At 40.7% G+C, this 72,089-nt stretch overlaps 1 pseudogene; it reads right to left on the bottom strand.

Moving 5' to 3' along the window:
- Nucleotides 1-21,500: 21,500 nt before the first annotated feature.
- On the bottom strand, nucleotides 21,501-48,229 carry LOC141282368 (E3 SUMO-protein ligase KIAA1586-like; annotated as a pseudogene).
- Between the last annotated feature and the right edge of the window lie 23,860 nt (nucleotides 48,230-72,089).

Here is a 72,089-nt window from a genome sequence, read left to right as displayed (position 1 = left end):
ACCAATGCCATTTCATTTTTGCTTTAATTTTGTTTTTAAACTGCGATTTGGACGCGGTGCGCGTCAAATGAAGACGCGTATATTAAAGAACCGCTTCTGGGAAATCCGCGGCTGTATAAGCATTGACCTAAGTGGGCGCAATCAGGTCCGGTAGCGCCGCACACGCATGCAATGTAAAAAAAATAATTCTGCGAATGAGAGCACTAAGTAAAAGCAACAGAAAGTTTCTATCGGTCTCTCATGCTGCTTGAACCCCAGAAGTAAACAGACTTTTAAAAAGCTTGCCAGTAAAATCCATATCAATACCAGCAATGACCATAGATATATACACTAGATGTCGCCTTGGGGTTCTAAGCATGCGTCAAAACTGCCACCATCTAAGAACAGGGGTCTTGTCATAGGAAGTAGCTAGGTAAAGCTGTTGAAACAAACCAAAAGAAAACCAAGAAAATCGCATTCATGACGATTTATGGTGATTTTATTTCCGTTGCACCATTGCCTACAAGGGCTCCCCTGTTTCAAGATGGCGGCTCTAGTTGACGCATTCGGTCCAATGAACTGCTGTAGGCAAAGCGACATCTAGTGTAAATATCTATGAGCAATGACAAGGTAATCTAACGTTGCTATGCTTACAGTCCATATACATAATAGATTGCTAGGCTGTTCCTATGCTATCTACAGTTTTATTACAAACAGGAACCTTAACTACAACATAACATTAATGTAGACTTAAACATGGTTATCTAAATAGTTTAAAGTTTTAACCAGCCTTTGTATGGTACCCTATATATATTGTTTGGCAAAAAGCAGTGTTCCTCTGTTTGTCTGTGTTTTATTAAAGGGATAGTTCACCCAAAAATGACAATTCTGTCATCATTTACTCACCCTCATGTTGTTACAAACCCACATAGATTTCTTTGTTCTGATGAACACAAAGGAAGATATTTTGTGAAATGTTTGTAACAAAACCATTTATGGACCCCATTCACTTCCATAGTAAGAGAAAAGAATACTATTGAAGTGAATGGGGTCCACGAACGGTTTCATCCTACCCTCAGTGGTTCTTTTGTAATCAGCTTTTGAATATGGGTAGGTTTCTGTAAAAACACCACATTTTGGGCAAAAAGCAGAGATAATTCAATTTTTGTGACAGACTTTTCATAGAGATCCCATTCAGAGCGATCTTTAAAACAGACACGGACATGCAGCCGCTTGCCATAGGGCAATTCTTCCGGGTTTAAAAAGTTGCGTATAATAGTGGAAAGACGGAAAATCTCGTCATTGGCAGGGAAGCGTTTTCTCTTGATTGACGAGATATCTCGTCAATGGCGGCGAAAGAGTAAAGGTTTATAAAAATATTCACAACAGGTAACCAGAGTTGGGTATAACACGTTACTATGTAACGCATTACTGTACTCTAATTACTTTTCCTGATAACGCAGTAACGTAACGCTTTACATTTTAAATGTATGTAATTTGATTACAGTTACCAATGACAACAAAATTACGTTACTAGCGTTACAAATTAAGTGTTGAAAAATTAATTAAAATGTATTTTAAAATGACGTTTTGCCGTTGCTCAGCAACGTCTGTTAACGAGCATGCTGGCAGAGTCTGTTAACGAGCATGCGCGCAGCGTCAGTTAACGAGCATGTGCATAATCACTCGTCGGAGACGCAAGCAAATGGATGCTGTGTGAGCGGTGGTTGATCATTCAAGTGGAATACAGACAATACATGTCCAAAAAAGTGGGCTTTGCGCGATGACATCTGGTCTGCCAGAAACGATTGTACAGGTGTGTTTTTAAATTACTAATGTACAATAAGGTTTTCTTTGTTAACATTATTTAACTATGTTATTTAATCATGAGCTCAATGCGTGCACTTGCGTTAATTAATCATATGTTTATTTAAACAATTACCAAAACAACTTTTGATTGTTATATTTAACAAACTAACATGAATATTAACATTCTTTAACTTGACCAAAAAGCCCTCGCGAATGAGATATGTGTTAAAACTCTAGTTTCTGTCTCCGCGACCGCGAATAAATGTGCATAGATAGATAGATAGATAGATGTTAATAAATGTAGAATGTTTAATGAGAAATGTTAAACATGTGTAACTTATTATAAAAGCTACAAATATTTCTGCATCATTATGGCAATTTTAGGAGAGTGCAAATCACACCAAAATAGCTTTAAGCATTCAAATATGACCTTCGGTGTCTCGTCTCTTGTCTCCGCCCCCTTCTTCTCCCTGTTAATAAATTAGTTCATTACCCTCACTCATTTTCTCCATATCCTGTTTAGTTTTTCATATTTAATGCCATTGTGTTCTTAGTCCTGTGCTCGTTCATTTTGTACTGTTACTGTGTGATTCTGTCTAGTGTTAGAATCATAGTCAAGTTTAGTTTAAGTCATCTGTCAGTATTTTGGTTTGTTCTGCCCCCACGTGGGCTCTTGTTTTGTCTGTGTTATAATAAAGTGTTTTCTGTTCACCCCCGTCATCGCCTGCGTTTGGGTTCATCCGTCCTTGTTTCTGACAGTTTCACTTTGTAGCTTTTTTACATTTGATGTTGTCAAAGTAACTTAAAAGTAAAGTAATTAGTAATTAGATAACTTTTTGCATGTAGTAATCAGTAATGTAATCAAATTACAATTTTAAAGTAGTAATTAGTAATTTGTGGTGGATTACTTTTTTTAAGTAACTTACCCAACACTGCAGGTAACATCTAGTGACATTGTTAAAGGTCAAATTTTTCTAAGCTTTCTAGAGTTTTATTTTAGGTTATGATGTCCTTAAGAATATATATGTGACAAGTCACGGAAAGTAGGGACACAAGTCAGATCTGGGGCATTTTGAGTTCTGAAAAGTGCAAAAAAGGTCCAGTTTCTAAGCTTTCCAACAATGTGTAACACATGGAAATCTGATAAGATTTGGAGAAGTTGTGGCCATTTGAACGTAACAGAGCAATCCGGGAAAACCGCCCCATTATTTCCCATATCAGATGTAGATTGTTTTAGGTTAAAGGTGACATAGAATGATTGAACAGAGTATTTATACTTGTTCTGTGATGTAACATGTAGACAAAACATTTTTTGTTTGGGTCTGTAATGCCTTAGAAGCTTCCTAAAAAACTCTCTCAGATAGCTCTATTAGGGTGGGGGATTTTAAATAAGAGGTTTTGCACCTATTTGGCTCCCCCTACTGGCTTAACTTGCAATCTCATTACTGATTGGTTGACTTTGCTGCCACTCAAAAAATATAGCCAATTATTTTTAGTGATGCACCGATGTGAAAATTTTGGCCGATACCGATATGACTCTTGACTGTTATGGCCGATACCGATATTTGCCGATACTGATATCTCTGTATAGAAAACACATTTTTATGATAATCAAATAAAGAGCTATTTTCCAAAACACATTTTTTTTTAGTTTTGTAATTTATTTCCAGATATTACTGATTGGGCACCTTTACCCATGTGCAAAATGTCATCAATTTTCAGAAAATAATAATAATTATATTTATATATATATATATATATATATATATATATTTTTTTTTTTTTAAAGGATACACATGTGTCCTGAATTCACACTATGAATAAGCCAACCTTGAGTATTGTCAATAAACATCTAGCTCACTTAAGACCAAGTCACTGTATTCTGTGAACATTGTACAACAGTACAAATTAAACTTTAAAGTACAGTAGTAGGCCTTAAATGGCCAACGCCAAAAGTTATGGAGCTAAGGTAAAATGTGAAAGTGGAGCCAGAACAAACTGGGCTGAACAGACACTGTCTTTTACAGTATTCTGAACTGTGAGTACTGTAACTGCAAAGTACTTTAGGGTTAGACCTAACCCTTGGCCTTCCCAGTCTTTGGAAGCAGACGAATGTTGTGCTTAACAAACAGGAGCATTTCTGCTCTCTCTGTACCGATCCTATTTCTCTTTTCACTGACAACATTTGAAGCAGCGGAGAAGAGACATTCACTGTCCACGCTTGTACATGGAGCTGACAGGTACTTGCGTGCCACTGTGGCGAGGGCAGGGAAGTGGGTCTTGTTGCTTTGCCAGTACTGCAGCGGGCTCACATTTCTGGGGAGGGTGGGCTCACTCAGGTAACCATGCACCTAAAAAAAATATAGACAAGTGCATAAATATACATCTCTGGCAAATCATCTGGAAATTATTATTCAACATTGATTCAAATAGTATAGTAAACTAGCCTACCTGCACACTCGTTGAACTCATTGCATGTTCATCCGGCTCCTTTTCCTCCAGAATTTCATCAAACATGTCCAGAAACTAATGCCCTTCACGTTGTGTACACATCCTCTTTTCTTGTGGTTCACCTTCTTCTCTGTCTGGTGTAGGCCCATCTGTGGCACAGGTGCTGGTCGTCACTGACGCTGTCATCTTGTCCACTTCCTTCTCTAGCTTGTTTTTTGCCACCTGCTTGAGGTCTGCGTCAAAGTAGCGATCTTTGTATCTGGGGTCAAGGATTGTTGCCAAGTAGTATAGTTGCTCTGAGAAAGTGGTTTCGAATCTCTTGTTCACGGCTTCAAGCAGTGCAGACTTGGTCGTTTTAACCCCACTGTTCGTTTCAGCTGTTTTGTTCAGAAAACGCTTGAGTGCCACAACAGAGGGGATCACGTCAGCAGCTGTAGCTGTATGCAAGCTAATCTCTCTCGTCATCTCTTCAAAGGGTGCCAGGAGTGTGGTCATTTTCTCAATGAGACTCCACTGGTTTGCATTGAGAGATACAGGCAGTCCGTGGTCAGCCTCGTACATAACCAGTGCGCGCTTCTGTTCTAGGAGAGTTGTCATCATCAGGAATATACTGTTCCAGCGTGTCGGGACATCCTGTTGTAGCATCTTGGTCTTCATTCCCATCTCTCTCTGGATGTCTCTCAGCCGAGAGGTACCAAGGGGGGAGCTTTTAAAATGTCCGACTATTTTTCTCGTTATAGCCAAAGAGTCAACAACGCTTCCCTGGCTTAGTACTGCATCGTGCACTGCTAACTGCCCCAGATGAGCCATACAGCCCAGGCTTTTAACACCACACTCCTCCATTGCCTTCACCATATTACGTGCATTGTCTCGAAGCACAACATGCACATTTTCTTTCCGGATTTTCCATTCTGTAAACATGGCGTCAAATGCACGGGATATGGCGGTACCTGGAATAAAAGGATAAAAAAGTTTAATCAAAGTCACGTTAGCTAGCCGGCACATGATATAATGCATTCTCCCCCATCCAAGTTATGCCATTTCCACATTCTAAGCAGTCATATCTCTAGTTCAACAATTGTGTAGGCTGTTCCGTACCTAACCTCTGTCATTATATGAAACTTGAAATTTCCCAGATATTTATAAACACCCCTCAGCACCCCTCAGCAATCTGATATATTAAAAGGGACATTTTATAAGACTTTAAAATAATAAATAAATCTTTGCTGTCTTTGCTTTTTAGCTCAAAATACCCCACAAATGATATATACTTACGTCACAAGTTATTTTTTGGACCCAACATCCAATAGGAAAATTCAACTGCAGTAGCCACCATTCAACCTGAAGAGGGCAGCACTCAGACGTTTTTACACCATATATTGTAGTATTGAAAAAATTTATATCCAAATGTCAAAAAACTTACTAAAATCAAAGAACAGCACTAATAAAGCATAATTCTTACAGATCATTTACTAAAAAAAAAGGTTGGTTTAGGGTTTAGTTACTCTTTAAACATTGAAAATGTCTTATTTTTATGATATGTCCCCTTTAAGTGAATCCCAACAAAATCCCAGCGCATAAACTTTCAATTATGCCCATGGTTTAAGTCAACACAGGCTGAACACTTGCTACGTGTAAGTTAGGCTCGAATAAAGTTGGGCTGCAGCTATTTTAATTGATAGCGGGCTTTTCATCCATTCAATGGTGAAACGAAACTCTTCTTATCACTCTAACATATTTTACACCTCCACAAAGGCTGTTTTTACAACCTGATCTCACGTGAGATCGTGTCTTTTTTTTACTATGGTAACAATACATCAAAACTTTAGAATAAAAGCAAGCTGCAGCCGATCGATACTGTATATAAGTAAGTTATACGTGCACAGCCCAAAGGATGTTAGCTTAATTTCAACTATGCCTACATTTTAATTTAATGTGTATATGTCCAAAAAAATATCCATGCCTACCTGTATGCGAGCCAGGGAATTCTTGGGCATGTAGCACAGCTCTCTTCATCTCGAAGTTGACATCAATCCACTGAGCCATGAGGCTCAACATGCTTGTTTGGTTTGAGGTCGGAACTCCAGATATCCATTGTAAAACTGATGTCATTAACATCGCTGTCGAGTAACTTGTGCACGTGAGTGGCTACGACATCATGTAAGGCAGGCAGGGCGACATCCGCAAAGTAACGACGACTTGGCTTGTCATAGCGGGGCTCAGCGAGATCAAGCACCTCCCTAAATCCTTCGTCTTCCACTAACGAAAACGGTTGGTCATCGACAGCAATCATCTTTGTTATCGCCATGGTCAATGCCTTTTGCTTCGGGTGGTCTTTGTGGAATTTCTTCGTCTTTTCCAGCGCTTGTTCTATTGTGCTACCGACCGGTGCAGCTGTCGTAGCGTTAGCTTTTTTCCGCTGTTTGTTAGCATTTGCTGATTTCTCATATTCTTTGTAGGCTCCGGGATGCTTATTTTTTAAGTGGGTGATCAAATTGGTAGTGTTGAACGATTTGGCCCGAACTCCCCCTCGCATCACCCGGCCCTCACACTCATTGCATACAGCATAGCGAGGATCCTCTTCAGACACTTTGAAAAATGACCAGACAGACGGCATCGTTGCTCCCTCATCAAAGGCAATTTACTTTTTTGCTGTCTTCAGCATCTGCTTCAGCACACGTGTAAGGTATGCGCACGTGCAAAAACAAACATCCCCGCCCCCACACTCACATCTCCTACACACGTCGCGTCAAATACACACGAATGATTATCGGCCTCTTTTTTGACATCGGGCCGATGTGTAAAAAATTACCATATCGGCCGATATAAAATCGGCGGCCGATATAAAATTTAATTATTTTAAAGTGGAGGGGCAGTTAGATGCCTGTGATGTCATAAGCATCAGTTTTTCAGATTGGGCTGTTTTTCTGGCTGACATTTCTAAAAGAGGAATTTCTATGAGACTGAGATGTTTAGCATGTTTAGCACTTTTTGTATGTTTGTGAATGTGGGTAGACTACCATTATTCAACAAAGACAAGGTAAAAATGGTTTTTCATTCTCTGTCCCCTTTAAGTTGTGATTTTGAAGTATAGTTGTGGTCGGAGACAGATGGATCCTACCATTGTGTTTCTGCATAATAGTTCAGGAACATGTTCATGGTATCATCTAGCCTTGTCCAACCAGACTCTCGTACATTCATTTCATTTGTACAGAGCCACTGGCTGGCCACGCTCATTGCAAAGCATTACTTCCGTTAAGGAGGGTCCTCTGTTGAAGTTTAAAACTGTTGGATCTGCCCAGAGTCACTCTGAATCTGCCATAACCAATAGCTAACGTTTGGTTGTGACGTATGTCATGCGCTGAAACCGGACGGAAACAACAAGTCCGTATGATCAGACCAACAAAACTTGGCAAACATTGTTCTTGCTCCGGCTTAAACTTCTGTATATTCAGCAGTTTTGGAACAACGGACCGAATAGCTTTTCTCACGTCTTTTTCCGCTGCTATTCCTGAACTACAACTTAAACTGCATACTTTGCCTGTGTTGAAGAAGGGGGCCATCTTGTCTTCCCCAGGTCTTGTTTGCCTATAACACTACCCCTCATCAAACTACAGAGGAATGCCCTTATTTACTTCCAGTCGACTTCCTACTTGGTAGAGTTGAAGAGCCACTGGCGGGTAGTGGGTCATGGAGTATCAGGATCGGCTGCAAGCTTTTGAGGGTGCTCGTGAGCGGTTGCAGTCAATCACTGAAAGGCTACACATGAGAAGAGCCACTGGCAGGTAGTGTTCATCTGTGGGTCCTGGAGCATTAAGATCGGCTGCAAGTTTATGAGGGTGCTCGTGAGCGGTTGCAGTCAATCGCCAAAAGGCTAGGCATGATCTACAGGTACGAGAATCGCCACTGAAGGAGGGTCAGTTGGTATATCTCTGTGATTATAGCATGAAAGGTCGAAACAAAATCCACAACTTGAGCTCAGTGTTGCATCAGATCATAAAGGCACCCACGGAAGGAGGTGTGTATACTATTGCCCCCACCACAGATTTAGGTAAGTTAAAGCATGTGCACCTGTGAGACCTTATAACAAACTTTCACCAAACAAACGTCCATATCCTGATCTGATTCAGAAATGTTATACAGAAAGCACACAGCGAGAGTACAGGCACTACTAGTCTTTCCAAGCTCTAGCAAATCCTCCGCTAGTATTATAACATGGAAGTCTTGCTCGCTCCACAACGTCTGTTAGCTTAGCTTAGCATAAAGATGGCGGCTGATAATATTTTGTCGTCTGTGTTCGTATATTTTAGTAAGTCCCACCGACTGATCTGTAACAGGTGGGGCTGTATGTTTATAGGTCCCACCTATAGCCCCCATCTTGGTAAAAAAAGAGGAATGAGTGTCTGTAGTCTTTCACCCTCGACAAAGATACAGCATTTCCTTTTTTCAATTACGCAAAATGACGATTTTTACATTATTGAAAAATGGAAGTGCAACACTGAAATCTGTATGTCTTCCGTCTCAGGGGAAACTGAGGGAATGATGCACGACCATTCAAAAACATGACTGGGGTTCTAACGATACAAAACTTAATGCAAATCGGTAAAGTGGCCCTTTAAAGATGAAAACTATCATGAAGAAAATGAAAGCATATAAGAGTTGACGAGTGAAGCACAACTCAGGCATGAATAATTATTGGGCTATTTGTTTATTATTTGACTCAGTTTGCCTGTCACTTCGTCTTTAGCAGTGAGGACATCTTTATGTAAAATTTGTGACCTTGTGGTGTTCTTTTATGCAATTAGTTTTTTGTCTTTTTATTGAAGTGTTTGAGTATGATGCTCGGAGTGGCATCATTCTCTATTTATTTTTAAACTAATTTTTCTACCTCTTTGAAATGCATATTGTGATTTTTTTATATAATACGTATGTTCTCTGCCTACCTTTTTTTTTTTTAGAAGAAAAGCGGACCTGTGTGAACTTTAGGGTTTATTTCTATTTCTGGTTGAAACTTTTCAGGTGGCGTAGTCAAATTTTCAACAAGTAGATGAACTTAGGCTTGTGTGTATAAATCTATACCACCCTCCGTCACAAGAGCAAACCACTATGCATTATGCAGGCATCTCAAATTGAATTACTTTAGTTTCTGCAAAAACCCTAATTAACCGCACATGATTCAGCTAATCAAAATCTTAAGGATTACTAACTTACACAGGTGTGCTTGGGCTGGTTGGATAAAAACTATGCAGGACTGTGGCCCTCTGGTACCTGACTTTGAGATCCCTGTATAAAATATTTTTTATTAAAGTAATAAACATCGTATCAGTAGTATGAAGAACACATTTTTATTCAAATAGCTTATTTCCATTTATTCCACCTTCCACTTTAATAGTTGACGAGTGAAGCACAACTCAGGCATGAATAATTATTGTTATACCATTCACCCCTATTTTATTTTTAAAATCGTAAAATCAAAACAATAAAAGCAGGAAATACAATTTAACCAAAAATAAATAACATAAAACATAGGATACTTATACTGAAAACAGACAGTAGTGTGTGTCACCAATTCTTTATAAGTACTTTAAAATTTTGTGTTAAATTTCTTACCTCTGTCTGGTCTGTAAATCCAACTTGAGCTCTATTTAACAATGAAAGGAACTGCTCAAATCATTGTTGGTTGTTTATCTAGATAGGCGGTCCTTGGTCAGAAAAAGATGCCTTATATGCCTATGTAGCAGGCCTTTTGCTGTGCAATCACATGTCTGGCAACCACTTACATTATGTTTATTAGATGCTTTGGTGAATTTGTTAATGTTTCATCCGGCAGCAAAATTGTTGGTGTAGTATTTCATTACTAGTTCACACATTTTACTACATTTACTTAATTAAATCAATGTAAACAAAAGTACAACTTAGTTTATTCCCTCACAGTCAGTGCAGATAATGTTTAAAGTGGACCAATTTTGAACAAAAACATGTTTTATTTTTTGACAGCAGTTAATTGTTATCATTACCTTAAACTTAACATTAGAAAATTTAATATTACAAATATTTTTGATAAAGTGTATTTTCAATATAATGGTTGATGGTAAAATTTTAATCAATAAATTGATTTTAAACCATCATGCAGAGCCCACATTTACAGTATAAACTATGCAGATATATTAATTATAATTTAACCTACTGAATACAAAATCAGCAGTTTTCATATTTAAATAGCTGATTTCCATTTCATTCTTGTTTGCACACATCATTTTGCACATTATATAACATCACTGGTCACAGTAAGAGTCGTTTTGTGTATTAAAATAGTTTGTAGTCAGAATATGAAGCAGGTGAAGCAGTATCAACTCTACAGACTCTACAGAAACGTGTAAGTGGATTTGTTTATAGTCTTGTGACGTTTTAGTGCAGTTTCGTGGCCTGCTGTGTTCAGTTCACAATTCAAACACTTATTTAAGCAGTCAGTCCACCGCGGCAGCGATCGCCCCATCTCGTGCAGCCCTCCTCGTGAGAAGACCGAAAAGTGTAAAGACCAGCGACTCTACCTGCGTGACTCCATCGAGCAGGGACACTAACAGGGCACTTGAGCCTTGCACTTTTTTGTACTAACTTTTTGTATTTATCTATCTTCCTACTCTCATGAACATTTCCTATTCTTCTATTTTACTATGTGTTTTCAAATCTCTACTGTCACTACAACTCGTAAATCAGTTGTATCATGTCGCCGCTGACGAAATGCTAATAATCTCCACTCTCTCCCCATTCACCTCACTGACTTTTCCCATTGGCTTATGGAACTGCCAATCTGCTGTAAAATAACATCACAGCTATTGCTTCACATTCTGGAGTTTCTGTTTTAGCACTTACATAGACCTGTATCAAACCAGGTCAAAAGGACACTGCCACTCCAGCTGCCCACTCTAACAATTTCTCCCACAGTCCTCGCACAACAGGAAGGAGAATCACCTCCAGAAATCACAGGCAGCCGACTTCAACACCTTGACTGCGTCGTTTGACATTAATGGCGCTTTAGATCACTGTAAACACTGTAGATCACTGATTGGTCTGAGAGAATCGTCACGTCATCGCTATAATGTAAATATTAGCTTTAGCTTACTGCTAGCTTGCGCTGTCTCAAGCAAACATGTTGTTATCTGTGTTCTGCTATAAGTTTCCAAACACCCTTTTAGCGATGAAAAACATCCGCAGGTTGAGAATCCGGGACACCATAACAGTTTTTTCCAGACTTGCAGTTTGTTGCGGCACATTCGCAACGTGCACGTCCGCATTATATATGCTTAAATGCAACTTGAATGAGGCTCAGCGGAGCGCCGTCGACTGACGCCACGGGTCGGGTGTTTGAACAGAAACTGTCATGTGAGACAGAGGTAGTTATAAACGCGGTGTGCAAACATCTATTTGTGATGGCCAATTTTAATTTTGTGGCAGACTGAGAAATAAATGAATAAATGAATGTATGGGAATGTACAACAACGCTCTCACGTGTATGATGTCACAGCAGTAGGCAGCGTAAATATAACGACACGCCTATAATCCCTCCCACTGCGAAGTGATACTAAACTCGATGGAAAAGCTAACCACGCCAAAGTGAGGTGAGCTGACCTGACCCAAACTAAACTAAACCGTGGGGTACTATGCAATGGAAAAGCGCCATAAGTGACTCTCCACTTCGCCAACCCACAGGTCTGGTAATCTTTTAGATCTTATCTACGCTGCTGTTCCACTCACTACACCCAGGTCACACACATCTAAACACTTCCTCCTCACTCTTGATTTCGACTTAACCCCCAGTCACTGCGTTCGATCACCCACTGGTCATGTAAATGTGCCATCTGTATACGCTTCCTCCTCCCACTTATCCTCTGTGGTCTCCTCCACGCTCCCTTTCCCTAACCAGCTCTCCCTCCTAAATACTTACAATGCCACAGACACTCTATGCTCCACACTTACATCCTGCTTATGCCCTCTGACATCTGCACCAGCCTGGGCCAACCCATTCCACATCTTGGCTCTCTGATGTTCTCTGTGAGTATCGATCCAATGTCAGAGCTGCTGAAAGGAAGTGGCGCAGATCGAAAGATCCTGCAGACCTCTGTCTCTATCAGTCTCTACTGGCCTCTTTCTCCACAGATGTCTTCTCTGCTAATACTCAGTACTATCACTCTAAAATCAGAAGCTTACCTAGACCTTCTCTGCTCTTCTCTGCCAGCCACCCACCTTTACCTGACTGTACAACTGATGATTTTGCTTCTTTCTTTTTGAAGAAAATAAACTAAATCAGCAGTCAGTTATCTGCCCCACTGCCTCTTGCACAGGTTCACAATCCTGATGCATGCTCGCTCCCCTCTTTCTCTCTTCTATGTGAAGAGGATGTTTCCAAAATCTTTACTTCGAACCACCCGACTACCTGCCAGTTAGATCCCATACCCACCCATCTCCTTCAGGCAATTTCTCCTTCGGTCATCCCTGCTCTCTCACACACATTATAAACTCATCCCTTTCCACTGGTACATTTCCCACAGCTTTTAAAGAGGCCAGGATAACCCTGCTGCTCAGGGCCGGCGCTAGCTATAGGCAGAGTAGGCAAATGCCTAGGGCCTCAAGCTTGGAGGGGGGGCCTTCATAACTGCTAAATCCATGTGAGCTAGTCCGACAGCAATAAATACAGTTTTAAGGTGAGTTCGACTTTATGCGTCGCCGCCGCCTTAAGAACCGCAGGCGTTTGACATCAAAGTAACGCGAGAACAATTGATAAGCAAACTCCTCTGCATGATGTTTTTTCGATTCGCTCTCGCGGTGCTTTGATATCATCCACCTGTCGGTTCTTGCAGTGCCTCATGAAGTTAAAGAAGCCTAGATGAACAGCATTCAAATCTCTGCAGCTGACCCACTTGAGTGACGCTGAAAGCGGCTATCACGTCCTTTTCCTGCTTAGCAAAAGCGGGATGCAAAGACAGTGCAGCGCATGATGCAGGTATTTTAAAATAATGCATTTAAAAAATAATCTTAGCTTTGTTCCGTTTATCAACGTCATTTCAGGACTGTCAGCGCTGTTTATGCGCTTTTGAAGGAGCGCTGAGCATAAAAGTGCCTAACGTCATTCGCGTCTTTCCATTGTCCAATCGAATGAGGGGAGAGGCGGGCCTTTCGTTGTGGTGATGGAGGTTTACAGTTGCTTTGATTTCTTACAGGGTAGAAAAACACTTTCTCAGATTATTCTGAAAATAAGAGGGGTGTGAGGGGCCTCCAACATAAATTTTGCCTAGGGCCTCCAAATATCTAGAACCGGCCCTGCTGCTGCTGAATAATCCCACACTTAATCCTGCAATGTTGGAGAACTACAGACCTGTATCTCACCTTCCCTTTATTTTCCTCCTCCTTCACACAAAATGACCTCCTGGACAGCAGTCAGTTTGGTTTCAAGAGCAGTCACTCTACCGAAACGGCACTGCTCTCCATCATTGAAGACAGGCAAGGGCAGCCTCCAAATCATCTGTGCTAATCCTGCTGGATCTATCTGCTGCTTTGGACACAATCAATCACCACATCCTCCTGTCGATTCTCAAGGCTATAGGTGTCTCTGGAACTGCGATACTGTGGTTCATGTCTTACCTCTCAGGTAGGTCATTCAGAGTATCCTGGAGAGGTGACGTTTCCAAACCCCGGCTTGTGGTGCCATCCCAAAAAGGGAAAAAATCTCTATTGCGCATCTTCTCTGGTTTTGTTCCTCATCTTTGGAATGAACTACCGGTTGCAACAAGATCCTTATCTTTACATTTTGTGAAAAATATGTTATATTGTGCACCGTTAACACAATTAAAGGAAAATGGGACATTTAAGACTTCTGTTTATGCTATTTCATGTCCACTAAGTGGTGCCTTCACACTTAAATGTATCATGATAATTTTGCCCATGGATTTGTTAAGTTTATAATATGTTTTATTTTTAACTTAAACAAATACTACACAACATTCAAAACTCATCGGGTTATACTGCATTTGAAGAAAAATTAAACAACAGTTTTCTGTAGCCTTGTGCGAACTTATTCAATAGAGTTAGACTTCTAGAATGTTCTTTCCAGAACAAAAAAAATGTTTTAATTTAATTAGACAACATTTTAAAGAAGTGTAGTGCAAAATTTTTTATATAATTAAACTTCCATTGTAGTTAACTTTCTTTCCAGTGCAAAATAATAACACATAAAAAAACAGCTAATAAAGAAAATATAAAATATTGCACTCAAATATTGCATTCAAGCAATACAACACCTGTATGTGTGCACATGGAATGTTTCACAGAAACAAATAAACCTCCAAACTAAGTACATTTTGCACCTATTTTTTTCATGTGTACTTTTTTTGATTTCTTGCAGTTCTGGAGCAGGCGACCGATTACAGGGTTGAGTGACAGCCATCTGGTCACCACATGGCGCATGACTTCATGGAACTCGACGTCACAAAAGGCACAAACTCCTTTAGGGACTCTCTCCTTTTTGCAGAGATGGAAAAGAAACTGTAGACCTTCAGAACTACATTTTCTATGTCGACTGAGAGCTGATCCAGGGCATACTATATGGTGTTATGGACAATATGCGCATGGCAGCTGCCTCTGAGGAGATCACTGTTGGAACTTTTTAATTTTGAGAACACTGAATTGTGTGGATTCCATAATTGACATTTGTATTGTCTGCACTGAACGCAGACACATGATCCAAAGTCAGACCCAGGTTTCCAAGAGAGCTCAGAATTGTAGTGACTATTCCCTCAGCAGATTCGTTTGGATTTTCAACAAAATCTATCAACTTGTTCATGACCCTGCTCTCTGCAGTGAAAAACTGTAAAGTCAAGGAAACATCTTGCGATTGCCCTTGTTAGATGCGTCAGTTTGAATAGAGAATGGACGTGGATTCTCAGCACTTTTTTGTTGATCATCTCCTGTACTGCCTTTGGGGCAAGGACTTCTGTGACATGTGCCTTCTGCTTTTGTTCTCCCGCAGGACATCTTCTTGACAATATTATAATCGCTCATTGTTTGGTGACAGAGCTTAAGCCCCCAGTCAGGACTGTTGTAGCTTAAGTTGTGGTTCACTGTATGATATACAGTACATGTGCTAGCTCAGCAGTAGTGACCTGTAAATAAAGAGATACAATTTCACTATTTGTAAGCCTATGCTTTTTGTGTAGGCTTAGTTATATGAACTTTTTGTATAGCCTACCTAATAAGGTGGTTAGACTGTTGGACTGAATGTTTGTAAAAGTGTTTGTGTGTGTGCATGTGTGTGTGAAATAGATAGCCTACATTGAAATATAGCCTTTTTAAGTATCAAATATTAATTTTGTACAGTAATTAACTTGGCTAGTCTGAACCCTCTTCAGCTACCCTCCCTTTTTAAATATTGAGCTATCTAAATCCATAATTTTTATTAAGAAACCCATTAGAAATGATTGACACATTATGAAACGGGAGGGAGCAGGAGACAGAAACAGACGGGGACCCTTATGAAAATTAACCATGGTTATTTTTTGGTTACCATGGTTTTACTACACTAAATATGTTTTTTTTTTAAACCATGGTTATTTTTTGTAAGGAGAACACTGGGGAGATATGTGAAATGTTAGGCTAAACCTGTACTATCTCTTTAAATATAATCACTTTTCTTAAAAACTATATTTGAGTTCAGGGGCGTCATGCACCAATTTTTTTTTAGGGGGCACAGTGTGCACAGATACAGAAATGTATGCATACACGGACATCAAACGAAATATTTTAAAGCTTTCAGTCTTTTCCATGGCACTATTTTGAGCCTTCCTGCCTTCATGACAAAAACCTCCAAAATAAAAGTGTTGACTAACTTTCATATCAAATACTATTCAATCGGAATAATGACATATTGGCATCATATTTACATCTGGAACGGCATGTTTTGTTTATTCACGTTTTGTTTAATGACTTGTTTAAAGGGGCGGTTTTATACTGTTATCTGAGGTCTACTTATGATGTTCGCGTGGTTTTTACATTCAAAAACATAAAAAACAATAAGTAATAGGCTATTTTGTAACATGGATTAGTGGCTCTCTGGAGAAAAGCTTTGTTTGAAGGGGCGGGCAGCATTGAAGACCTGGACGTAAACACCCACTGCTATGATTGGACGGCTTAATCCCCCGTCATTACATGTAGGGAAATGTTTTAAAAACATTAAAAACATGTGTGAAAATAGCAGCCGAACACATATATGTTTGAGCCACAAAAGATTCTGGGTGCTAAAGATGATACACATAAATGACAATACGTATAGTAAAGTAGAAACAAAACTTTAAACTCGACGTGACTAAAGTACTGTATACAACACAGTAAACGCGCATCAGATTATAAACTGCGGCTGATGAGCTCTTATCAATAACTTTGTATATTTCTATTGTGCTTGTGAGGTTGCTCTTAGATACTGTACATGTAACGTTACATACCACAGTTATATGATAAAAAAGCTTTGTTGAGTGAATTGATTTTAATGTTCAATAATGATTCAAACATTTTTTTGTTAAAAATTATTAGAGAAATCGATTTTTGCATTCAACTTACCTCATGTGAACATGTGTGATATTCCGCGTCCCCTTGAACTTTGGCGAACTTAGGTGTTGTACCAAGAAGATGAATCTAGAAATCTCTACTAATATAACGTTGAGACGGTCACATTTTAAACCATACACAGCGGGGGTTAACTGCACATTACCGTACTGGGGTTTGGAAATGTTGTGAGCGTTTCTTCCACGTTTTAATTCCTCAGATAGCAAAATGCAGCAGCAACAGCAAAGAGCTCGTGAGCACGCTCAGACGTTGATGACATCAGCGACTGCGCTGAATGCAGCACCTGCCGCCAGCATTAAGTAATGTAACACGATCAAAACGGCGAAAATCTCTGAAAAGTGACAAGGATACAGCACATAATTAATAATATTGTTAATTTAACAGATTAAAAGACAAATAACAGATTAATGGGCGCTTCTTTGATTTTGAGGCTCAAAAAACCAAGGGGGCAAGTGCCCCCTCAGTTTGAATGGGCATGACGCCTCTGTTTGAGTTTTAAAAATCCACATGATTACATACCATACCAGCCTCTGGAGACGTCTGACGGACAAGAAACCTTGACATTGCTCCCTCCTGTGCCCGCAGCCTCTCGCTTCTCTTGTGATTATCTCCTGATGCGTGCTGCTTAATATCACACACTCCGGCTTGATATATAGAAAAAACGCGACGGCATACGGTACAATTGGCCTTGAATTCATTGTCCCTCACGCATTTCAGCCACGGGTAGTTATTTTCCCATTCAACTATATATTTTTGTGCGCGTTTCTTTTTCCCCGGCTGCTCGTCATTTTTACATTTCCCGCTGTTGTCGCTTGTCGTGAATGAAACAACCAATCAAAAGGGCATTCCCTGATGATGTTTTAATATGTTAAAAACGCTTCGCTGATCATAGACTAACAGGGGGAGAAATTACCGCACCTTTCTTATGCAAATGGTTCATCGTCTGACATATTAAGAGCTATGTGTCTGTCATGGATTTGCACTAAAATGATTCTCAAAAATACGGAACAAAGTGCATTCCATATCAGTTCAATACGGAACAAGAATTTTATGTGTCAAATATGGGACGATTCTGTATTATACGGAACGGTTGGCAACCCTAGATGTTACACATCTGATAAGGGAAGTACCATGTTTGAAACAATCACAATTGAATGATTGAAGCACCAAGTGATCAAGTTAAAGTTCAAGAAAAGTATTTTTAAGTTAAGAACACTGTAAGAAAAAATGAAGAGGATGTTGAAGGTCTAAATTTTTTTCATTTCCTATTATCAGCTGGCTTATTGAGAAACTATTAAGACTAAATTGATGAGCAAATGTTCATTTGGACATTGAGAAGACTGACCTAATTTTGACATTTCTGGTGTGACATTTAAGTGTTTCATGCACATTACATAAACCCCATTCACACAGACCTTTGGTCCCAGAAAATACCCGTAAAATTGCCAGACAAGCGTCTGTGTGAACACAAATTCGTCCCGTATATCTTCTGGGATCATTGCCGGAAAGAGGATCTAGTCAGATACATGGAAAACCCTCTGTGTGAACAAGAAGCCGAAACAATGCCGTAATGGGCGTGTCGTACAACAAAAGTTATGACTCAGCTCCTTAAAACGAGAGATAACTTGCATATAAACATTCACCACGAGAAATGTTGCAAACTAGATTGAAGCAGTTATCAGGAAATTATAAATGAGACGCCTAAACAATGACGCATGTGCCGTAGTGAGGACGTGCGTGTCATGGCAACATGAAGTTGGTTCAACTCTTTAAAATGAGGGATTTACAACATTCACGATGAGAAATGTCAGCAAACTGGACTGAAGCAGATATCAGGTAAGTTAGCTCGTCACTAACTGCGTTGAAACGGAGATCATTCAGCAGCATAGAAGAATTTCGCGTCACATGCTCATTTGAGCTATAATAAACTAAAATACCCACGCGTCATCCCAACAAGATATATCTTTCAGCTCCTCAAAATGCGGGTTTTAAATGCATATAAACAATCACAATGAGAAATGTCTGAAAACTGTATTAAAGCAGAGATCAGGGAGCTCGTCAAATATCCATTCTGAACCTGAGATCATTCACCAGCATAGAACTGTGTGTTCACGTGCTCCTTTATAGTCTTATCATAAACAAAAATGCACGCGAGTGGTTTCTGGAGAGAGAAATAATAAAATAATTTGCAAACTTCAAACGCTGCGTAGAAGAGAGGGCAGGACTTTCAACAGGTCATGTGTCTTTCCGGGACCATCAGATGCCGGCTAATCTTGGCAGTGTGAAAGAACAAAAAATCTAACGATTCCGGAAAAATCCAGGATGCATTTTCCATGTATTTTCCGGAATGTCTGTGTGTAAAGGGCTATAGTTGAAGTATTTTAAATATTTAAATATTGCATGATATAACACAAAGTCACAATGTCAGACACACAAGAAAATCCAGAGCTATCCTCAAAAATTTGTAATGCAAATCCTTCTCCTCAAGAAGATGGTAGTTTAGAGCAGGCCATCCCATTACAGCAAGCTGAAACAAGTCAGTGACAGCCTCAGGTGGTTGCTGATTGTACAAAACAGGGGGTTGTTTAGTTTGTTTGTCTCACAATATACAATTTGTACAAAATATTAAGAAAAATGTATCATAAATATATACTATTTATTAAAAACTGTTGATAAAAAATAGCATATTTATACACACACACACACACACACACACACTTTCAGTCCAATGACATATAACAAAGAGAATACCAGGGGAGTCAAGGGGACTACATATAAGGCACTCGAAGACCCTTATCACTGTCAGATTCAACAGTCGCACAGAAATATTTTTTTCATAATGTCTCAGAAAGCAGTGATAAAGGAGCAGTCAGTAACTTCAAAAGGAAATCTATCTTCAAAACTTTTTTAAACAGTAGCAAAAGGATGGAAAAATACTACTAGGCTTTAATGATACTTTATAGATGAGATTAGGTATGACCCCAGGTGTGAGAGCTTTACTCAAATAGTGCAGGACAACTGGACAAAAAGGATACAGTCTTTGGAATAGGTAATAAGTTTGACATAAGCATGTCCAGGAGATTCTCAAAAGTCAAACTTAGAATCTATCCATTATATCCATCAAGTTAATTTCAGGAACCAGTGGGGCAAGACATAAACCAAAACATAGGACAGGTAAGTATTCACTGGTAAGCATCAAATTTCTTCAGAAGCAGGGATAACGAAAATCACAACTGAGAAATAAAGCTCAAACAGAAACGCATACTCAGTATTTATAAACTCAGTCTCTTTTCCCACAACTGAAATTGAGAACTGAACATAACTATATGTGTAACATAGAAACGTAGAAAACACATACCGTATTTTCCGCACTATAAGGCGCACCGGATTATAAGGCGTACCTTCAATGAATGGCCTATTTTAGAATTTTTTTAATATCTAGGGCGCACCGGGTTATAAGGCGCATAGAATAAAAGATACTGCAGTCAAACGTTTGACTGGGTTTGCGTTATGCATCCACTAGATGGAGCTGTGCTAAAGGGAATGTCAGATAAAGTCAAACTTTATTAAGCCTTCTGAAAACTCATTTCACCATGGTGACGTTGTTCAAACGTTGATGTGCATATCAACAATATCTCCCAGCCTTGCTCACTCTTCTCCCAAACGTGGAAGGGAACTTTTCCCTAATTCAGTAAACACGTTGTAAATGAAACAGTCTGATACTCGCGCGAGCCGCCCGCGGATGCGTCCTCGCGCGAGCCGCCCGCGGAAGCGTTTTGACATTGACCTGGAGTTTGCCTTGATCCATATATAAGGCCGTCTGGATTATAAGGCGCACTGTCATTTTTTGAGAAAATTAAAGGCTTTTAAGTGCGCCTTATAGTGCGGAAAATACGGTATCTGAAGTCCAATCTGAGACACAAATAACAATCAGGAAAACACAAGATGAAAAGTCCTTCCATGAGTGCACAGAGAGTAAGTATTTACAACATTCAAGTCAGACAAACAATGACTGTCACTGCAGTAGGCCTATTCTTTTAAGTGCACCAAATGCTCCTCTAACATGCATCAGGTGTGGCTCTTTAATGCTCTGGGAAGTGCAAACTCGGTAGATGGCAGAGCAAAATCCTGAGTGCACATGACATGCAATGTCGGTGAAAGAATAAATGTTAATCTATTACTTTTCCACCTAGAATAGACCACAGTGGTCTGACTGGTTTTGTCTGTGCCTGTGTTGAGTTGTGCTATACTACTGATGCAGCTAGCGATGCATTCAGAAGATAAATAATGGATGGAGATTAATCTTTAGCCGTTTTAGGCATATTTATTAACATGCTGATGACAAATCATCCTCACGGTTGAAGCAGCTCAACATACACACACAGAGAAGAACACTGAGAGAACTAAATTTTCTTACAGAGAACACACATATACGCGAACGTGTTTACAATAGCTTACACTTTGGTGCTCTCTTGTGGCTTTCTCATATGCATAACACAAAAACTATACAACATTACATACACAACTGAGGACATTATAAACATATTCTAACAGCCTGCCTTCCTGTCTTGGTAGCAGTTGACAGCCGATGGCCATCTTTCAACCAAGAGAGCACAAACAATTTTGGGTCAAACTGCTCCACTGGAGGGCTATTGATGTCTAGAAACAGGACAGAAGAAAGGCTTTTGGCCCTCAGGCAATTCTCCTCTTATTAGCAGTATCACTTATGGCTGAAAAGCCACGTTCACAATCAGCTGAGGTGGCCATGTAGGTTTTGCTAGCTGTAATCAGCCTCTTTATAGTCCTCCCAGGACTGTCACCTTCAAGTTTCCACAACCTATACTCTTCAACACCAGCTCTGGTGGTTACTCTTAGATGCTTAGCAAGGTCATGAATTTCCTTTTCACCATACAGGACAAGGGAAAATGTGGTCTTTGGGCCAACAGGATGGCTCAAGTGGTGTCAGTAGCTCAGAAAAGCTAGGGAGACGTACAGAGAGATTATCAATGACAGGCTGCAGAAACTGCCCATTGTTGATGTTCTCCTTGGAGGCTTCTAGTGTGATGCCTTTAAACATGCACGATGTTATCCTCACTTCTGCCTTTGCTAGTGACTTTCCTGGTTTTGTTTTCATGGCCTCCGTGACCTCTATAGTCAAAAGAGTCCACCGACTGGCATCAGTGAGAGATGTGTTTCGATTCTGCAGTTTCAGAGAGAGGCTTTGTAACTCACGTAGCACATCCTTCATCAGTGAAAGGTCTTTAATAAAACCTGTGCTGCTTCCTCAATAGTCCACTGCATTTTCATCGATCCAAATCAGTGTGGGAAACATCCACAGAAGCTTTCTGCATTTGTGTGGCAACTGCTGAAAAGACCCGCCAAACAGCTCTGACAGTGCTGAAACTGCTGGCAACCCAGCGAATGGAGAAAATCTGCCACATCTTCACCAGCGAGATGTTAACACGAGTGGCAGCATCATTGAGCAGTCTGGCATTTTTTGGAATTTGGTGTTAAAACGTAAACAACTTTGAAATAAAGATTTCAAAGTGGTTACATCCAGTTACAGACTTGCATTCATCATGCACTGCTTACTCTAGCTTGTGTGCAAGACAATGAATGCTCTTCAATGAAGGAAAGTCAACTTTGCAATCAGTCCACTCTCTCTTCCTGTCATGACTGATGCTCCATCCGTGGCAATGCTGATTAGGAGGTGTGATTTTAAATATTTATCATCCAATCCTGCTGTCAAAAGGGTCTTCTTAAGAGCTTGATACAATGCCTCTGCTGTTGTTCCATTATCTAACTCTACAAGATCAAGGAAAATGTTTTCAATGTCATCTCTGCCTGTTACATCTGCTCTCAAGTAAATTATTAAATAGTTTTGCAAAGTTACTGCTTTCATCAACTGTCAAACTCACAAAAGAATCATTGGACTTCAGTGTGGATATCATTAACGTTTTCATTTTAGCGGCAATGTGTTCAATCATGGCGACACACGTATAATCCGATCGGTGTGAAGGGCCCATTTTTCCTCCACTAACCTCTTGTAGCATAAACAGTCTGCTCATTTTACTAATGCCAATCGCTCTTTTGCCACAAAGTAGCCTGTTCTTAAACTGTTGGCTGTTTCTCTGACAAGCTCATTGTTAACATTCTCTGTTAGTGTGGGGAGGATTTTTTTTCTTTCCGGGATTTAACCCTCTGGGGTCTAAGGGGTTTTTAGTGCCCTGGGAAAGTATTGAAATGCACTGACATTTGTGCTTTTTTCAGTTGCTTAAAAACATATTAATGGCAAAAGTCTCATAACACTGTGTTCAGCACAAACTGGGCTACAATATTATATGATCCACATGTATGTACATGTTTGTATTTTTGAGAGACAAAAGTTTATGCGTGGTTTTTGGAAAAGCAAAAATTTTAAGTCACTGATATAAGTCCACAAAACACATTCTAAACATGTTTTCCCAAGATTTTTCAAAACAGGATCTAGTAGTCTAGTTTTTTCTTCAAAATGATGTGAAAATCATTCGGCCTACTCATTCACATACAACAATATATTGATTTACAATTTCTTAGACACTTTTGCTTGGGAAAGGTCGTATGCGTGGAGGCAGGAAAGCTCCTGAATAATCTTTGATTGACAGCTCAGGAAATAAAAGAGTTGCATAATGAACCACATAATGAGCCTTGTAGTAGGAATGTTCAACAGGAATGTAACTTTCTCTGTAGTAAAATTAGATTAGGTTTACTTGGGAATTTATAACAAAAATTTTCAATAGAATGTAAATATATATGTCACCAGGTGATGATCTTTTTAGGGCGGAACCAAAAGTTGAGGAAGTTTGGTTCCGCCCGGATGTTTCCACCCAGACCGGAAGACGGAAACACCGGACATCCGGCAGCTTCGCGGAGGCTGCAATCAGCCGATCGAGCACAGCTGTGTATAGTTAAGAAGATCGCCGGGTGATTGGACAACTGGAGTACGCTGAGGAGTACTTAAAGAGCAGTTAAATCACAGTTGAGGGTGCTTTTTGTGTGTGCTGAGAAACGGAGCTGTGCTCATTGATAGACGTGGTGGCTGTCTAAATTCTCTCTCTCTCTCGTTGTAATCTGCGGTGGACCTGCTGGAGTGAAAGGAAAATCCTATGGGTAGAAGAAACCTTGGTTTAAAGCAGCATCTTTAAAGGAGTAAAGCAGGAAGAAAACCGACTTTTGTTTACAACGTGAACAAAGGCAAACCGCTGTGAGTATAAATTCTGGCGTGAAGCAACTTGTAAAAATTAGCCTGTGAAATCGTTGGATACCTCCAGGAGAAGGAGGTCGGCCCTACCCCTAAAGCAGCGTGGTGGGTGAGCCGTTGGAAACGCCCCCCCAAGCAGCCGCAGCAACGAAACGTTATTCAGGTCGTATTTTCCATCGCCCTTGTTTTCAGCCCAAGTGAAGTGGAGGACGCTGGGCGTTTTTCCTTGTTGTGTACACGTATAGTGTGGTGAGTGAGACTTTGTAATTAATAAACTTTTCATGTTGGAGTGGTGCTGTGTATTTGCTGTGGGTTGCTGTGTGTCTTGTCAGACGAAGCCCCGCATCATCCATTCTTCTACTGGGCAGAAGACGGAGAGGCTAACGACCTCAGAATTTACAGCTATTATACGCAGTGTGCTATTTGGAGTTGAAGTGACGCGGATAAAGAGCTGTCAACGACTGTGAGTACAATATTGGAATCATTCGTAGTGAAAATTTACCTGTGTCTGTCCTTGTCGCAGAGTTAGAGGCGAAAGAGTTCCGCCGCCCCGCGGTCCCTACAAAGGGGCGCCCCTGTCCAGGATTCGATCGCCCTACAGGCAGTGGGGATAGGGCAGCGCTCGACCCGGTGAGGCGGTGTGTTATCTTCGCCCCTCTGCTAGACCTACGGAAAAAGTGATACCTACCCAGAGAGCTGTAATCAGCAGAGCCGGTGAGAAGTACTCTAAGTCGAAGTAACAGTGCTTTTGTGTCCTAGCGGCCACCTGTGGAGAGAAAGGAGAACGAGAGTGAACATACGGAGAACAGACTGTGTAAAGTGATACCTACCCAGAGAGCTGTGATCAGCAGAGCCGGTGAGAAGTACTCTAAGTCGAAGTAACAGTGCTTTTGTGTCCTAGCGGCCACCTGTGGAGAGAAAGGAGAACGAGAGTGAACATACGGAGAACAGACTGTGTAAAGTGATACCTACCCAGAGAGCTGTAATCAGCAGAGCCGGTGAGAAGTACTCTAAGTCAAAGTAACAGTGCTTTTGTGTCCTAGCGGCTACCTGTGGAGAGAAAGGAGAACGAGAGTGAACATACGGAGAACAGACTGTGTAAAGTGATACCTACCCAGAGAGCTGTAAACAGCAGAGCCGGTGAGAAGTACTCTAAGTCAAAGTAACAGTGCTTTTGTGTCCTAGCGGCCACCTGTGGAGAGAAAGGAGAACGAGAGTAAACATACGGAGAACAGACTGTGTAAAGTGATACCTACCCAGAGAGCTGTAAACAGCAGAGCCGGTGAGAAGTACTCTAAGTCAAAGTAACAGTGCCTTTGTGTCCTAGCGGCCACCTGTGGAGAGAAAGGAGAACGAGAGTGAACATACGGAGAACAGACTGTGTAAAGTGATACCTACCCAGAGAGCTGTAAACAGCAGAGCCGGTGAGAAGTACTCTAGGTCAAAGTAACAGTGCCTTTGTGTCCTAGCGGCTACCTGTGGAGAGAAAGGGGAAACGAGGGTGAACGCACGACGGAGAGACGCGAAGACACGCGGGGCGAGGACCCCCTGTCGAATAGGAGAAGGTACGCAGATAGCAGGAAAAATCGCCTTACCAGCCACACTGATTTCAGTTCTGCCTCCAGGAAGGAAGACGGAGGGCGCCACGAATAGCAGGGACCAGGCCGGAGCCTGACGCCTCCCCTTCTTCCCGGCCTACGGTGGTCTGCACCCCTGTTGCTTTTGCCCCCCCTGTCAGCCCGTGACTGCAGCCTCCCTGGAGGGAAGATTTAGAGGCCCATTAGTTTTAAGATTTCCCTTTCCCCATCTCCCCAGTTCTTTTAAGTATTTAAATTCAATAAAGCTTGTTTTATATTTTACTTACCTGGTTCCGTGTTTGTCTGGTCATTGGGTTGGCTTTGGGGACCTCCTCGAGGTGGAAGTTGAGAAGGGGCGTGGCTTTAGCCTAACATAGCCAGCCCCTGGTGGTGACATATACACACACATTAATATTTTCTATTAATTTCACAAGTATAGCTTTAAAAACCATATCATGTAAAGATACTGTTTGGCCATCGTAAAAATGAACACAGGGTTATTGTTTGGTTGGCCAGCGAGAGGTTAACATTTGTGCAGTAAAAAGCTCAAAAGAAGAACTGCCTATTGTTGTTTGGACTCTTATTTGTGTTTTTGTAATCATTATAGTAGAAACACAACAAAGGACAACCGTGATAAACTTATCAATGTTTGTTTACAGCCGTCGCCACCGCCATTACTCCCTCACATGTTGATCATGAAAGTAGTAAGGAATGTGTGCACATGCGAGTGATCCTGTGTTTAATAAACTTGCTGTGCGGACATAAACCCTTAGACGCAAGTAAATAAGGATTGTACTGTGTGCAATCGCGTATTTTATAAGAATATAAAAAAGCGCATTGAATTTCCTGACTCATGTGTTTGTGTATGTGCATACCCGACATATGTGCTGTTTGACGAAGGGAGAAAGAAAACACTCGCGTCTGGAGATACTGACACACATACGCAAGTAAATAAGGATTTAGATGTCATGTTTGGTGCACTCGGACGAAACAACTCAGCAGACTGGATTGTGGATAGATTGTGTATCCATTGATTGCTGGAGGCACAAGTTATGCATATGTGACCCGTCACGGAAACCAGGGACTCAAGTCGGCAGCACAAGTTTCGAGAAAATGAGAAACAAAGTTTTTTTTTCGAAATTTGTGATTTTCGTTTTATTGCAGAATCTGTTAGTTGAGATCACGAAGAAGCCTCTCCATGTTTGAGATAGCAGTTTTTGTATATTTAAAAGCGTACATTTTGCTGTTAAAATAGGCTTGTTTTTCCGGAGATTCTAGCGTGCAGCGGGGGGCGTCATTGTCTGTGTGTATATTTACATACTGTATAAGCTTGTGTTTTCGCCTCCGCCCACAAAGGGAACAGCGTGACTACTAAATAAGGATAGTTCGCCCAAAAATGAAAATAATGTAATTAATGACTCACCCTTATGTCGTTCTAAACTCGGAAGACCTCCGTTCATCTTCGGAACACAGTTTAAGATGTTTTATCGTTAGATTTAGTCCGAGAGCTTTCCCCTTCATTGAAAATCTATGTATGGTTTCCATGTCCAGAAAGTTAATAAAAACATCATCAAAGTAGTCCATGTGACATCAGTGGGTCAGTAAGATTGTGTTGATGCATCGAAAATACAGTTTGGTCCAAAAATAGCAGAATTACGACTTTATTCAGCATTGTCTTCTCTTCCGGCTCGAGCGTGAAGTCACGTGACTGTAGTGACGCGCTGCCCTGTTCCTCAGACATGTTTGCTAAGTTTTTTTTTTTTTTCAAACTTATAGCCTGCGTCTCCCCAGACTGTAAAGCTCGGGTGCACAAAACAAAAGAAAAATAAAAGAAGCTGGGGCGGAACAAATAACAGTCAGCCGCATCGTACGTCAGCCGCGTCACTGACTTTATGCGGCGCCGCAGTCGGATGACGTCAAAGTACCGCGAGAGCTCTTCAAGAAATCTTACGGAGTAGTTTAATTTCGACTCGCTCTCGCGGTACTTTGACGTCATCTGTATGTCAGTTCTTGCAGCGCAGCATGAGTCCAAACACACAGAAGTTACACAGATATAGTTGTATTCTTCATATAATTGGCTACATGTTTTGTCTATCAATATTTTCCATGAAGTCATTGGCTGATGGAGGAACGAGCGAGCCATTGGTAACCTCTCTAAAGGATGTCACGTTTTCGACGGCGCTGTTTGGATGATCTATTATACTACTTCCCTATTTTAAATACAAACTTTGAAGGCGGGTTCATGTGTTTAACGGAATGTAAGCTCATATACCCTTACATGTTACGATTTAAATAGTCTTCAGATTATATATTATATTGTATTACCAGACATTCATGCGAAATCTGATGTAAACAATCTATATTTCACGGATTATACGCATTTGTGGACAAATATGGACATTGGATAATCTGAAACAGACTGGATTCGACTTGTGATCCCCACAAAGGTAAAAGAGTCATGTTTATTTTTGCGGGTTGTCATTTGGTCATAAAATACTACATATGATGCTAGAACATCTCAAAAAGGGTTTTACAGGGGGCATGGCTTAGCTAAATGAGATGTAAATGAGCCCTATTGTCTCCCCCAGCTGAAAAGAAGAGTCCCTTTCGTCTCGATTTTCTCTGTTTGAGTATTTCTGAGTTCCTATATTCAAATGGCCACAACTTCCCCAAATCTTATCAGATTTCCATGTGTTACACATCGTTGGAAAGCTTAGAAACTGCACTTTCAGAATCTGTGAATAACTCAAAATGCCCAGATCCGACTTGTGTCCCTACTTTCCGTGACTGGTCACATATGGATATCTCTGCTCGTTCACTTCAATGGTGCGGGGTGTGGCGATTTCATCTCATTACAGATAAACCGGTAACAGGAGAAAGACGGTACCTCTCCTCCTTCTCATACAGTTTACACCAAATGACAATATCTGTTTTCAATCTCACTTACATCATTTAAAAGCAGACATTCCAAGCATTATGTAGACATTTATCTTTTGTTTCTACGACAAGTATTCGCTATTTTACAGTTAATTTTTCTGATGCGTTTCTGAAAGGACTTCACTGAGGGACAGAGAACAAAACGTGCATCAAGTTTATTTTCTTAATTTTGCGAAAAGCACAACATTCTGATTTTATTGGGAGTGGACAGAAAAACTATTTAATGTTTAAACGATGTATAAATCATATCTGTATGTCCAAAATCAGCAAGTAATTTAAGTCTCTTTGCGGAGTGATTGAAAAATAAAGAGTTTGCGGCGCGTCGACCCCAGAGTGTTAATTTAGCAGGTACATTCGTTGCTTTGACCCTCCCTAAAGCCCACCCCTCTGCCACTTGAACACCTTTTTTGTTTGTACACATTCTTTTAACATCTCTACATGCAATACATCCAACTTTGTTTTCATTGATGTACCTGTACAGTCATGTGGAGTATTGTTTCCTCCTTATTTCTAACTGCCCTGCTGAAAAAACCAGCATCAAACCAGCATGGGAATTATGCTGGTTTAGCTGGTGATCACAGCATACCAGCACCAAAACACAACATATGCTGGAATGACCAGCATGGGATGCTGGTGCTAATGCTGGTTTAGCTGGTGCTAATGCTGGTTTGTTGCTGGTTTAGCTGGTGCTAATGCTGGTGCTGGTTTGATGCTGGTTTAGCTGGTGTTCACTAGCAAACCAGCACCAAAACACAACATATGCTGGTCTTGCTGGTATGCTGTTTTTTTCAGCAGGGTGATTTCTCCTTGTTCTGAATTTTTGTTGGTGCTAGCCATTAAGAGTTGTTGGTGAGAGTTAGCTGTTCTGAGCTGTTGCGGACCTGCTCTTCACTTTCTGTGCTGATCTGTGCTGAGTTGCTGTTGGGGTTACAGACCCATATAAAGCCTTTATCACTGCATTTGCCCGCTACTGAGATGTTGTCGCTGCTGACCTTCTGCCACTGCCCTCTGCTAAACTGGAATGGACTGTGCTTGCCTTAGTGGAGGTTCTCTTTACCTGCACACTAGACAATTCCATGTTTTGGTTTCAATATATTTTTTAATAAATATACCTAATCAAATTAAAAATACACTACCGTTAAGAAGTTGAGATCAATAAGATTTTAAAGCTGCACTGATTTGATAAAAACAGTGATATTGTGACTGTTTTCTATGTAAGTATATAGTAATGTGTAACCGCAAACTGCGCAGCAGTATTGCTCCATAATGTTAATACGATATCATATTACCTTATAAGACACCACAGAGCATATTACATTACATATGTAGCCCATTAAGTGGGTTATAATAGAGTAAGTGGGATATAATAGAGTTTTGCTCTGCAAAAGTGTAAAACCTTAAAAGTGGACAATTAATATAATATTCAGTGTATAATAAAAGGGATAGTAACACAAAAAAAAAAAGTGCTGTTTTTTTACTCACATTTTTTCTTCAGAAGATATTTTGCAGAAACCCATCTGTTATTCATATAATGCAATTAAACAGATCCGTGCGCATGTTACATAACATTATCCAGCGTCTGTGTTCTTCCCATAGACCAGCGTTTCCCAAACTTTTTTCCTGCGCACCCCCTTCTATGTCCCAATCGGGTTGGCGCACCCCCAATACTCACTTGAAAAAAAAAAACACAAAAAAGCTTTGTTTAATCACCATATAAAGACTCGTGTTTAATCATGTGCAAAAAAACAGAACACGCATGACAATAACAACGTCAACATCAGTTTCAATTTAATGTAACAATTTAAGAGGACGAGTGACAGACAGTAACAAAGCACAGTTATTTTCAGCCGTGTAAATGAAACAGTGCAGCAGGCCTATTAAATGACCGTAAAGCTAGCATCATCATAACACAACGGTTATGGAAATTAGAATGACAGTACATTGAATTAAATTGCAATGAAGTTACAAAATAAATAATAAAATAAATAAAAAATAGAAGTAGATAAAATAAATAAAAACGAGGATCAATCTGAAACTTTTCAAGTGCTACAATAAAATTAGCCAACATACGATCCACAACATAATTAAAGGTGCAGTGTGTAAATTTTAGCGGCATCTAGTGGTGAGATGCTGGTGAATTGCAACCAATGGCTCAGTCCACTGCATACCCCTCGTTTTTTAATCACATAGAGAAGCAACGGTAGCCACAACCAGACAAACATGTCATCGGAGACAACTTAGTAAAACAAAAAGTTTGTCCATTAAGGGTTTCTGTAGAAACATGGCAGCACAAAATGGCGACTTCCATGTAAGGGGATCCTCGATATATGTAGATAAAAACGTCTCATTCTAAGGTAATAAAAACATAACGTTTCATTATGAAAGGTCTTTATACACCACTGATAATATAGTTTTGTATATTATTTTGCATTTCTGTCAAGAGATCCTTCTAAAAATTACACACTGTACCTTTAAGTAACAAAGAGCATATAGGCTCAAACATAAAATAAATTAAAAGAGGATCCATCTGGAACTTTTCAAGTGCAGCGCAAAAGTTGCTCAGCCTGCAACAACAGAGAGAGAAAAAGAGAGAGAGGGAGGGAGATGGGAAGGAGGGTGTTTTAGTATTCCCAGTAGGCATAATGTGGAGCAATAATATCAAATACTTACACATATTAATGCGACCAGTGGGCTTGCATCTTGGCACAAAGCTCTACGAAGTTTGGCGCAATGGAAGACAGTTTAAGCCAATTCCTTCTCAACATCATCCAGTCTTTGCAGATGTTTAGTTTTAACTGCTGCCATAGCAGAGAAACCAGCCTCGCAGAGATAAGTTGTGGGGAAGGGCATCAAAATCTTTCAAGGCTTGCTTTGACAAGACTGTGTATTATGTCAGGGACTCGGTCCAAAAATCCACAAGTGGCTTTCGTTTGAACTGTAACTGCAGTGCCCCATCAGATGACAGCTCGATCAACTGCTCCTGCTCATGAAATGACACAGGGAACTACACTGCGACCAAAATGGTCGCATATGCGACCTTTTGAACTGCCATTGCGACCATAATTTTTAATGGGTCGCAAATGTGCTACCTAATGTTTTAGACAATATGCTATGATTTACTATGAGCATTTATTAAAACAGAAATTTGGATTTTAAGAATGCGTTTTATAACGTGCTCTTGAGCCTTCAACACCTTGGCTTCATTTTGCGTGAAAGCACGTCGTGTCTCTCCCTATGAGTGTGTGTTCGCTTGCTCTCTGTTTCTCAATGAATTTGGTGCGACGCAAAGCAAGCTCAGTGTCTTCCATGTTTCTGAACTTGAGCAGAGGTCTTTCTTCACTGAGGATGCGGGACCCGTATGGTTCCGGGTTTATATTTTAAATGGTCAGTCGGGTCCGGTTAGGACCTAGTTTAATTACTTTGGGTCCCAAGTCTGATTAATATTGTGTGTATAACCCGAGTCGATCGGAAAACGGCCATGAGCGCTACCGCGCTAAAGCTCGAGTGCAGTTTCAGCGTGCCTCCGGTTTCTATGGCGATGGTTCTTGTTACAACTACGCGCTGCATTTTCTTTTATAATCTTATTATTAATTAACCATATCTTTTCTAAAACCATATCCATATTTAAAAAGTTTGCACAGAGATTGTAGCAAAAAAGCAGTGCTAATGTCAAGCCCATATTGCACTGAACGAGCAAAGCTTAAGCTGATATAAAAAACGCAAAGCAATGTAAAGTCTGTCATCAGGACAGCAAGTAAACTTTTAAATGTGAAATAATGAGTGGATTAAGCTTTTTTAGTCGGCAAGAGAGAAATAGAAAGATAGAACATAAGCAGTTAAAGTGCCCATCTAATAGAAATTATAACCATCATAACATCAGTCACATTTATAATCTATAGACCTGCACTGTCTATTAATATACTATACATAGTATTGAGTTTGATAAAAGGGGTCTAATTGCTTCATATATCAGTGCAAAAACAGTAAGTGTTTTCGTGGTGCTTTGACAAACAGTGTCAGCTTTGTCAATGGCAAAGAGGGTGGTTAGATTAATGAAATATAATGTGAAATTAATATAAATGTTCAATAAATCAGTATTGTATTGTGTTGTGTCACACATTATTAGTTCTTCGTCACATGTATAGTAGACCATTATTTGTCAGTGGGTAATGACCGGCTACCACCACAAGTAAATTTCTGACATGTGGGAAACACTGCAACGTTTAAGAAAACAAGAAGGCATGTGGTTTAAAAGATGGCAAGTAAAATAAAAATAATATTTGTATGCAATACAGTTTCATTATTGATCATTATTATCCAGAGAGCCTTAATATAATTTGAAAAAAATATGTGCGACCAAATCATATTTTGCGCAAGTAACTGAAAAAGTTGGTAGCGCAAGTGCCACCAGTGGAAAAGGTTAGTGTAGTTCCCTGTGACAGCTGTGGGACGGGCAGGGAAACTTCAAATGGATTGTTAATCCAAGCACGAGATGTGTCCATAGGTGGAAATTGTTTCCGTAGCTGCTCGGCGAGTTCGTTGAGGTGTTCAATTATGAGAGTTTTTACATGCTCACCCAGGTCCACGTCATTTTCCCCCAAGAACTCATGAAGCGTAGGAAAACACAGGTATGTGTTCCCACTCACACAACTCTCCCAGAACCGTAGCTTCTTTATCATCGCCTCAATCCTATCTTGTGTGTTAAACACAGTTACACTGACCCCCTGCAAACATAGATTGAGTTATTCAGAGCTGAGAAGATGTCCGCTAGATAGGCAAGCCTTTTCAGAAAATCTTCGTCATGCATACTGGAGGCCAAATGAAACGGATTCGTCTCAAAAAACTGCTGCAATTCGTGCCGAAGTTCAAAAAGCCGTGTCAGCACTTTGTCGTGGGACAGCCAACGCACCTCTGTGTGCAGCAGCAGTGATTTGTGTTCGCTGCCCATCTCATTACATAACACTGTGAATATTCGTGAATTTAGCGGACGAGCATTAATGAAGTTCACCTATTTTTACTGCGTCGTTCAGCACTGCAAGTAGATCAGCTGGCATGTTTTTGGCTGCGAGGGACTCTCTGTGAATACTGCAGTGTAACCAACTGATGGATGGGCAAACTCTCCTAATATGAGCTATAAGCCCCGTGTGTTTCCCTGTCATTGATTTTGCCCCGTCTGTGCAAATTCCCACACAGCGCTCCCAGTCGATCATATTGGTCCTCATAAAAACGTCAATTAAATTGAAGATTTCCTGTCCTGTTGTTCGGGTAGCAAGGGGCCGACAGAACAAAAAATCTTCCTGTACCGTGCCTTCAAAAAGGTAACAGACATACAGAAGAAGATTGGCCAGATTTGCAACATCTGTAGACTCGCCTACTTGCAGAGAGTAAAACTCACTTTTCTTCACACGGCTGACTAGTGCAGCCAGGATGTCTTCAGACATGGCATCAATGCGGCGCGAGACAGTGTTATTGGACACGGGAATCATGTCCAACTTTTTTGCCTCTTTCTCTCCAATCATACACGCCACCATCTCTTTGGCCGCTGGCAAACACACGTCTTCGGCAATTGTGTGCGGCAGCCCCTTTCTCCCTACTCTATAACTGAGCAGATATGAAGCCCGTAATGCATCTTTCGCAGACCCAACGCATGAATGAAACTGCATTATTTTTTTGTTATTCTGCAATTCCTCTAACTTTGCTTTAAAAAATGTAAGGGGCATTTCATTTAAATTGCCATGTTTCGTGTGTAAGTGACGACGGAGATAAGACGGCTTTAGACAGCTGTTTGCACTGCACAACACACACTGAGGCTCTGTATTGGTCCCTCTCATCCTTCGTGACTAACACGTTTATCGGAAGACTTCCCGCTTGACAGTTTCCCTGAAGTCAGCCAGTTAAGCATATTTACCATATTTTTTTTTATAAAAGCGATTGCAAAGGAAATGTTTACTGTTCATGTTTTTTATTCATTTATTGTATGGTAAAATTCCACTTTAGAAAAATGACCGCCATTACATTTTTCCTCTCACACACCCCCTGGTGGCAGCTTGCGTACCCCTGGGGGTGCGCGCACCACACTTTGGGAATCCCTGCCACAGACGGTTCTTCCACACTCTATCATAACAGGTCACTGCGTCAAATTAAAAGTCTCTCAGAAATATTTTTTTAAAAAATCATTTTGGTTACATTTGGCAATCTTTAAAGACATGTTTACTGATTGTTGAGACACACGTTTGTCACGCGAAGCTGTGGGCGGAGCTACAAAAGTGGCCATTGTATTTGAGTTTGGGGAGGTGCTTCAATTTCATATTTCTCCGAATTCCTCACTTGACTGTTCAGCTGGCTTGGTGCCAAAAACTGTTATATTTCAGTAGCATGGACGTTTTCAGTTCTGAAACTTGCAGGATGTTCACTTAAGTATGATGACCTCTTATATAACAAATTATCAAGTTAAAATGTAGTATTTGATTCACATCTCCTTTAAAATATCCTGTAGTGTAGCCTTACTGTAAGTTGCCATGAAGGATACATGATAGCAAATGTAATTTACTGTGTCTAAACTGCACGGCATATAGAGAATTATACCATTATGCCAGTATGCACGTCCTCGTTTGTAAACAATGGCAATGTTTCTCAATCTGAAACCTGGAGTCTGCTGAGCAGGGTGTCCACGGATCCTTAAAAAGTCTTAAAACGTCTTAAATTCTGTACTATGAAAATAAGGCCTTAATTAACATTAAAATTTCTTAAATTTGCGTATTATTAAAGGTCTTAAAAATCTTGTCCAACAGGGACCGCCAAGAAGATTGTAACTGTTTTACATGTTCGTTGTGTGTCATGCAGAACTAAATAGGTGGAACCAATTAAAGCACAAGTTCAGAGGGAGTTGGCTAAAGTGCAATGAACCGGCTATTAGCAAATGGAGAGAGTGTGCGTTAGCTATGGGAAAGTGTAAATTCAACGAGAACTGGCTACTTAACCCTGATTTTGCACGGTGGTTAAGACCAGTTAGTGGCAACGTGTATAAAAGTTCTAAAGCTCGGAACAATAGGGATCAAAGCTTTGGGGGCACCCATGCAGTGTGAGAAACACAAAGCCGCTGCAGAAACCAGCCAAAAAACACCCAGCATCTCGCAGTTATGTTCTGTGTCTAAGTTATGTTCTTGTGCCTAACGTTACGTCAGTATCCCTACCAAACAGCGCAAGTGCATGCAAAACATCCGCATCAGGAGCTTTAAGCACCGTGGCTTCAACTTCATCAGACATCCAAACAACTTTGGTGTTTGATGAGAGCCTCAATGAAACATCCAAAAATAAGCAATTAGACTTGCATGTCAGATACTGGGGACAAGATCATGTCCAGTCAAGATAACTAGGTTTGCAATTCATGGGACATGGCACCGCTCAGGATTTGCTTTACCATTTCAAAGTGAGTACCCATAATCAGTTTTAATTGTGGTAGGGAGCTGAGGACTCCACACCCTACATAACGCCTGCAAACATGGCTTCTTCGTGTGGCAGCTGGAGAAGGTTCTAAGGGCCTTGGACACACTCTTCCACACTACGCAAGCTAGGAGTGAGGATTCTACCAGTCGTGGAGAAGCTTTGGAAATCTGTCCATCAATGACCATGTACATAGATGCAGTTAGGAAAAAAAGCTACCAAATCCGGGAGCAGCCTCTTATGACACCCTTGAAGTTGTGAAAAAGACCCTCTTTTTCTGGCAAAGCTCCATTTCTACATGGCCATCACAAGGACATTTAGTCTTTTTCTTACCTTCTATTCAAGGCTTTGAACCGGTTCACGGAACGAAAACCAGAAACTTTTGATGTTTTTCATGGAACAGAAACAAAACCAGAAACTTAAAAAAAAAAATATGTTCCGGAACAGAAACGTTTATTTAAAATAATGGTAACCGGTTAATACCGTTATTTTTTCGTTCTTTTACAAGATTTCTGTCTAATATGACTCGTTGAAGTTCACTTCCGGTCGTCGTTGATTCATCGGCGAAATGAGAAGCTTGCCACCAGCAAGTAGCCTACTTAAGCCCAAGTCTTTAGAGCTCAATCATAAGAGGTAAATATTGTAGGCTACCAAGTATCTCAAGATGTTTTTTTTTTATACTAATAAGTGGTGTAACGGATCGCAGTTGAAACGTGATCTGTACAGATCACAACCCAAATATTGTAGGCTACCAAGTATCTCAAGATGTTTTTAATACTAATAAGTGGTGTAACGGATCGCAGTTGATCTGTGATCTGTACAGATCACGACCCACAGTTCAGCATGCATGCGATTTGCAGATTAATATGCACATTTAAATATGGTGAAAGTTGATTTTTTGCACGTGTTTCAAAAGCTTGCAAATGTTAACACTTAAGTGATTTTAAACAATTTAGCCACAAAAAAGCGCTAAATTGAAAATTTTTTCTTTACGTACAGATGCACATGTGGTTAAATGTGTCCGGTCCAACTCCAATTAAACATGTTTATCCTTATGCCCTTCAAAGAACAGAACTCTTCATGTGTAAACTTGAGAGAGAGTTGCACTACTGTGTAAAATACATTTGGTGAATAAAGACCTGAAAAACAACGTAAGTTTCACTTTGTCAAGCGCCTGTTTATGCTGCATCTTCTTCCCGAAGTGCCGTTTGGAATTCGTCCTCTGTCTGTGTGTGTGCGCGTGTTTAAGTTTACTCAACAAATGTAGGCATGTCAGAATTACAGTTATGCCGCTTACATAATGTAGCCTTTTTCAATGCTCGATGACAAGATGGAGACTTATGGAAAATTATGTAGACTAATAATTTAAGTTTAATGTCCTAAGGATCATCCTACTTATTTGTATGTCCCACAGCTGACATAGAACGTTATTAACCGGTTCAGGAACTTAATTTTTTTGTTCTAACCGGTTCAGGAACGTCAAATTTAGGGTTGAACCAAAAAGCGGAAACGTTAAAATTCTGTTTCTGTTCGGAACGAACCAATTGGGAAAAAAATCTGGTTCAAAGCCCTTCTATAAATGGATGTTCCAGTGATTCCGCTCCTTGCCAAAGACTTGGCTGAGCTGTTGAAGTTATTGTTATACTAGTACAGCACTCTGTTAATGCTTAGAGTTAATCTGATCATTTCAATTTAAATCTTATAGATGTCTAACTATTAACTACCGTAAAACTTCAAATAATAGCCCGGGCTTTTATTTTTCCAAACCTATTGTCACACCAGGCGTCTAAAAGAGACAGGCGTCTATAAGAGACAGGCTTTTAATTCAATTGTTCCAGCATGACAGCAGGAGGTTACCACATATTACGTTTTATTTATAATTTGAATGTGTTTAACAAATTAGTTCGTGTAAGAATAACAGTCTTAAATTATTGGCAGCATAAATAAAGCAAACGAGGATATGCTTTTTGTTGGTTGTTGCGTGAAATCTTACCCAGATACAACAGTGCAATTTTCTGATTGGCTATTGTGTAGCCTCTTTCTTTTTTTTTGGATCAGCTCACTCGACTAGAACTCCAGGGGAGACGGGCTTGATAGAGAGAGTGCAGTGCAGCCAGATACATTTTGGGCGCTGCAGCATATTAAATATGATAAATAGTGTTTCCGCGTGAGAAATACAATGTGTGGCGGGAATGCATGCATGACAAAAGACTGAAAGCCCGGCTATTATCAGTGGCCTCAAAACACTACTGGCCTACCGGGAAAACTCCAGACTCTCCCGATTGCCACTTCACTACTGTCATCATCACTTCAATCCTGACGACGAACCGGTAATCAAAACTTCAGCGTGTGCAATCTGCACCATACAACTGGCTTAAACAGACGATCTGACGGGTTTTAGATTAGAAGATTAAATACAACCCGAAACTAAAAAACAGACCCGGCCTTTATTTGAGACAGGCGTTTATTTACCCAAACCTGTCATCACACCAGGCGTCTAAAAGAGACAGGCGTCTATTTGGGACTCGGCTATTATTTGAAGTTTTACGGTATTATAGCCTATGGGGCAAGGGGATAAAGCAAACACAAAGAGCAATGCTTATTACAAAAGTATACTACAATAGTATTTTTCTGTTTAATGTCAATAAATCAAATTGTAGTTGAAGGAAAACATCACTGGTTTTCAATATTTTACTATGTTTTTCCCTCAACTTAGACAAATTATTACATACCTCTCTCTTTTAAATGCATACACTTAATCTTTGTACAGCGCCTTGTGAATGTGTTAGGATTTAGCCAAGCCACATTCATTCCTAAATGAATGAATGGGGCATGGCTAAATCCTAACACATTCACGAGGTGTACAAAGATTAAGGGCACGCATTTAAATATTATCCTCCTCCGGTCGGTCTTCCATTGTTCTTCTGAGGTAACATTAAAGATGAATGCTTCTTTACTCTTTCTCATTGTCCAGACATAACTGAAGATCTTCCCCAAGTGTGTGTTTAACTCTTTCGCCGCCATTGACGAGATATCTCGTCAATCAAGAGAAAAACGCTTACCCGCCAATGACGAATATTTCCGGCTTTTGCCCTATGGCAAGCAGCTGCATGTCCGTGCCTGTTTTAAAGATCGCTCTGAATGGGATCTCTAGGAAAAGTCTGTCACAAAAATTGAATTATCTCTGCTTTTTGCTCAAAATGTGGTGTTTTTGCAGAAACCTACCCATATTCAAAAGCTGATTACAAAAGAACTACTGAAGGTAGGATGAAAGGTTTTTTTTTTTTTTTGAAAGCAGAGAGTCTGTTCTTTCATTTGCTATATTTTATGTTTATATATTTAAAGAAGAACATTTTCTGGAAGGCATTAAACTTTTGTGAAAATCATGAAAAACAATGGCGCTGACTGGCAACTTTTTTAAAAAATGCTGGCAGCGAAAGAGTTAATGTTTATCATCCAAAGTCTTCAAATCTGATAAAACTTGCTTTTTTGTCAAATGTTTAAACTGGTCATTACCTAGTCATTTTCAAATAACTAGCAGTACCGTCTGTGATAATGATGATAATTACAGATAATGGAAAAAACTGTACCTCTCTTTATTTTAATACCGATTATATAAACAGAAAATATTTGTTTTCGATTATAATTAGTTTGTTTAAAAGTAGACAGTTCAGGCTTTCTTTAGATATATGTATCATGTTTGTGTGACGAGTATTCATAGAGTTTCAATTGATTTTTGTAACGTGTTTTGAGAGGCAGCTGGCAGAGACGTCTGAATGCGCAGCATGTCTATTTTCTTTATTTGACAAAAACACAAAGATATGTTGTTATTGTGAATGTACACAGATAAAATAAGACCCTTCACAATTTTAAATGATGTCTAACACGTAAGTGTATGATTATTAATGATGGAGTATTTTAAGCTCTGCTTTGATGAGGAGAAAAAGATTTCAAAACACTGTGCCACATATTTGGACCCCAGCGAATTAAAGATGAGGAATTGATTCTTGAAGTTGTGAAGCACTATTACACAGTCAGAGGTTGATCATCTCTATGAGAACATGAGAAGCATCACAAGCCCAGAAAGAACAGCAGAGCCACAAACAATAAAAGAGTTCAAGTCAGTGACTTCAAATAGAGTGATCCAAGAAAGAAATGGCCCTCATACCACATCAATTATTCCACTTAATGTCTCAACAACAGCTGAACCAGAGAAAGATTCTTGTGTACGCTTTGCTTAATACTCAAAGCAACACTACGTTTATCCTAAAGGATACAGCTGAAATACTTAACGTCAAGAAAGACCTGTGAAACTCAAGATTTCTACAATAACCTCCAAAACAAAGGTTGTGTCCAGTCAAAAACTGAATGGTCTTCAGGTAAGAGGCATTAAGTCTGAAGTTAGAATCAAACTTCTAATGACTTACACTAGAGACTACATACCAGCTGACAAATCTCATACTTTTGAGACAGCAAAAAACTAGCTTCATCTAGAACATCTGGCAGATAAAAAGTCTCCTAAACTTGACTGCAAAGTTGGTTTGCTAGTCGGCTATAACTGTCCTCAGGCTTAACCCCCCAGAGATGTTATCAGCGGTAAAGAAGATCAGCCTTTTGCACGAATATCTGTGTTGGGCAGAGGTGGATAGTAACGAATTACATTTACTCACGTTACTGTAATTGAGTAGTTTTTTTGTGTACTTTTACTTTTTTGAGTAGTTTTTATAATCTGTAATTTTAAACTCTGTGGACCCTGTACCGGGTCCAGAATTATCTTATTTTGACTTAATATAAAATATTCCTTTAATTTTTAATGGTCTGTCATGGACCCAGTACCACATATGAGATACTGTTTGAAAGCTTAGAGTCTCTACTTTCTGCAGATATGCATCACTTTGAGATATGTTTTACTGTAAGAAAGTTATTTACACTTAATTTACACTATCACCCCCCCGACAATTTATTATATGATTTAATATTCACATATTTCATATTTTTCAAGTATAACAAACATGGGCAAGTCTTATATCAAATGAAATATCCAACAATCCTCGAATGAATAATAAGGTTAAAAATTGTGTTTTATAAACATATGGGAAACTTGAGTGTGAACTGCCTCAGATAGCACATATAGCCACAAATGATACACCATCTTTTATCTTAGGTCCTACTCTAAACAATGAGTCCATTCACAGCATTTTCTTTGGTTGTGTGCATATATAATCCCTTGCTATTTATTATATGTGCAAAACAAAAAATTTATATTTATATGAAAAATGTATTTCCGCACCCTTCAGTAAAATAAGATTATCTTTTGAATGCGACATGCTAAAGAGTTCATTCTTTTTTTGGGTGTTTACTGTTTGCTGCTGGTAACAACCAGAACTGTCTGCAGTCTGCTAGAGCACACAGAACCAGAGTTATACACTATCAAAGACAGTATTTACAACATAAAAAGGAAAATTTGGTGTTTTATCATATGAAAAACAACATAAATAACAATATTTGTCACAAACAGCAGCTTTTTATGTAACTTCAAAGGGTTTTCTGCAAAATGATATAAAGATATTGCATTTATTCCACTGTATGTGGTTATGGTATCACTTCAAATGTTTTTTGGCAGAAATTGTACACCATAAGCATATTATTCCTCCCATCAGTTGGAGTAAAATAACTTTTGCATTTATTATGATAGAGAAAAAATTCCTTTTTCCTCTGTAAGCTGGCAATTGCTGGAATCAAACAAATCTGTCTGCAGGCTTCGTTACCACTCAGGGCCAGAGTTATACACTTTTAAATACAGACTTTAGAAAAAAAACATCAAAAAGCGCCTATTTATTTTTGTGTTTATTAGAGGACTGACAACACATACAACCATGTTGAGCACTTTTAACAGTGTTTTATGTAATTTCAAAGGGTTTCCTGTAAAATGATACCAAACTTTTGTATGTGCACCTCTGCTTGTGGGTATGATAAGCTTTTGAAATTGGGTAGGCCAAATCCAGGCGGAAATCCCCAAAATAGCCTCAGAGTGTAAGTTAAGTATGTTTTGTTTAAAGTATTGTACTTCGCTACATTTTAAATTATATCCGTTACGGAGTAAAATAAAAATAAAAAAGCAAGGTGAAAAGACGCGCAACGGATGATTGATGGGTGGGGGAACACGCAAAAAGAACCATGGAGACGGACCAGACAGGCGCGCGCTAATGCATACCCGCCTCAGTTCAAATCTTATGAAAGAAACCCCTGGTCATATTTAAGCGACCACTTTCCACTGAAGCAAAGCAAGTGTTTCATTCCTATGAAAGGTAGGATTCATGCTCTTGAGTACGGAAATGCCGACTAGGTTTTTACCGCTCATTTGCACGCTGCTTTTTTAATACAATTCCCATTATCTTCCGAGGTCTAGCAGCTTCGCATCAAGTCAAACACAACTTAAAGTCGCAATGAAACGGAACTTGAGATTGACTTTTTTTCCATATGATGACGTATATCCAAGTGAAACGGCTTCTTAGATGAGACGTGTGTGTGTGTGTATATGTCACAGGTCGGAGCGGACCCAGATGCTATTGAGTCACGCCCCTTCCTAGTTTCCAACTCGAGGAGGTTCCCAAAGCCACCCCAATGACCAGACACACAAGGTACAAGTAAAAATAAAATGGACTTTATTAAATCATTTAAAATAGTATTCAGGGAAAGGGAAGGGGAATTTAAAACAAAGTCTCTTCTGGCCTCCAGGTGAGGGGACGGGATTCTTGTCTGTCCTTCTTTGAACTGTGGCTTTTCTCTCTTACAGGTGGCTGGTAGCAGTGGATACGGTAGGTATTTCTCAGGTAACTGACTCGTGGTCTCCTTCTTTATAAGGCTCGTGGCTGAAACACAGAATCAACACTTTCACAATTAACTGTGGCTCTTCTCTCTTACAGGTGGCTGGTAGCAGTGGATACGGTAGGTATTTCTCAGGTAACTGACTCGTGGTCTCCTTCTTTAGAAGGCTCGTGGCTGAAACACAGAATCAACACTTTCACAATTAACTGTGGCTCTTCTCTCTTACAGGTGGCTGGTAGCAGTGGATACGGTAGGTATTTCTCAGGTAACTGACTCGTGGTCTCCTTCTTTAGAAGGCTCGTGGCTGAAACACAGAATCAACACTTTCACAACTAACTGTGGCTTTTCTCTCTTACAGGTGGCTGGTAGCAGTGGATGCGGTAGATATTTCTCAGGTCACTGACTTGTGGTCTCCTTCTTTAGAAGGCTCGTGGCTGAAACACAGAATCAACACTTTCACAATTAACTGTGGCTCTTCTCTCTAACAGGTGGATGGTAGCAGTGGATATGGTAGGTATCTCTCAGGTAACTGACTCGTGGTCTCCTTCTTTAGAAGGCTCGTGGCTGAAACACAGAATCAACACTTTCACAATTAACTGTGGCTTTTCTCTCTTACAGGTGGCTGGTAGCAGTGGATACGGTAGGTATTTCTCAGGTAACTGACTCGTGGTCTCCTTCTTTAGAAGGCTCGTGGCTGAAACACAGAATCAACACTTTCACAATTAACTGTGGTTTTTCTCTCTTACAGGTGGCTGGTAGCAGTGGATACGGTAGGTATTTCTCAGGTAAACTGACTCGTGGTCTCCTTCTTTAGAAGGCTCGTGGCTGAAACACAGAATCAACACTTTCACAATTAACTGTGGCTCTTCTCTCTTACAGGTGGCTGGTAGCAGTGGATACGGTAGGTATCTCTCAGGTAACTGACTCGTGGTCTCCTTCTTTAGAAGGCTCATGGCTGAAACACAGAATCAACACTTTCACAATTTACTGTGGCTTTTCTCTCTTACAGGTGGCTGGTAGCAGTGGATATGGTAGGTATTTCTCAGGTAAACTGACTCGTGGTCTCCTCCTTTAGAAGGTTCGTGTCTATTTGTGGCTTGTGATGGCCTAACGTGTATACAGTGGGTGGGATTTCTCACAGACCTTTCGTGGCAAGATGTTTACTCGTGGACTTTCTCTCCAAGGCCTCTGTTACGACCGGGGGATTCAGTGCTGTCACCGTCGAGCCGAACGCTGCCCTCTCCTCTCCGTACGTATCCCTTCAGAGATGTGGACAGGGGAACACCTTTGAAGAGGCTCCACGACAGGCAAGTTACTACACACCATGCTTTAACAACAATGTACTTGCCTCACATATGAACCAGCACTCTGAAATTCTACTTACGCAAAGGTCTGGATCCTCTGTACAATCTACCACCGTCTCCACAGGGTCACACCGATCTCCAGGACTGGGGCTTTTGACGCCACGCCTATCTCCACACTGTATCGCTGAACAGCATATAATTTAAGAGCACTTCACCAACCGCACGGCGTCTTCTCTCATGGCCGACTCCAAACTATAATGGCTCCTGACAACAGACATACAGCACTGCACTGCAATACATCAAATGTACACACACACTCAGCAAAGTCAAAACTCACCCAAGACACACTTCAAGTGAACAAATAAGGTCAGGCCATGGTCTTCATGGAGCCGGGCTGAGAACCTGCGGGGCGTTGTAATAGTGAAAAAGCCGATGGTCGAATGTAGCTGTTGCGATGATCTTTCCTCCTTGTAGTGCTACGCTGCCGGCTCGCCCACCACTCTGTTCCGTGATAGGGCCGCTATTCTAGCTCGCTGGGGGCTCACACACACGTTGAACAATGCACTCTTAACAAACACATCCAGCTTTATACGCTTTGTACTCACAGTAAGTTATCACACTTCTCCTCTTCTTCTCCTCTGTATCCACACTGGCTGTTTTCCCTTACGCTGCACGTAATCCAGTCGTATTTATCCGACTATCACACTGCAGATATACATGTCAATACTCCCAAAATGACAACGAACTTCCAATATACTCAGCCAAATCTATTGTCCTCTTCCTTCGTTGCCAATCACCGTCTCGTTTAGTTCTCCGTCTCCACGCCACAGCAGCTCAATATCCACCACATTGCTGAACCTCAAAGTTCCGACTGCACCACCACAATACACGGCCAAACTACCACCAACTACAACCCTAACCTTTGGCTTTCGTGTCCTCTTTATACTCCTTCGCTTCCTTACGTCCTCCAATCCCCGATCGCTGCGTTCATTTGCCACACCTGTGTTTAATCGGCTTGATTTTGCTCGCGGCGTTTTCCCGGAAGTTCCGGTGTTCCCTCCGGGTGGAACTTAACTCCGGGCGGAACCAATCTTCTAGATTTTTGGTTCCGCCCCATGTAATCGTCACTGTGTGACATCTATATATTTTATATATATATATATATATATATATATATATATATATATATATATATATATATATATCAGCCAGTCATGTTTATCAAAATACATTTTAAAACAAAATTGAGATATGAAGCCTATACAACACAGCATATAGAACACTGACATCTGCATAGCAGTAGTAGGAGTTCAGTAATATATTACTTACTCCTCTTCTTTAAAATCTTCTTAACAAATTGTGTTTAATAAAAATAAAAATAATTTAACAAATTGTGTTTTTTTCTCTATCTGATATTTATTAAGTTGAGTATCTTTCCTCACATTATCCTGCTTAAGTTTGTGTATACAATTTGTTAAGAAGATTTTAAAGAAGAGGAGTAAGTAATATATTACTGAACTCCTACTACTGCTATGCAGATGTCAGTGTTCTATATGCTGTGTTGTATAGGCTTCATATCTCAATTTTGTTTTAAAATTTATTTTGTTAAACATGACTGGCTGACAAGTTTTTCCAATTTCATTTTCAGACGATACCGTCACACTGCCTACAGGACATTTGTGAGATGGAACTCCGTTTGCCATGAGAAGTGGTGAAGCACACAGACTGCCATCATTTGACTCCGTTGGTCGATCTGGTCCAAGGTTCTTAATCCTTTATTTATTCATCAATTAAATACCTTGTATAGGCTGATTTTGTAAGGATAAAAGCATATTTTCCTTCATCTCAAGATATTTCACTTGCTTTCACTGATCTGTACTGTAGCCATGGGCGTCGGAAGCAAATGAAAAGTGGGTGGGTCCCCACATAACCCCCCCCAAAAAAAAAAAAAATTTACTGCAATAGATGACATTTTCATGTTTCCTTTTAATTAGCCTGAACATTTGCGTTTATTAAATTAAAGACAGTAGCCTATTACGGTCGAAATTCTGGTAATAGCCCTTTAAATATTTTGCAAATAATGACAGATGTCATGTTTCATTTATCTTTCTCTGTGTCATTTTTTTTCTCTACTCTGCTGACAGTAGGCTATAATGTTTATTTTTTATTTTGAGGAAATAAAAGGTAAGAAAAACGAATGAAGGTAAACTGATACAACTTTTGTATACCTTTTTTATTTGTTATACCCAATTTCTCTTTCTCTCTCTTAGAGAAATATAAATGTGAGATTCTGGAAATGAGATCACTTTATTTTATGGTATCCGTCGGGAAACAATGCTGTCATAAGAGTTTGAGCATGTGTACTTCTAAAACACAATCGATTAAACAGAGGTATGACTTTATGAATTCTGCAAATGTACCTCGCAAATAATAACAATACGCGAGGACGTTCATGTCGCAAATGAAAAGTAATTGCAGGCTTCGTGAAAAAAAAACTTGAAAATTATCCAGCGATCGTGGGACCATAATAAAAATAAACTATTTTACAGCAGTAATAATATTTTAACGATTAGCCTACACTTTTAACGTTTGAAAGGAACCACATTTAGTGCTGTGTTAATTATCATTAAAAGCAAAACGGGAGTCTCTGTGCCTCCGCGACAGACGCAATTCTTCTGGCATCTCTCCTCATCATCTCCTCTTTTTTTCTTCTGTGTCTTGAACTTGGGGCTCGAGTCCGACCTAAGGTTTGAGCTGCCTTTAATAACACCAAGCTAAGTTCGTTTACCGTTAATTATTAAGACTAAATGGGCAGGCAAACTCGTGAAACAATGAAAGTAAAATAATCCGCTATAATATGGTTTTACACGTCTATAGAAAATATACTATAAATAAAGCAGTTATTAATTTTCCTAATGCATGGTTGTTTGACATTTACTTCTGTTTAAAACATTTGGCAAAGGAGGTTTTTCAGCACTATGTTCGAACAGCAACTCAGCGTCCACTCACCCCCGTGAATTATGTTTAAAAGCTGAAACGGGTCCGCGGTGTAAAAAAAGCAAAGGTTAGGGATCCCTGCTCTAGTGGAATGGATTTGGACTAACAGCGCTTTGATAAGTGAACAGACAAATGCGCTAAATTAGAGAAAAAGTGGGTGGGTCCATTATCATTGGTCTTAAAAAGTGGGTGGGTCCTGTCCCACCCACGTATAATGGTTCCGACGCCCATGACTGTAGCTATCAGTTAACACAGCATCTCCAACGCGGTTATGAGACTCTGAGAACGATCCAATCACAGGAGGTAAAAAACATTAAAAACAATATTGATTAGCTTACAACATAAGTGGGAGTGTTTGGGGCGCACAGTCCTGCGCCCCAGGGCGGATCCGAAACCAGCCACTTAGAGCTCAGCCTCAGGTCACATGTTTTTACCCTTTTTCCTGACCTACATAGACACTCATTAGGAGTGCGCACTAGACACACAAACATGACATACACACAACGAACTCAGTTTTGATTTTTAATTGTTTTAACTAAATTATAACATGACTAACAGTGAAATAGTACAACTAAATTATTTTATTTTGTATTAATTTGCACTATATATTTAACTTTTTGGTAACATGTTAAAGTAGCTTTCCTCTCTGGCCAGCTTTAAGGGGGCAACACCCCAGCGCCCCCTAGTGACCAGCCGCCACTGATTGAGACTGATAAAATCCTTTTTCAGACAGTATTACCTGTCATGGGGCAAGGTCTGTGTTCCTGAATGGCTTGGTTTTGTTGCCATGATGTGCACATAATCATCATATGGGCAGACATAAGAGTTTTTAATTTCTCTTGTTTAGTTCAGAGGCATCGACACATACCTCCTCAGCAGTTATATCAGAGTCCCATCTCAAAGTCTAAATTTGGATGATATAAATGACATCATACGCATTGTAGATAAGACAGTCCTGTCTAGGAGCATTCTGAAATAAGAACACACTGATTATTTCCATGCTTATTAATCCCCTTTAATGCCCTTGAGGTGAGCCCAGACTTCACACCCATCGTTATTACATGCTGTGTCATTTTACACAACATGTGCTTAGCCACCGGTAACATCATGGAAGCAGATGTGGGCGATGATGATGACGATGTCAACAACAAGGACAACGTTGACACCAACAGAGAAGTTGTGTGCGGTGATGTCATGAGGAACCGTCTGGCAGCAGCAGTTTCCGCACCCGACTTCCACGTTCCTGCACTAATGGAACATGACTATGTTTAGAGCCATCAATCTCTACTCTCTGTTGTTATAAAGTTTATATTGTTTTGTTTTAAAGTTCTTTAGAAGTTGTATTTTGTTAAACCACATTCTGAGTTAAAAAAAATTATTTCATGATCGTAGTAATAAGCACTTTTGTATTGTTAACATTAAAAATATTCCAATTAACATACAATGTGTCATGGGTTTTCATTATATTATAGTAACACAGGTAAACATCTATTTGTAGCTGTGAAATCGTCAACAAAATTGTAGCTTGGAAGAGAAATTGAATCCTATGGATTTGGGAGAATTTACAAATTACTCACCCTCCACAAATAATCCCTACCTCCTCCTGTCCTGGCTGCTTCTCCAACCAATACTTAACCCTTGATTTCTGAAATGTTTACTATATGAAAAACAACACTCTGTGCAATGTGTCAATCAAATGTGTTCATACATGCAATACTGTTTTTCATAAACTCAATCGTCAACAACTGAATACAGTGGCAATACATTTTTATATTAACCCTTTCAGACTCTGCATTCATTCCAATGGGCATAATTAACTGACATTAACTATGGTGGACTGCGACAGAGGGTATAACTAAATATATGTCATAATATACATAAATATATAAAAATTATACTAACGTCTGTTTGTTTGTTAACAGCACATCTCTCCAACCTTTAGTCCGACGGAATTTAAACTTGACTTGACTTAAAAAAAATCATACCACAGATGGTGTTAATGTACAATTTGATTAATTTATTAATTCATTACAATAACTTATTAACTCTTTATACAAACTGATTAATTAACTACAATTATTTATTTATTTAAGATTTGGTCAGGACTTTCATCAAATTAAGGAGCCTCTCTTCCCTAGCTGCTGCCTCTCTTCTCATCTCCTCATCCCTCATTTCCATTCTCACTCTAAATTCTTCTTCTCTCCTCTTGGCTTCTTCTTCTCTCTCTCTTCTTTTTCTTCTCTCTTCCTCTTTTCTTCTCTCCCTGTCTTCCTCTTTTCTTCTTTCCCTCTCTTCCAAATCTCTTTCTCTTCTTTCCTCTCGCAGTTATGCCTCTTTCTCTCTCTTATGCTCCATTCAGACAGCCAGCGACCAGCAGTAGCAGAGCTACGCGATCTCATTCATTTCAATGGAAACCGGGCGACTTCCGGCAACACGAGCGAAAGTAACCATTGGCGACCGTATGGGCCTGTCCAGCAACGCGAGAAAGTTAAGAAAAGTTTAACTTTATGCAAATGTCGAGCGAATTTCGGGAGCGACTACCAATGAGAACGAAGTAGTGGAGTTCACGTCATGCTTCTCTCATTAGTTGCTGGCATGGATGGTACTCATTTGTTTATGACAAGCAGATTTAGAAACGCCTCATTGAAAGAGACGGGCGACAAACAGCGATAACGTCGCCGGCTGTCTGAACGAGGGGTTAGCCTCCCTTTCTTCCAGCTCTCTTAAATAGGAAAGAAGCTCACTCTCTCCTGACCCTCTCTTCCTTTTTTTCCTCTGATGTTAGAAGGGCCAGGAACAGAGGGAGAGGAACCAACAGCCTCATCCTGGTCACCGGACTGTATTAATACCATACCTTTTCCAGGATGCAGCTGTCAGTTCCCCTCCCTCTGTGCTGACTCCTGACTGTGGACACTTAAGATCCTATAACATTTGCGGGACAAAGACTCACAATTACTTACATTTTTTACCTAATTATTTATATTTGTGGCAAAATAGAAGACAATATGCAACATGACATTTACTTACTTTGTACTTCTGTTTTAGATTTTCCCTTTTTTTTCCATGCCGCTGAAACCTTTCCCAGCAGGTCGCTTTGATGAACGAAAGGCTCTTGTGGACCCAAAAGAGAACACAGCAAGCACATTTACAAGTTATTCACAACAATATCATTGGAAGTTTTGGAATTAATAAAGCAAACGCAGAACATGTGTTACTAAGTGAAAACGTATGAGTATCACTTGTACACCATAAAGTAGTAATAAAACAGACAATAAATGAGAGTGTTTGTAGCTCCAATCATTCTCACACGAACGTACTCCTTTCTCAAGCTATTTCAGTAAACACATATCCATAAAATTTCTCCTACTGAGCACACTTTTGGACTAAAAAATGCAGAGAAACATTTTACAGGAGTTGAACAGTGGTTGTACATTTAATAACTCACTGTAATATTTCTATAACAAATCAGAGGGATCGACATTGGGACAGACTTTTCCTACATCCTCTGGTAACATTTTAGGCAACATAACAGCACACATATAAGCCTATGACACATGACAAAAACAGTAAAATACCAATTACTACAGCATCTACAAAAGCATACAAATGTCAATGCCCGCTACTTACTCATAACCTTTGATTGCCGCGTTTCTTTTCCCTGTGAAAAGGGCATCATTGGCAATGCACCATTTAATGAGGCGCTCAGTATCTTCATCGGACCCTACAAGATAAACACGGTACTTTTTTGGCACAACATCAACCGAATATTACGAGACAATGAAATATAACTTTAATTACGGTTAAACCTTTTAATTCTTACACTTAAAAGCTAAAGGGGAAATCTCTGCTGCTGCATCCTGCTTCCATGTTTACCTCAACACAAAGCTCCTCCCTCCCGCACGCAATGGGTTGTGGGCAATATAAGTCGTTAACAGTGATTGGAATAACGGCGTTATAAGTAATCGGTGTTACTAACGTTATTTTTTTCACTAACGAGTAATCAAATAAATTACTGTTTCCCCCGTTATAACGCCGTTATCGTTACTTACATTAAAATGATGCGCGTTATTAAAATTAAACTCACTGAAGTGATTTTCACCCATGTATGCTCGCTCTCTCAGCCAGACACACTCTTGTGTGTGTGTTGGGAGAAACATAACTGATGATGATTGGTGTGCGCGTGTTAGAGGGGGTGGGACAACCACATAGCTGATGATGATTGGCTTAACTTCCAGCGTTAGCCAACCAGAGGCAGAGTTAACGCACAAGGCAAGCACGCACAGTCTGAATCCGAGCAGTGTAAAAAAGTCTGAGGAACTTGGTCACTTAGTCCCTAGATTTAGCAACTTTCTATCACTTTAGCGACTTTATAGGACAAATCTAGCGATCTTTTCTGGCGTGGTTGGAGACTTCTGTAGACTGACATGAAAACACGTGTCGTTCTCTCTTCTCAACGAGCAGCGGCTGCTGCTGCTGTGCCCCATCTCAAACGAAGCACTGACAGGCAGCCCAGTCATCGCGCAGCAATCACTCAGAACACACCAACGACAGGGCTATGGCAAATACAACGAGCTTAAAGGTATAGCGGTCGCAAACACGAAGTGTAATAAGCACTACTTTTCCATTGTTGATGTGAAAGGCAAGAATGTTTGTGTAATGTGCAAATTATGCCCAGGAAGAAAAGTCTCTCCATGTCTGTGGCAAGTAATTCTGATCTAATAAAGCACCTCACATCACATGCTTCCACAAAATTAGTGGTTTCTCTTTAGTATCCATTTTATTCATTTAACATATTTAATTTTAAGGGGCATCCAAGTTATTTGAAATATTAAAAAAAAATTAAGTAACGCAGTAATTACTTTCCCTGGTAATTAGTTACTTTTATTATGATGTAACGCAGTTACTAACTCAGTTACTATTTGTGAGAAGTAATTAGTAACTATAACTAATTACTTTTTTAAAGTAACGTTCCCAACACTGGTCGTTACAGTGTGCATTGATCTGCACTTCGAATTCTAAACAGAAGTAGTAGACCATCCGGGTATCTTTGGGATACTCATTTCAACATACTACGATTTGAGACGTAATAATTCTAGTTTCGCATACTACTGTAAAACTTCAAATAATAGCCGAGTCCCAAATAGACGCCTGTCTCTTTTAGACGCCTGGTGTGACGACAGGTTTATGTAAATAAACGCCTGTCTCAAATAAAGGCCTGGTCTGTTTTTTAGTTTCGGGTTGTATTTAATCTTCTAAAACCCGTCAGATAGTCTGTTTAAGACAGTTCTATGGTGAAGATTGAACACGCTAAAGTTTTTTTTTGCTTACCGGTAGATGTCACGTGACAGACGCAGTCGTTCCATTACTCATCACTATGACAACACAACAAGCTTCGTCGCAAGGATTGAAGTGATGATGACATTAGCGAAGTGGCAATCGGGAGAGACGGGACTTTTGCCGGTGGGCCGGTAGTGTTTTGAGGCCGCTGATAATAGCCGGGCTTTCAGTCTTTTGTCATGCATGCACTCCCGCCACACATTGTATTTCTCGCGCGGAAACACTATTTATCATATTTAATATGCTGCAGCGCCCACAATGTATCTGGCCGCACTGCTCTCTCTCTCTATCAAGCCCGTCTTCCCTAGAGTTCTAGTCGAGCGAGCCAATACAAAAAAAAGAGAAAGAGGGTACACAATAGCCAATCAGAAAATAGCACTGTTGTATCCGTGTAAGATTTCACACAACAACCAATAAAAAAACATATCCTTGTTTGCTTTATTTATACTGCCAATAATTTAAGACTGTTGTTATTACACAAACTAATTTGTTAAACACATTCAAATTAAAAATAAAACGTAATATGTGGTAATCTCCTGCTGTCATGCTGGAACAATTAAATTAAAAGCCTGTCTCTTATAGACGCAGTAGCGCCTCACTGCAGAACACGACATCCAGGGAGCGGGGTTGGATTTAGATCCAGGGGCGGAGCTGGATCCCGATCCAGAGATCCCATTGGTCGCCAGTTTTACCACAAGACACGTCATACACGTGTTGCTGCGTTACCATTTCCGCATTAAGTCGTAACTAAATTAAGTTATTATTTTGACATAAAAACTAACTTATGACTACAATAAAAGTAGTGCCTTTAGGGTGAAATGTAAGTTTTTTGCTATAATGTTTTGGAGTATAACATTTCGGGTAAGCCTACTATGAGGAATCTTACCACATGCAGTTTAAGACCTATTAATGGATACAGTATTAATATGCATAATTATTAAAATATATAGGCTATGGCATGTTATTTAGAAATTAATACATTTATTGTTTATCTTGTATGGACTTTGAACTTGTTTTAACGCGTCTTTGCTTACAGCCATTAGGAAACAGGTTTCCCTCGTAGATGGTTTACTTTTTTTTTTATTTGCTAATAAAAGATATCAAATAAATTTGTTTATATATTTACTCGTATAGGAATAGCTGTGTAATAAGTGGGATAATGTACAAATAAATCCCTTCAATGATATCAAACTGTCGGGAACGTGTCCTTACCTCCCCTTACACCTAACTGTGATACTTTCTAAATTATGAATCTTTCTCAACTATATTATTAATCAAACGTACACTTAAATTGATAAGAGCAAACGTTGGTGACCACAGGTTGCAACTAATTGCGGGCTGCAACAACGCAAATATACTGGTTCATTTGGCGGAATAAAGTATATAAAGTGGGAGGAGTTGGATCTAGATCCAACCCCGCCCCCTGGATGTTGTGTTCCGCAGTGAGGACCATCTCTATAGACGCCTGTCTCTTTTAGACGCCTGGTGTGATGATAGGTTTGGGAAAATAAAAGCCCGGGCTATTATTTGAAGTTTTACGGTATTTAGGACGTTATCATATTGTCTTATGTGTTTCATGTGATAGGGTCATGGCAGCCCTCACTGTTGTCTTGTTTTGTGTGGAGAGTCACGTGGCCTGTGTTTGTGTTTTGTGTGCCTCGTGCTGACATCTATAGTATGCGAATTGGGACTCAGCAAAAGATAAACGTGACACTAGCGTTTACTGCATGTTCTTATTCGGTCAGTTACAACTCAGGTACATCTCAACTCTAGCACCACCAACAGGTAAGGAGTATATATACATATTACTATACATTACATCACCCATCTTACAGACAACAGAAGCGCTCTCTAGTGTGCGCGATCATTTCCAACACGGTCACATGAGAATGCGTATCAATAGTACATGTGTGTAATCTCGTAGAATATATATATGCCAAATTGAGTATAGCATACCAAAGTCAACTTTTATCACATAAACTGTAATTTCCCATCAGCAAAATTGTGGCCAATGATAAGTGGCTAGTAACTTTGGAAAACCACTAGCCACAGTGGCTGGTGAGCAAAAAAGTTAATGTCAAGCCCTAATTGGGTAATAGCTAAGTACACTCCACAAATATTTGAGCTATCTTAGCTAAAGTCATCCATTGCAATTTAGCCCTATCCATATCTATCAGTTTAACAAAATTATTCAGATCTTTGTTTGTTTCCTTCCTAAATTAATCTGACTTTTGAATGAATTGGATGAATGAACGATTTAAGTGACTCACTCATTAAAACAGTTAATCGCTGCTGCCTACTGGCAGTTTCAATACTTAACATAATTTCTTCTTAGAATCTCTGCAATGTTAGAATTTGATGAATGATTAAACATAAAAATATGATAATGTTATATGGTGAATAAGCTCTTTACATGTTTTTATAACAGATTCAAGTTAAATATAGCAGCAGGGTACAGTCAGCAGAGGGAGAGGAGAAGAAGGTGATCAGGTAAAGAAGATGCCATACAATCAATAAAAAACAAAAAACATTAAAAACAAGAAAACAGTATAGAAAACAGCAGCTTTTTGTAGTTAAGCTATACATTAATGCCTTTCATGTTTTAAAGACTCCAGTAAACAGCTTTACACTAAGTCAAGTTCCTATTAAAGCAACACTATGTAGTTTCCATGTAAAAATGACTTACAGCTCCCCCATGTGGTTGAAAAGCGCAACAGAGCCTGGTATCAGACACCCTTCTACAGGCAGGGGGAGTGGCGGGGCTGTGTGCTCTACCCTCCACCGCCACTTTCAGAGTGTGCTTGTAGCAGCTAGGAGGCTGCTCAAGTTCCAGCAACAGTACAATTTGTCCAGTTAAAAGTTGTTCTAGCACTGAAATAATTTTAGAGACATTATTTAAAGGTAAAAAAAACTACATAGTGTTGCTTTAAGGCAGTCAAGAAACAGTTTTACATTCTGGCTTTTCTGTATCACAGTGAGGAACAGGGAGAAGACAACAGACAGACAGCTATTTCAGACAAGCAGGTAAGAAAACAGGGAGGAGTACAGAAATGTTAAAGAATCTTTGATCATCAGATTATGTAATAATTAAAAGAGTTCCAAAGGCAGATATCACAGGGAATGAGTCTTTAATAAAGGTAACAAAGGCAGTCTGGAGATATCACACAGCACTGGAATGTAACAAATGATACTTGAGTCCCGATCTGGGAAAACGACACAGAAATATTCCCTGGAGCTGGCCTGTAGCGCAGCAGTGGATAAATGAGGTACGGAGAACACTCCTCAGCTTCACACGCAGCTGAACATCAAAGCACTTAGTGGAGAAACTGGACAGGACAGACAAGACAAGACTGGGTGAGTTATTCCTAGACACGACACGACAAGGCTGTTGAGTTCACAGAGAACATGTGCAATTCAATAATCTGACAAAGGGACTGCCAAAACAGCCACCAGATAAATGCTAAGGGCAGAGTGGGAACAGGTGTTAAAGCAATCAGCGCGAGCGCAGATTGCAATGACATACAGGTGAGAGGGGAGAGAGAGGGAGAGAGAGAGAATGATGTCCAACTAAAAATGAAGGGGTGTATGCGAGTGATAGCGCGTGTGTGTGTGTGTGTGTCAAAGAGGCAGACAGAGAAAACCAAATTCATGACACTACCCCACCCCCAACGAGCGCCTCTAGACGCTCGCGGGAGGGGGCTGACGGGACCGGTAGAAGTCATCAATGAGCGATCGATCCAGGACGTCCCGGGCTGGAATCCACCGCCTCTCCTCTGGACCGTAGCCCTCCCAGTCAACCAGAAACTGGTGGCCACGGCCCGAGGACGAACATCGAGAAGTCTGCGGACTCTGTAAATAGAGTCCCCCTCATCAAGGGGAGGGGGGGAGAGGGGGATGAGTGGGCACGTGAATGACTGGCTTAATACACGAAACATGAAAGACTGGGTGAACGCGGCGTAACCGACCGAATAGCTTGAGTTTAACCGCGACAGGACTAATGACCTTGACAATGGAGAACGGACCAACAAAACGGGGCAATAGTTTGCGAGACGTCTCCTGAATAGGGAGATTACGGGTGGACAACCAAACCCTCTGACCGCAGATATATCTAGGTGACCGAATTCTGCGGCGGTTAGCGGCTCGACGCGTGCGTTCTCTAGTCCGACACAATTTGGATCTCACTCTCCTCCAGGTACGCTTACATCTCTTAATAAACGCTTCGACAGACGGGATCGAGACTTGAGACTCCTGAGCAGAAAAAATAGGCGGCTGGTAACCGAGGCAACCTTCAAACGGAGAGAAACCGGTAGCGGATGAAGGGAGGGAATTATGAGCGTATTCAGCCCATGACAATTGATCGCACCATGACGCAGGGCTGGAAGCGGTAAGACTACGCAACATGCGACCCAAAATCTGATTTGTCCGTTCGGCCTGACCATTGGTCTGAGGATGAAATCCTGACGACAGACTGGGAGAAGCCCCAATCTGGCGACAGAACTCCCTCCAAAACTGAGAGGCAAACTGCGGACCTCTATCAGACACAATGTCCAAGGGGAGACCGTGGATCTTAAAAACGTGATCCACCATAATCTGAGCTGTCTCCTTAGCAGATGGTAATTTAGGAAGCGGAATAAAATGGGCAGCCTTAGAAAAACGGTCCACGACGGTGAGAATAACCGTATTCCCAGCTGAGATGGGTAGACCGGTAACAAAATCCATCGGGATATGAGACCAAGGACGTGTGGGAATAGGAAGAGGTCTGAGAAAACCCGCCGGAGGGTTATTACTGGATTTAGTCTGGGCGCAAATAGAGCAAGCAGTGACAAACTGCCGGACGTCGCGTTCACGAGTGGGCCACCAAAATCTCTGACGGATCGCGGCTAACGTACCTCTCACCCCCGGGTGAGCGACCAATTTAGAAGCATGACCCCAATGAAGGACTGACGGACGGACAGACTCGGGTACATATAAAGTTCCCTCGGGAGAGGGAAGGGGTCTCCTGATCTGAGAGAGTGCTCGCTTAACCGTCCGCTCCACCCCCCAGACGGCTGCCCGACCACACAGCGTTGAGGTAAAATCCCCTCATGGGTCGGGACTCCCTCTGGAGGGTCGAACTGCCGGGAAAGAGCGTCGGGCTTCTGATTCTTCGAACCAGGTCTAAAGGAAATAGAAAAATCAAACCGGTCGAAGAATAAACTGCCGAACGAATATACTCCAAGTTGCAATGATCCGTCCAGACAATGAATGGAACACTGGCTCCCTCGAGCCAATGTCGCCATTCACCGAGCGCAAGACGGATCGCCAAAAGCTCTCGGTTACCAACGTCATAGTTGCGTTGCGCGGGGGAAAGACGGTGTGAATAAAAGGCGCAAGGGTGAATGCGATCGTCCTGGGGGGAGCGCTGCGACAAGACAGCTCCGACCCCAATATTAGAGGCATCGACCTCCACAATAAATTGACGCTTAGGATCCGGCGTGATCAGGATAGGCGCGGAGGTAAAAAGTCTCTTAAGATGATCGAACGCAAATTGAGCAGCCTCGGACCAAGAAAATAGGGTCTTGGATGAGGTGAGGGCAGTGAAGGGGGCGGCAATCTTACTAAAACCCCGAATAAAGCGCCGGTAAAAATTTGACAACCCCAGAAATCTCTGAAGCGCAACTCGAGACTCGGGAACCGGCCAATTTAGAACCGCCTGGACCCTATCAGGATCCATAAGAATCCCCTCAGCAGAAACAACCGAACCGAGAAACGTGACCGATTGAGCGTGAAAGACACACTTCTCAGCCTTAACAAAAAGGCGATTCGCTAGCAATCGCTGTAAGACCCGGCGGACGTGTTGTACGTTTACCTGAGGAGACGGTGAGAAAATTAGAAAGTCGTCTATATACACGAATACAAAGACGTTCAACATGTCTCTCAGGACATATCGTTAACTAAAGCCTGAAAGACGGAGGGGGCGTTTACGAGACCGAACGGTAGGACCCGGTATTCGAAGTGACCGACAGGGGTATTAAAAGCGGTTTTCCACTCGTCCCCCTCCCTAATGCGCACTAGATAGTAGGCGTTACGCAAATCCAATTTAGTAAAGATCTTTGCGCCCTGTAAGATCTCAAAGGCTGACGACATAAGAGGCAAAGGATAGCGATTCTTAACCGTTATCTCGTTCAGCCCTCAATAATCGATACACGGACGCAAAGACCCATCCTTCTTCTTGACAAAAAAGAAACCAGCGCCAGCGGGTGACGAAGATGGGACAATAATCCCTGCGTCAAGAGACTCTGTGATATATTTCTCCTGAGCCTCTCGTTCGGGCGCAGAGAGGGAATAAAGTCTACCGCGGGGGGGCGTGGTGTTGGGATGGAGATCAATGGCGCAATCGTAAGGACGGTGAGGCGGCAGAGAAACCGCCCGGGAACGGCTGAAAACAGATCGCAGATCATGGTACTCCTCCGGTACCCCAGACAAATCACCTGGTTCCTCCTGGAAAACAGAAACAGAGGTGACAGGAGACACAGCAGACACTAAACAATTAGAATGACAAGACAATTTCCATGATTGAATCCCCCCCTTAACCCAGTCTATCTGAGAATTATGAAGAACGAGCCAAGGATGTCCTAATACAATAGGGGTAAAGGGGGACTGAAAAATAAAAAAATAAATAGTCTCTTGATGATTACCGGAAACAATAAGACTAACCGGACAGGTAGTACGGGGAACAGTGGTGAGCTCTCTGCCATCCAGAGCGAAGACTGAGGTGGCTTGAGGCAAATCGACCAATGGAATCTTGTTCCGACGAGCCCACCCCTCATCGACGAAATTGCCCTCGGCTCCCGAGTCAATGAGAGCGAGGCCAGCGGCGGAGCACCTAAACCAGCGGAGAGTTGCAGGGATCATTGTCCGGGACCGGGGGAAGAGGAGATGACAGACGCGCTCACCAGTACTCCTCCGTCTACTGGCGAGCCCTGGCTTTTAAACTGCAGTTGGAGGCGAAATGCCCAGCGGTTCCACAATAGAGGCAGAGGCGGTTGATGATTCGGCGCTGACGTTCCTCCGGAGAGATGCGAACGCTGCCCAGCTGCATGGGCTCGGCGTCAGCCGAGTGACGGGAAGGGACAGCCAAAGATAAAGTGTCAACGACAGAACTCTGCGTGCGAGCTCGTCTTCTCTGCTCAAAACACCGGTCCAGACGGATAGCCAGGTCAATCAACGAGTCGAGCTCGGCTGGAGCTCCTCGGGCATAAATCTCCTCCCTAAGCTCCAAACTCAGACCCTCCAGGAAACGAGCGACCAGGGCAGGATTGTTCCACCCACTGGTAGAGGCAAGAGTACGAAACTCTATAGCAAAGTCGGCCACAGATCTCCTCCCCTGACGAAGAGTGGCGGGGAGTCGGGAAGCTTCACTGCCAAACACGGACCGATCAAAAACCTTGGTCATCTCCTCCTTGAAAAGACTGTACTTGCTGCAGCATGGGGCATTCGCTTCCCACACAGATGTTCCCCACTCGCGTGCTCAATCCATCAAGAGGGAGAGAACAAAGGCAACACGAGCTCAATCCTCCGCATATGTCTGAGGCTGAAGAGAAAAGACAACCTCACATTGGATGAGAAAAGCCCTGCATTCAGTGGGCTCACCGGCATAACTGGATGGGTTGTTAACCCTGGGCTCCGCGGGCTGGTGACGATTAGATGGCACGGCCGCCTCCTGATGAAGATGGAGTAAACGGGCGGACAGATCGGCCACCTGAGCGGAGAGACTCCCCACAGCCTGATGCGCGGCGGGCAGTTGTTCCTCGTGCCTGCCAAGCATGGCCCCTTGTACTTCAACTGCTGAAAAAAATGATTTCTCCTCCGTAGGATCCATATTCTGGTCGGATTATTCTGTAATAAGTAAAAGAGTTCCAAAGGCAGATATCACAGGGAATGAGTCTTTAATAAAGGTTACAAAGGCAGTCTGGAGATATCACACAGCACTGGAATGTAACAAATGATACTTGAGTCCCATCTGGGAAAACGACACAGAAATATTCCCTGGAGCTGGCCTGGAGCGCAGCAGTGGATAAATGAGGTACGGAGAACACTCCTCAGCTTCACACGCAGCTGAACATCAAAGGACTTAGTGGAGAAACTGGACAGGACAGACAAGACAAGACTGGGTGAGTTATTCCTAGACACGACACGACAAGGCTGTTGAGATTACAGAGAACATGTGCAATTCAATAATCCGACAAAGGGACTGCCAAAACAGCCACCAGATAAATGCTAAGGGCAGAGTGCGAGCGCAGATTGCAATGGTATACAGGTGAGAGGGGAGAGAGAGGGAGAGAGAGAGAATGATTTCCAACTAAAAATGAAGGGGTGTATGCGAGTGATATCGCGCGTGTGTGTGTGTCAAAAAGGCAGACAGAGAAAACCAAATTCATGACAGATTATTATAAATCTTTAAAAGTATTCTATGATTTTAATTACGAGTTTTATTTAATGAGGTTAACTTGGTCAATTAAAAATAGTCAAATGTAATAAATAGTCAAAATATGGTATCCAATATGGTTTAATAATTTGTTAGTTTTTGGTGTTTTTGTTATATGTCTTAGTGGTTTTGTTATTATATTGTAAGGACAATTTCCTGAATAAAGATAGCCCCTCCCTGGTGAAGCACAACATGACATCATCATGAGGCCCGAGAAAGCAATTCTCCACGATTGACAGTGGACCTCCCATTGAGACACAATTGGTTTTCAAAGATTACACCTTTAGGATGTCATACATTTGTATTCTTATTCTCTCAAAGCAAACTGTATATGAAATGCTGCATGCACAAAGAATCTGAAACTGATCATATTTGTTTTCACTCAATGCAAGTGGTTAATGGTCTCACTCATAACAACAGAATTCAATGTTAAAGTATAAGTAAAACTTAATTCAATGTTGATAGACACCTCCCATCCTAAACATAAATCAATCACCCACTGTATGCAAACTAAGGACAGCCCTGAGTTTTACAACAACCAATCAGTACCAAATTCCTATATGCTTTGTCTCTCTGGATATTAAAGAAATTATGTAAAATGGTTCAGCGGGGAAACTCACCCCCATGATGCTGTATCTTTTGATGCTGTATAATGCTAGTAACAGACTAAAATCCCAGACTAGATGGCATAGTGGTACATCAGCTGAGGATTTTGGAGCTCCGACTAGCACTTGGCGTTAGTTTAAGTTAAATTAGATGCGTGGAGGCTAACAGTGTATTTCCTGTTTAGAGTAACATGTAAATGTTGTCTGACCACTCTGAATCAGATGAGCCTCAACCTCTGGTTATTTCAATATGAATCTATCTAAGTTCTATCATCTGCAAGCGCCAGTAAAGACCGAACGTGCTAGAATCCTTCACCATTCTGTGGTTACCGCCATTGGGCCTACGGATGGATGGGGATTATATTTGTTCCCCTTACAATATCAGATCCAAGATGAAAATAGCAGTAGGTTAAACCAATCAAAAGAAGGACAGGTAAAACATCTGATAAGGTAATGACAAACAAACACTAATGAAAAGTTTATACAATCAATAAAACTGGCTAAAACAGTAATTTGTGTACATCACAGTGAGGGACAGAGTGATCAACTAAATGTAAAATTGTCTATACTGTCCACAATATAAAAAGGAGCTATTTGGTGTGTAACCGTGTTTGTTGTCATGTCAGTTTCAGGATGGGATAAGCTGAGCACAGACAACAGGTACAGCTAAGGATTAAATTATTGAGAAATCATCACTTGCTTAAAGCCTGCACATCCTGATCCCAAGTTTATAGAAGTACAGACTAGAGCAAACTATGTGCTAACCTTTCTTTAAAAATGGTTTCAGATGTTACCATGGCTGCATTACAGTACCACAATAAAAGGGGTTTTATGCCTTTATTGTGCAAAAGTCCTCTCAAAGAAGACAATGCTTGCTTCTAAGATGGATCTTGCCTTTGTGAGGACTGGTTTCAGGGACTGGAAAAAGGCAGTCGAAAAATTTACAGCCCATGCTAAAAGCCAATCCCACTGCCATGCAACAACTGTGTATGCTCAGGAAACAAACATCATTGCATCACAGCTTTCCTCAGTTGTCTCTAGACAACAAGAGAGGCCATGATGAAGAGAGGGGAATTTTTCCCAACTTCTAAAATGCAAGGCAGCAGATGATCCAGCCTAGGGGTGGGCGGAATGACCAAAAATCTATTTCACGGAATGAATCATTTAAATTCACGGAACGGAATATTTCACGGTATACATGTTTTTCAGTTTATATTGTTTTTTTTATGATAAAAATATACAGAAATACACCACTCACTATAGCTTTTAACTAAATGCTCACCACAGTTTTAAAATATTAGGAATTTAAAGTTAATAATGTTAAAGTGAAAATGCCCAGAAGATAACAACAGATAAGTCTTGATTACACAGAATCTTGTTTTTAATTGAGTTATAGGGCTCTATTTTAACGATCTGAAACGCAAGTGCGAAGCGCAACGCGCAAGTGAGTTTGTGGGCGGATCTTGGGCGCTGTTGCTATTTTCCCGGCGTGAGAAATAACTCTTGCGCCGGGCGCAAATCAATAAGGGGTTGGTCTGAAGTAGGTTCATTATTCATAGGTGTGGTTTGGGCGTAACGTCAAATAAACCAATCAGAACGCTATCCAACATTCCCTTTAAACGCAAGGGCGCAAGTTCCATGGCGGGTTGCTATTATTATGACGGATTTACCAGGCGCACGCCAGGAGCGGTTCACAGACGAGGAGACCGACGTCCTTGTACGGGGGAATCCCACGCTTGCCAGCATAAATCGGGCACGCCGTGTAACGGGAGGTGGATCTGCCTCAGGACTTGACGCCAGCAGAGGACATCGCTGCGTCCACCCTCACCGCTGAAAGGGTTTGGGGGCTTTGAAATCGGACCCAAGAAACGCAAGCAAGGTCCAACCCCAAAGTACTCTTACAAATCAAGTTCATATACATTAAGGTTTCTTATGAAAACATTTTAACTATTATTTACATAAAATAAACGTAATACAGCCACACAACAAAGTTATGAAAATATTTTAATCGTTATTTGCATGAGAATAAATAAAAACTATCACCACAATGCTCACCACTATGATTCCCCTTATCTCGTGTATTAATATTTTTAAGTGTAACAGTTTATGATTTGCAAAAATAACTGTTGCATCTGTGTAGATTAGATAAGCAAAGTGTATGCGCGTTGTGCACGCTATACATTATGGTCAAGCATGCGCCCTTAAAATAGCATAATGAACCACGCGCAACGCGCCACTGACTTTAGACTAGTTTTTTTTGGTTAGTAGCGCAATTGTTTTTTGAAACTGCAAAATAGCATCAGGGATGGTTTGCGCCGCAACATGCCTCCTTTTTGCGCTGAACCGCCCAGGGAGCGCAAGTTCATTCCCTAGTTTGCTGACGTGCATCTGTGGAGGGAAAAACCCCGCTGTGCACCGGCGCAAAATACGAATGATACATGCGTCACTGACAAAGTCAATTGCGCTGGGTGCAAGATAGGGCCCATTAATTTTATAGACTATTGAAGCTATAGTATGGCTTCATTGTATTTTGTATTTATGCATACATTACATTAAACATATGCAATATGTAAAATGAACAGGTATAAATATATGCAAAAACCTACAGACAGGATAAATACCTGTATATGAGAGAAGAAGCTCTAGATATTATAAATGTGACAGGTGCTATGATGTGATGATCATAAAGTTTGTTTTAAGGTCTTGACGCCCTTTACTTTCTATTAGACCTTAACACTTGCATCTCCTTCTCGTCCTTCCGATCAAATATGTTTGTATAAGCAAATGGCGCATCAAACTACATCGCTCCAGAAGCGCACGTGTCACTGATATAAACGCGAGTTTTGTCTTAGCGTTAAAGTTCAGAAAACTTTACAACAATTAGCATTATGTGCGAGAAGAACTCTTTATTTGGCGTCGCAGCTCCTTGCGCTTGCCAAGAGAGACCTCTGCACACGAGAGACCGGCCGGCTGCTGCAGGAGAGAGAGAGCGAGAGAGAGAGAGCGAGCAAGACAAGAGTCTCGCTGCGTGACCCGCGGTGGATTCACTGGCACTTATTATAAAAATTACACAAATAACTCGTTTATTTTTTATAAGTGAACTATTTTACATGTTTCTCCGTCACACTCAGTCTAACATGCTGGAGGGCAGAGTTAGCCACGCCCACTTATTTGAATTCCACGGAATAGACGGAATAGAAAAATCTGTTACGTCTGACATTTTATTCCGCGGTAACGGAATATACCGTCATAGCCCTTCACAAGTGGCTAGTACAAAAGTATAATTATACAAATCTTCAAATTCAGAATGAACTACTTGGCATAATGAGCAATGACATCATCAGATGAATAGCTGATAACATTCAATCCCTTCCTGTTTCTCAGTTTGCCTTAATTGTTAATGGAACACAAGATGTCTCAGGTACAGAGCAGGAGTTTATTTATCTTTGTTATGTTGACCATGACCTGATTCCTCATGAAGAATTTATTGGTTTTTATGCAATGACAGAAACTACAGGAGAGAGTCTTGCGAAAATGGCACTGGATATATTCTCTCAAACATCTGTTTTCAAGCAGTATGATTCTGTGCTCACTTCCTTAGAGGAAATGTCAAACAGTAATGCACCTAGTGCAGCCACTGCCAATGGCTTGCACCAACAATTTCTCAAGGCCAGACCTTACTGGGTCTTGTGTTTGCAGGAGATGTCATTGGAGATGTCAACAGAGTATTAAAGATTTAAGTTTTATCAGGTGTTTGATGTTGTTGAGTCAGAGCTCAATGAACGTTTTCGATTTTTCCCTCCCTGATATTTCGGCAGATTCGGGCACATCCTTTGCATCTGTTACCATCTTTATAAAGACGCTGGGACCTCCCCTTAACACTTGCCACCTGCTCCTCAATTTTGTTGGCAATAGCGGCAACATCAGCATCATTTGGGTATGTTGTTGCTGAGAGGAAAAAATTAAGAGATAAGTAATCTGCTTCTTGATTCCATGAAAAAAAATATTTCTGGTGTATGAGCAAAATAAGGCCTCAACAATCTTTTCATATTTCTCTGTAACTGAGAGGCTACACTTGTAGCTAAGGATGAGTATAGTTAGGTTAGTTAGGTTTTTTATTGTCCCCATGGGGATAATCTTGTCCACACATAATCAGCAATCAGAGAATGTGCTCTTTGACAACTCTTTGGAATTTCAGCCAAGATAAGTCAGAAGTGATAACAGTATAAAACAGTATATCCTAATATAAATCCTTCTGCCCATTCATTGATATCAATGATCCACCTCTCCAGTTGATTGCCTGTGATGTCCTATTCCATTTTCATGGCCTCCAGGTTATGCTACTGGCATTGCAGGGCTATTGTGGCCTTCAAACATAAATGACAATGTGGGAAACACCTATCACTTTGACTATTGTTGATAAGGATTGTGAAGTACCTTCACTATTAGAAAACCACATACAACACTAATTAAATATACAGTATATTCATATATAAATGGACTATCAATATACACTCACTGGCCACTTTATTAGGTACACCTGTCCAATTGCGCGTTAATGCAAATTTCTAATCAGCCAATCACATGGCAGCAACTCAATGCATTTAGACATGTAGACATGGTCAAGACGATCTGCTGCAGTTCAAACCAAGCGTCAGAATGGGGAAGAAAGGTGATTTAAGTGACTTTGAGACTGGCATGGTTGTTGGTGCCAGACGGGCTGGTCTAAGTATTTCAGAAACTGCTGATCTACTGGGATTTTCACACACAAGCATCTCAAGGGTTTACAGAGAATGGTTCGAAAAAGAGAAAATATCCAGTGAGTGGCAAGTCTGTGACTTGCCTTGTTGATGCCAAAGGTCAGAGAAGAATGGCCAGCCTGGTTCGAGCTGATAGAAAGGCAACAACAACTCAAACAACCACTTGTTAGAGATATACAGAAGAGCATCTCTGAACACACAACACGTCGAACCTTGAGGCAGATGGGCTACAACAGCAGAAGACCCCACCGGGTACCACTTCTGACAGCTAAGAACAGGAAACTGAGGCTACAATTCACACAGGCTCACCAAAATTGGACAATAGAAGATTGGAAAAACGTTGCCTGGTCTGATGAGTCTCAATTTCTGCTGCGACATCCAGATGGTAGAGTCAGAATTTGGCGTCAACAACATGAAAGCATGGATCCATCCTGCCTTGTATCAACGGTTCAGGCTGGTGGTGCTGGTGTAATGTGTGGGGGGATATTTTCTTGGCACACTTTGGGCCCATTAGTACCAATTGAGCATCGTGTATTGTTTCTGACCATGTTCATCCCTTTATGATCAGAGTGTACGCATCCTCTGATGGCTACTTCCAGCAGGATAACGCCCCATGTCATTAAGCGCAAATCATCTCAGACTGGTTTCCTGAACATGACAATGAGTTCACTGTACTAAAACGGCCTCTACAGTCAATTCAATTCAATTCAATTTTATTTATATAGCGCTTTTCACAAAAGTCAATTGTTTCAAAGCAGCTTTACATAAATAGAAGCAGTGAAAAGCACAGAAAAACGACAGATAGCACAACAAAATACATGATAGCATGAGCAGTTAAATTTGCTGCGGCCATGACTCAATATTATAAGTGGTTGAGGATGAGACAGGGAGAGAAAAACAAAATCGTACAGTGTTTCCTCTAGGATTTTTTCCAGCTGTGGCGGCAGGGGGCGCCCATGATGATTATAAATGTACATTATTTTTTTAATGTAGAAAATAGGCTACAGTAAACTAACATGTATTTTTTATCATTTTCATGCTGTCATTTACTTTTCCTTATATTTATAGCATATTGCTTTTCTATGTTTGATCTAAACTGTATTTTCTTAAAAATACGTAGGCTAAGTTTTATAGCTTCATGGATCTTTCATTGTAGTTTTAATGTAGTGTGCAAGTTCGTGCTCGGGTTTGCTGTTATAAAGTCACGCACAGTCCTGTTTGATAATCCGCACCGCTGTGATTGACAGAACATTTATCCGACATCAGCAGCAATTTTATTCCACACCCGGCCTGTCTGACATAAAGACCCCGACCCGGTCACACCGCAAATCGCGCAGTTATAGAAACCTTTATGCTCTTCGCAGACAGATCTTAAACACAAATAAGCACGGGGACATTTAAAAACTGTTACCTATCAGAATCTAGTCGAATTCTGTTCTTGGATGTTAGACCCGCAGTACACGCACGCATATTGAGTCCCGACCTGGATCTACAACGCATATAACACGTTAATATTATTACACCCGTTACATAAAATATTAGAAGTTTCACCCGCGGGTACCCCGACCCTGTTGTTTCGTCTGAAAACAGATGAAACAGTCTCACCGTCTGCCTCCAGTTTTTATTACCAACGTCCTTCTCTTCCACGGGAATAAGTTTCCTTCCAAACAGATTCAACTAATGTCTTGCAGTCCTATATGAGTTGTATTCAGTATTTAGCCTTTTGTTTTTGGACAAACATCTTATCATTTAATGTGAAAATTTGTGAGGATCGATCTAAAGCACAGAAGATTGACTGACAGCTGAGCGGTCAGCAGCGCGCTGCGCTTATAGCCTATATTCTGAATAACTAATGGCCTGATAAGTTGATAATATGAGTACAGTGATTACAAATGAATGTTCAAAAAACTCGTAATATGTTAAATCGAAAGTTTAATCATGTCATTTCTTTTTTTTTTTTTTTTTTTTTTTTTTTTCCAGGTAAACTGTTTGAGAACCACTTCTCATTTACAAACATGACCTGGCCAAGAGGCTACAAGAATAAATAGGAATATACTGTACAACTATACATTGTAAAACACATGTCACACAGAACAAACAATTAAACTAAAAAAGGTAGAAAACAAAGAAAAGAGAAAAAGAATAAAGTGCTTAAATATGTGTACAAATATGGTTCATGATTGTCAACATGAACAAGAGTCAACTATGTAATTTTGGAGGTTTTGCTTAAAAGTAGAGATTGGGATCAGAGATGTAAGTTTCAGGGTATTTTGTAATGTGTTCCAGTCATGTACTGCTGCAAAGTGGAAGGCATTACGTCCAAAGGTAGTAGAAGTAAGGGGGGTACTAAATTTAATTAAATTACTTGATCTTGTGTGATGGGTGTTATGAACGGCATGAAGAAGAGATGACAAATAGAGAGGTGTCTTGCCCAGGATTGTCTTGTATATGAAGAGAAACCAATGATGGAGCCGCCGGGTATAAAGGGAGGGCCAGCCCACCAGATTATAAAGGTCACAGTGATGAGTGTGAAAGGGTGCATTAGTGAGGATCGATCTAAAGCACAGAAGATTGACTGACAGCTGAGCGGTCAGCAGCGCGCTGCGCTTATAGCCTATATTCTGAATAACTAATGGCCTGATAAGTTGATAATATGAGTACAGTGATTACAAATGAATGTTCAAAAAACTCGTAATATGTTAAATCGAAAGTTTAATCATGTCATTTCTCGCAGCCCCGCGCTGCGTCCGTGTATATGCGCCTGTGAACAGCATACGCGTGATGACCTTGCAACTTAAATTACCCTTAATTTATTGCCAGACAGATAAAAGTAAAATAACATTCGAATCTGTAAATTGTGTATTTTTATTTATGTAAACTCACAATAAGGAGAAAACCTTGTGCTTATTTAAAATCATTAAAAACATGACGTGCTTTCTGCTGCTTTGGTTTAACAGCGCATCACAAAAAAAGAACAGCAACTCAAATACTTTTTTATTCGTTTTGTCAATCTGATAATTATAACATATTTCGTGTAGACTTATTTATTTTATTATTATTTCTCAAAACAGAGACGTAGCCTAATCATCATCCGTTGATTTAAATCTATTTGTGCATGAAACTAAACCCATGGGGGAAATAATGATATTTTAGGAGATTTATTTATAAATGAGTGAACAACGCGAATCCAGAAAGGAATTTTTTTCTTTCTTGCTGGGCGGACATTTCGGTTTAGCTTTATTTATTTTGCGAGCTGCCGCCGTGGGTTTTGTCTAGAAGGGATACAGAAAATGCCAAAAAGTTTAGGATTAGATTTGGAGGTAGGATTTTTAGGATGAAAACAGCGGCTCTGGCTACATGAGATTCACATACGTCCTACAATCCTGTGAATTGTTGTGTTTAGAGTTGGGTTTGGGTGAAGGATTAGGATAAAACAGTGCTCATCCGGCGAGATTTCGTTTGCTGTATCCCTTCTATCCACAACCGCAGGCGTGGCGGGGATGTTTTAGGCGTGGCGGGCCGCCACGGTTGAATGTATAGAGCGGAAACACTGTCGTATTAGCGTAGCGGCCGTTCATATGTATTGAAGTGTCACACAGTGATGTGGTTTAACTCAGCTTAGTTCCAGACAGACTAACTATTGCGGCATAATTATATTATCCACAGTTGAGGATTTAGCAAATTGGGGGCCCAATGCGAGGGTATATGTGACCAGTCACGGAAAGTAGGGACACAAGTCGGATCTGGGCATTTTGAGTTATTCACAGATTCTGAAAGTGCAGTTTCTAAGCTTTCCAACGATGTGTAACACATGGAAATCTGATAAGATTTGGAGAAGTTGTGGCCATTTGAATATAGGAACTCAGAAATACTCAAACCGAGAAAATCGAGACGAAAGGGACTCTTCTTTTCAGCTGGGGGAGACAATAGGGCTCATTTACATCTCATTTAGCTAAGCCATGCCCCCTGTAAAACCCTTTTTGAGATGTTCTAGCATCATATGTAGTATTTTATGACCAAATGACAACCCGCAAAAATAAACATGACTCTTTTACCTTTGTGGGGATCACAAGTCGAATCCAGTCTGTTTCAGATTATCCAATGACCATATTTGTCCACAAATGCGTATAATCCGTGAAATATAGATTGTTTACATCAGATTTCGCATGAATGTCTGGTAATACAATATAATATATAATCTGAAGACTATTTAAATCGTAACATGTAAGGGTATATGAGCTTACACTCCGTTAAACACATGAACCCGCCTTCAAAGTTTGTATTTAAAATAGGGAAGTAGTATAATAGATCATCCAAACAGCGCCGTCGAAAACGTGACATCCTTTAGAGAGGTTACCAATGGCTCGCTCGTTCCTCCATCAGCCAATGACTTCATGGAAAATATTGATAGACAAAACATGTAGCCAATTATATGAAGAATACAACGATATCTGTGTAACTTCTGTGTGTTTGGACTCATGCTGCGCTGCAAGAACTGACATACAGATGATGTCAAAGTACCGCGAGAGCGAGTCGAAATTAAACTACTCCGTAAGATTTCTTGAAGAGCTCTCGCGGTACTTTGACGTCTTGACTGCGGCGCCGCATAAAGTCAGTGACGCGGCTGACGTACGATGCGGCTGACTGTTATTTGTTCCGCCCCAGCTTCTTTTATTTTTCTTTTGTTTTGTGCGCCCGAGCTTTACAGTCTGGGGAGACGCAGGCTATAAGTTTGAAAAAAAAAAAAAAAACTTAGCAAACATATCTGAGGAACAGGGCAGCGCGTCACTACAGTCACGTGACTTCACGCTCGAGCCGGAAGAGAAGACAATGCTGAATAAAGTCGTAATTCTGCTATTTTTGGACCAAACTGTATTTTCGATGCATCAACACAATCTTACTGACCCACTGATGTCACATGGACTACTTTGATGATGTTTTTATTAACTTTCTGGACATGGAAACCATACATAGATTTTCAATGAAGGGGAAAGCTCTCGGACTAAATCTAACGATAAAACATCTTAAACTGTGTTCCGAAGATGAACGGAGGTCTTCCGAGTTTAGAACGACATAAGGGTGAGTCATTAATTACATTATTTTCATTTTTGGGCGAACTATCCTTATTTAGTAGTCACGCTGTTCCCTTTGGGGGCGGAGGCGAAAACAAAAGCTTATACAGTATGTAAATATACACACAGACAATGACGCCCCCCGCTGCACGCTAGAATCTCCGGAAAAACAAGCCTATTTTAACCGCAAAATGTACGCTTTTAAATATACAAAAACTGCTATCTCAAACATGGAGAGGCTTCTTCGTGATCTCAACTAACAGATTCTGCAATAAAACGAAAATCACAAATTTTGAAAAAAAAAACTTTGTTTCTCATTTTCTCGAAACTTGTGCTACCGACTTGAGTCCCTGGTTTCCGTGACGGGTCACATATATGGTAAATAAGGGTCACCTTCCGATCTTTAAGAGAAAATGAAACCTGACGACCCGTTTGACTAAGGCCTAAAGCCCCACTGTCGTCGTTAATGCAGGTTCAGTGGCAAACGGGTATGTATGGCATACCATTCACAAGACACACGAAAGCGCGAAAAATGCAACCCGACCATACATACCAACCCGTTTGACCAAGGCTGGAGGCCCCACTGTCATCGTTAATGCAGGTTCAGTGGCAAACGGGTCTGTATGGCATACTATTCACAAGACTTACGATAGCGCCAAAATCGCAACCCG

Source organism: Paramisgurnus dabryanus, chromosome 6 (genome assembly GCF_030506205.2).
Source record: "Paramisgurnus dabryanus chromosome 6, PD_genome_1.1, whole genome shotgun sequence".
Taxonomy (NCBI): domain Eukaryota; kingdom Metazoa; phylum Chordata; class Actinopteri; order Cypriniformes; family Cobitidae; genus Paramisgurnus; species Paramisgurnus dabryanus.
The sequence above is the reverse complement of the archived record's forward strand: the minus strand, read 5'-3'. Positions and strand labels throughout refer to the sequence as shown.